General features: G+C 43.3%; 1 protein-coding gene across 2 annotated transcripts; it reads right to left on the bottom strand.

Moving 5' to 3' along the window:
* Positions 1–12,399: 12,399 nt before the first annotated feature.
* On the bottom strand, positions 12,400–44,370 carry LOC147894111 (uncharacterized). Of its 2 annotated transcripts, XM_087385387.1 has the most exons (6): positions 43,690–44,370; positions 16,022–16,097; positions 15,716–15,840; positions 15,498–15,568; positions 14,207–14,288; positions 12,400–13,011 (listed from the first exon to the last, which is right to left on the bottom strand). In XM_087385387.1, exons 1-6 carry the CDS (start codon positions 44,326–44,328, stop codon positions 12,991–12,993), a joined length of 1,014 nt encoding a protein of 337 aa, XP_087241513.1. In that variant the 5' UTR covers positions 44,329–44,370; the 3' UTR covers positions 12,400–12,990. The 2 variants fall into 2 exon arrangements, with proteins under 2 accessions (XP_087241513.1, XP_087241514.1); XM_087385388.1 differs by lacking the exon at positions 15,498–15,568.
* Positions 44,371–71,837: the final 27,467 nt, after the last annotated feature.

The following is a 71,837-nucleotide window of genomic DNA, read 5'->3' as shown; positions in this document are numbered from 1 at the left end:
GTAGCTTTGCCACCTTCATCATGTGATTCAAAATCATCATTATAATTCTAGGTTCCATTTTAGCAACAAAAATCATTGCTTTGTCTTCAACTGGTAGGGAATAAAAAATAGGGTTTAGGGTTTAGGGTACAAAACCCAACCAAATTTTATGATTTTAAACCCAGGACATCCTGCCACCGCCACTTGCCCCTGCCACTCTATTTGTGGAAACGATTAGGGTTGTGGTTTTGTAATATAGAAAAAAAATATGTTTAGAAAATCATATTTGGGAGGCCACTGAGACATCAGCAACCATGTGCATCATTTGTATGCAAAAAAAAACCCTGCAAACCCTAAATTTGACATCGTGTGACCAAAGCCCAGCTTCTGCACATCAATGAGACAATGAGACGACATTTGTGGCTAATACTCTAAGGGTAGGAGAGCACGGGATTGAGATGGCCTAGCGAGTGGGGAGAGACCCCAACAGAGATCATACCCTTATCATATGATTCCGTGATGCTCAAGCGTGACTTACAGCTTTACAACATAGATCAGTCCTACGAGACCAACCATCGATCTCCATGGATGAGGATCTCATCCCCCTGTAGGTAGAGGAGAGACACACTTTGATACAGCAACGAAGTGGGCAGTGACACAAGATGGGTGACTCCTTACATGCCCCCATCGGGAACATGGCCTCCCCTCCTACACAGGGGGTGTGGTCTATGGGACTCAAGTATCTGAGACCCTGTCCGATACCATTTGGAATTGTAATGGTACCTTATGGTCAGAAGTAGGGAGCTCCTTCAAATCTTATACACATTGTGACATATTCTATTATATAGAGACACATCAAGGTCTAGAGCGTCCTCTTCTAGTAGTTAGCAGATATACTTGGGAGGTTGCTTACAAAGATGAGACGAGGGACACAGGAGGAGTACGAGGGTCAAGAGTAGTAGCAGTACTTTACAGGTCCTCTCTTTTTGGGGCCATCTCAGTAGTGAAGAGAAACATGTACTCAAATTTTTCTGGACTCAAATCTAACGCACACACAATCAGAACTTATTCATTATACGCTACTCCCCCCCCAAGACCTCCTAGTGTACTCGCGATATTCGAGAGGAGTCTGAGACATCACAATATGCAACTCTCTATCAAGACATTGTCGATTTCTCGAGCCGTGAGAAAGTCCCGGTTGGGGACTTCAATGCGAAGATGGGGGAGCAACAAGCACCATTGCTCAACTTCAAAGGTGACTCTATTGTGCTACCAAACATTGACCTGGAGGATGTAGGTATGCTGCAAGTATCAGCTGATAGGTAAGCCCCAGTCACATCTTATGGGCAGGCATTGCTAGATCTATGCAGGATGCATGATCTCATTATTTATAACGGTCTTGACAAATGGCCTTCCTCAGGGCTTTACTTGCTTCCCACACAGAGGGGGCTCTAGCATTGTTGATTACATCATGGAATCGCTACCTTTGCCTCTCGTACCACTGGCGTTATTGTCGCACCACCTCCTCCTCGGGCCGACCACACATACCTTTTTTTTCGTATCTCCACACCTCATCTCATAGTACCTCTCTCCACAGCACTCACATCACTTATCATGACATACATTTCGATCGTAGTCTCTCGTCTAGGTACTCAATCTGGCTTTATACACTTCTCACATATATTGATTTCATGCCCTTACTAGAGGATCACGTTGCACTGATCACCCGCTCACTTCATGAGGCTTCCCTTCACGCTTTCACTCACACTACTCGCTCCACTCACCCACCGCCACTTGGTACTATCCCATGTAATAGTTGGTATGATGATGAGTGTAAGACTTTACGTTGCCAGCTCAGATTCGAAGCCAAACAAACTTCTGAATGAACCTGAAATGATACGCAATTATTGTTGATTGGTACGTAGGAAGAAACATGACTTCATCCGCCAAAACAAGGAGGAACTACTGAACACCTTGTTTAGTAACAACTCGAAAGACTTTTGGTAGGAGATTCCTAGATTGGCGGTCCACTTCACCCCTGGGCCCTCACCAATACTTAGGTCTGGTGTGCTGATGGATGCACACTATACGACATCCCAAACCAGCCAGCTCTTGACCTCTCACATACACCTTGTCCCACAACCTGCACACTCTTCAATAGGGGGGGTGTTAAGGAGCTGTGATGAAGCTTCATAATGGCCGAGCGAATGCTCATGAGGGTCAATGCACTAAATTCATTGCATATGGGATTAATATCCTAGCCCTGATCCTAGCAAAGCTCTTTAGTGAAGCTGTTTGCATTGGCTTCCCATGCACCTAGACTATTAATACTACGTCACCCATCCGCAAGGCAAGGGATCCCATGAGCTCGGGGAACTATAGGACCATTATGATCGGGCATGTCATGCCCAAGATTTATGCACCAATGCTTGATTTTGAGGTCAGCCGATTTGCAGAGATGCAAGGGCTTAGAGCAAATGGGCAGGCCAGATTCCAACATGATCATGGGACCATGGATCACATTCTCACACTCAGATATATCATTAAGGAGGCAAGGGCATGAAAACAAAGGGTTTATTATTGCTTTGTGGATTTTCGCTAAGCCTTTGATACAATTGCGAGAGCCCACATCATGAGACATTTGCAGAATTTGGGTTATCATCAGGAGATCATTTGGGTTATCATGGCACTTTACGAGAGAGTCTCAGGTAGAGTTCGGACAGGGTCAGGATTAACAAACGAGATCATGAGTACTGTTGGGGTCAAACAAGGGTGTCCTCTATCACCAACCCTATTTGGCCTCTACATCGACGAGCTTGAGACCATTATGCAGACACTAGGAAGGACTGGTTACTCTCTTGCTGGCACACTAATTCAAATCTTGCAATATGCAGATGCCATGGTACTCATATCCTCCTCTGCTCAAGGTCTCCAGAGAGACACTTAGAGGCACAGCAGGCTTTCCGTGAGTCAATTGATTTGAAGGTCAACCTTGGCAAAACCAAGGTTAAGATCTTCAATACATCTTGGGCAGTTCACTTTTGATGGGTCACCATTCGAGATTGTCTCACCATACACATACTTGGAGGTTCTCTTTTTCGGACCTATTTTCAGACCTATTTTCACAGGAGTAAAGGATATGCCTTGTTGGCCAGACTAGAGAGGCAATGCTTTTGCTCACACTTTCAAGACCCTCAGACCAAGGGCTTACTTTTTGACTCCCTGATCCACCCAATGGGATTGTATGGCATTGGGGGCCAAATCTGTCAGATACAAAGTGGCCTTGTTTGAAGCACCTACAGGTCCTCATGTTATAATGATGATTTGCAGCAAGCCGTCGGTTCCTCACCAGATCATCCAAGCTAAGTTTGGGTCAGCTCCATTGCAACTCGATGCAACATTCCAGGTCATCACCTACCTATACCGAGTCTAGGGATACAAGGATTGCACCTTTGGATGCAACATATTACCATGGCTAGCATTGTCCTCTTCTACGACACTATCAACTGTTGCAGGTGATAAGAGATGTTGGTTTGCACACACAAAGAGGTGGTTTGAGTGATTAAGGCTCCACATAGATAGACCTCCTCCCTCCCAGTACAGCATTAACGCACCATCCTCCCCACTACGGTATCATGAGGTCAACCAAGTCATATGCAAGGATCTTCAGCAACTACATACATTTCAGACTGAATCAGCTCCTAGTGAAGCTCAGCTTCTACAAAGATCATTGCCTCCATAGCTCAAAGGAAGGGTTTATTGACCCATCAGGATACACGAATTGATCTACCCCATTCACTGAGGATCTATGTTGGGAGGTTTTGGGTCTCTTCACATAAACTCTGTATTGAGAGTGGCAAGGCAGAGGGTTTACCTACGAAGAGACGCAGATGCACCTTGTGTGACCTACAAGAGATTGAGTCTAAGCAGCATTTCATTTTTAGATGCCCAGAGTACTATGAGATTATAGGGCGCTTCTATTGCGTATTCAAAGATAGCTACGGGTTGTTTTCTTGCTTCCTCTCTTTTCAAGACCAGAGATGCTTGGGCTCCTTCATTCACAAGGCAATCAAACACCGAAAATGTATACTTCAATCATGGAGACAGGAGTAGTGTACCCTACTGGACTCTTCTCAGAGCAGGATCACTGAGTTCTTCCAGTCGGCTCTAACTCCATTGCCTTCACCACGACCACGATCCAAAGCCAGTGACACAACAGCTCAAACACAGGGTTGATGCACAAATTACACTTGGGGATATTCCCTCCTTGTTCAAAGTTGGAGCACAACCAATCGGGGTCACTGTGGCCCTTATAAGACGTAGAGCCATGACTAGGAGACAGTGTAGGACTACGTCCACAGGCAGCCAACAACACTCTAGCTCTGATTTCATGCTCCCACTCCCTCACCCTTGACGAGGGGAGATAGAGGGGACTTAGCCATGATACTATATCATATTTCACTTTGTACTCCAACAGCAAATGATCTGATGATGAGGATGATAGTTATGTTGTAGAGGATTATTCTCATATGACTATGTAGCATTTACCTTTTTGCTTTATGCATGGGTGTTGATACTCAGGTAGTAGCTCCACTCTTTCAACTTGCTTGTATCTGGCTTCTTACAACCTCATAGACCCATCGATCTTCCAAAGACTTTAATAAACTCTCTCTCTCTCTCTCTCTCTCTCTCTCTCTCGGCAAGCAAATGGGTTGTTTATCACGATAGGCAAGCACTGATTAGGGATTCAAAATCTAAACCCAAAGACTCTCAACCTTAAACTGATGTTATAAAGGCCACCTTATGACAGTACTAGAATGTAGACATGCCCTATAATAACTCGGTTCTCTAGTTATCGAGATGTAATCAAGCACTTTTTTAATGTTGTACTTTGTCATCTAAATATGTTAATAGTTCTCTCTCTCTCTCTCTCTCTCTCTCTCTCTCTCTCTCTCTCTCTCTCTCTCTCTCTCTCTCTCTCTCTCTCACACACACACACACACACACACAACAAACACAGACACACACACGCGCGTGCAAAGAAAATGTGCACCATAAGCAACCTCCAAACATCCAACACCTCCAAAGGCCTCTTAAGCCTTGTATGGCATGTATAATCTCATCATATCCACCCAAGCTTACCTCAATAGTGATTTTCTCCAATCATACTTTGGGAGTTTAAAAGGACAAAATCAAGAAGTTGTAAAATGAAGGGTATGAGGTGATAATATGACAAAACATGCAAAGTAGCAAAGTACAGCACCTCAGACATTTACCAATTACAAGGTAAGCTTGTTGACCAAGGAACAACATTTCAAGAGAGTGTATAATGCAATAGATAATTTTACTAGTCAAATTGACTTCACTTTGCTATGATTAAGACAAGGTAGGAACATATTGCAAAGCATCAACATGAGGCAACTAAAAACTCAACAGGACACTGTAGTGACCACAAAAGCTCATGAGCAATTTGACATAGACGCAACTAGGAGAGCAGTGCAATTGTCCCAAAAACTAGAGGGAGATGGGGGCAAAGAAGGTATAAGGATAGACAACGGGGTAGTTCATAGATTTATGGCAAATGCAAGTTAGTTAGGTGCATGCATGTGCGTGTGTTAATCATGAGATGTTTACTAGCGCCTTGCTAGTGAAGAAACGGCAACTAATGTTTGATCATGGAAGGCAATGCTTCTTTCTCTACTTTTAATAAGTTATGAACTGGGTGAGCTCCCCCCCTGCCCGCGGCGGCTTGTTTGCTCCACCCATTGCCCACCCTACCTCCTTGCCTTGCCCTCGCTCCGTCTCGCCCCTCCCCCCTCTCCGCTCCGCCCTACCTTCCCTGCTCCACCTCTGCCCCCCACCTTGCCTTCTCCCCTGCCTCCCCTTGCTGCCTTCTTCCCCCACTCCACCTCTGCCCCCCGCCCTGCCTTCTCCCCCGCTTCACCTCTGCCCCCTGCCCGCTACCTTCCCCGCTCCGCCTCCCACCATCTTCTTCTCCTCTTCTCCCGCCTCTCCCGCCTCCTTCCTTTTCTTCATTCCTTCCTCCTCCTCCTCCCCTTGCTCCCTCCTTCCTCCCCTGCCCTCTCCTTCTCTCTCCTCCGCCTCTCCGCGTTGTCCTTTTTCATTTGCCTCCCTGCGGCGGGAGCATTCATGTTTGTTATGGTGAAAGAAAATCTTGGTGGTGACCTTTGGTCTAGCCAGAGGGGCTCTATGGCAGCACCCTCAACTCCCACAGCCGTTAAGGTTCTTCTTTCCCTAGCTGACAAGCAACAGGTACAACAAGCAGTACAGTCCCTCCAGGATAAGGCGCTTGTGGGGGCAAAATTGTGGGCCTCACGCCTACATGCAGACAGGTGCGAGAGTGGATCCAGGCGAGCTTGACATTAGAGGGCAACCACATCTAGGAGGTCCCCATCTATGGACGAGGCATTTTCCTCATCCAGTTGAGCTCCCCTGACACCACCTTGACACTTGTGGAGCAGAGCCTCATACTCCTTGGCCCGCACCTTGTCTACCTCTTTCCTTGGTATCATGGGTTCAGATGGAGGACATGGATATGACACACCATGTTCCACGGTTTCCGGTTACACTCCGCTTCCCACGGTTCCCTAAGGAGTATCGATCCATCCTCCCTTCCATTGGTCGGCCGAGCATTTGGCACAGTGCTCAAGTCCCTGCCAGAGACAGCCGCCTCTGTTCTAGTAGATGATGGAGTCCCCAGGATCAGACTGGTGGTGGAGAGCCCCCTTCCAGAGCTGATCCTTCTCGAGACCCTGGAAGGGGGCACACTTCGCCAGAGGGTGGAGATCTCTGGATTACCAGGCCAGTGTCTTCGATGTAGACAGATGGGTCACCTCGCCAGAGATTGCCTCCGTAGCCTCCCTCGTGTGCCTCCCCCCCTCCTCCACAGAGTAGGCAGAGTCAGCACGCCCGAGTTTAGCGCCCTCTCAAGCAAGAGCGGTAGGAGTCTCAAACCCCATGGGTTACCCCCTCGGAAGGGAACTGGACATAGGTTAAAAAGAAAAAGAAATCAAGCAAGTAGACCCGCAAACGTCGCAAATAGAGGGCCAACTGCAAGGAGAGGGACAAGGTTGACCGAGAGGCCTCAAAAGAGGAACAGTAAGAGCCACCTCCCCCAGCAACAGAGGCCAATGTCCATCCAGTCGATCCTCCAGCTTCGGAAGTTTAGCCTCCACACCCACCCTTGCAGCAGCAGAGAGTCCCAGGAGCTCCAGATGTGGCAATGGTGAAAGCCGTAGACACTAACCCGACGAGGGCCGTGGAGGAGTTGATCCAGAGCCCCGACGAGCCTGATCAGCAGGGGGGCCTATGCTCGCCCTTTTCCCTCCTCCCCTCCCCCCCCCCCCAAATCCCTCCCCCTCCTCCTCTTCACTTCCCCCTGTTCCCTCCGCCCCCTCCCCCCCCCTCAGTGCCCCCTTCTATGGTCACTCTCACCACCCGCCCCCCGCCCTCTGTCCCCCGTGTCCCTACCTCTCACTCTCCCGCCACCCCCCTCTCCGCTTCAGTACCAACTTCTTCCACTTCGACACCCCTGCCATCAAGCAAGGGAACGATGATACCCCCTTTTGCTTCCTCATCGCAACAGCATGTCCGCTCAAAGAGGGATCCTGAGGGACGAGGCTCGTCTTCCCGGCCAACAACTCCCAACTTCTAGCCTAGGTATCCCTTATTGCGGGACTTTTAAAGGTTAGGACCCTAGAACTATTTGGAGATCCCGGACTCATACCCTTTACCATTGGAGGTCACGCTCATGGTCCTTCAACCCCGAAAGGGGGGTTTGATCAATGCAGTGGGATCTCAGACACACCCTGTTTGGAGGTTTTCATTTGCCTCCACAGGGTTGGAGAAGTGGTCCCCGGAGGTGTTTGATACCATTTTTGGTAATCAGATTATGCTCATGATGGACAAGTGGATGGGACCACAGGGACTAGATCTTTGGTACGCCAATGGCACAAAGGTGAACTTTCAGCTGAGCTTCACATGCAAGGAGTTGATGTGTGGTTTGGCGACAGGAGTTATTAAATGAGAGGCTCAGGGAGCAAGACTCAATTTCGCAGTGGCTTAGTGACAGATTGGGGAGCACTCGTCTCGAGCTTTAGGACACAGAGCTGCGGCAGGCTAAGTTCTCCTACCATTCCTCTCGAACCTGATGGGTACAACAGGGGGACAGGATGATGAAGCAATTCTTTCAGACCTCTGGGCCCCGATCGACTGGCACAACTACATCGTCTTTGGGACTCGCAGGGCATCATGCACACTGACCCGTAGGAGATTCTTGGCATGACCACCGGATTTTATAGCCAGCTCTTTCAGACAGAGAGGATGACCCTATTGGTCTTGTGGCCCGAGAGCTAGTTTGGATCATGTTCTGACAGTAGTCTCGCAGGACTTATGCAGCAGACTTGAGGAGCCTGTCATAGATGAGGAGCTCTGGGAAGCCCTCAAGGCTCTCCCAACCCAGAAGTGCCTGAGGGAGGATGGCTCGACTCCGGTCTTCTTCCGAAACTTATGGGAGATTATCTCCACTTCTTTCCGTTTAGCTTGCCAAGAGATTTTCGACACAGGCCTTCTCCCTCAGTCCTTGAGCAGGGGGTGGCCCTGTTTGATCCCAAAAGGGGAAGATAGGTCAGATATGTGATAGTGGAGGCCAATCATTCTGCTTGATACTGCATACAAGATCCTCGCCAAGGTCTTGAGTTTACGGTTATGGCCTCATCTTACCGACATCATTCATGACACAGACTGGGTTTGTCCACGAGCGCAGCATCCTGGACAACATCTTCATGTTCTGGGAGGCAGTGGATTGGTCCAGGGAGGAGTCACAGCCACTGGCCATCCTTCTCTTGGACTTTGAGAAGGCCTATGATAGGGTTGAGTGGTCTTTCCTGAAGTGCACTATGAGGAGATTGGGCTTCTCAGACAGATGGGTAAGAGGAATTTCAATGCTATACGCAAGAAGCTCTAGTGCAGAATAGATGAATGTGAGGGGATAACTAGGCACCTAGAATAAGGTTAGTGAATAGTCACATGGGGGGATGTGAATGGGTGTGAATGGACCCTTGAGGTTCCAACTGCCCATAACTTCCCTTAGTCTTCTATTTTGAGGAATCAATCATGAATTGCACGTATGCAGAATAACAATGACTCTACTTGTATTTCTGAGTTTCAAAAATTATGTTCCAGTTCCGAAGTTCCGAATGAGGAAAGACTGTTTATCACATTTGAGTTCCTGTAATCTAATAAGTAGAATTCTGGAATAAGTCTCTACTTGTTACACTGGCGATCCTGCAGTTGGTTCAATTATTCCAGCCTCTCTTCGAAAATTGGGAAATGTAGAATCAATCAATTCTAAGGGATGAATGCATTAGAATTATCGGAGGACACACAGGCGAGGCTTTTCCTCTCTCACGCTCGGTTCGCTAAGGCTGCCCACTTGCTCCCTTCCTCTTCTTGTTTGTAGCCGAGGCTTTGGGCTACTATTTGAGATCACAGGTGGCGGGCCAATTAGGTAGGAGGAGGACCTCCTTGACTCGGAGTTTGCAAATGACACGGCCTTGTATGTTGAGGGCACCACGGCAAGTCTAGAGAGAGTCAGAGGCGCCTTGGCTATCTATTGTGAGGCCTCGGGGGCACAGATCAACTGGACGAAATCCATAGGCTTCTTCACGAGCTTTGAGACACATGAGATCCATGAGTGGGGGAGTGACTTTGGTTTCAGATGGATACCGCGGGGCCAGACAATGAGATACCTTGGATGCCAGGTGGGTATTGACATTACAGCAGAGCAGCAGATTGCCCCGATCCTTGACAGTGTTCAACGCAAGCTTCTCTATTGGAGCTCAACGAAACTCTCCCTCGCAGGTCATAACTTAGTCGCAAACTAGGTCTTGCTTGCCACTGCCTGGTATATTGCCTCCTGTTGGTGCTTTCACAGAGGATGCATTGGGCAGCTCCAACGGTTGGTACGAAACTTCCTCTGCGCAGGTTCAGATGGCACGAGGAACACTAAGGCCCGAGTAGCTTGGCATACAGTGATCATGCCACAGGCACTGGGAGGCTTGGGTATCATTGATCCGAAGATGTAGAGCAGGGCCCTTCTGGACAAATTGGTGGTTCGTGGCCTCACCCCAGGTGCCGAGCCTTGGAAGCTCCTCTTACAAAGAGGGCTTTTGAGGAACACCCCACGCACTGGGGGACACTGGTAGCCTTCACATAGATGGATCTTCTCAGAGGCCCCCCTTACGGGAAAGGGCTCCCCCCTGATGAGGAGTCTTCACAAGGTTTGGCAGAGACTCGTAGGGAGTTTCATCCGTGCTCCGCCCACATGCAGGGAGGAGTTCGAGCTTCAATCCCTTATGTGGCACCCAGAGGTCAGAGATCAAGAGGGACGTATGCTTGGGTAGCAGACTCACATTGGTTGGGCACAATGGGACAATGGTCCAGCAGGGTCCTTTTGGTCGCAGGAGCTATGGAGGCAGAGGTAGGGCAGCGGATGGGCGAGATCGACTAAGCCATTCCTGAGTCCTGGTGGAAAGGACTTCACATTTGGAGAGACAACATATGGTTGGGGCAGTTTTCCCGTACTGGTGTTCCCTTCAAGATTTTGATGCAACGAGGCAACACGCACCCTCGACTTCTTCCGTGTAGGACGTGGAGGCCTACTTCAGCCCCTCACTGGGAGTGACCCTAAGATGGATGGGAGTCTTAATGGAATACACTGGCAAATGATCAGAGTGGTAGGACGCTTGGGGAAGGAGTGGCACATTGATCCCTCTAATATCTCAGAGCAGGACGCCTCTAGATGGCACCTCTGGCTATGGGAGAGTCGACCCCTGAGGGAGGTCCAGTGGGACCTAGGGGAGTGGTTCTGGCCCTCCAGGGGCGGCCTAGCTGAGATGATAGATGAGGTGCCTTTCTTTTCCTACACCACACGGATTAGCAAGAGACTTTAGATGGACTCGTCGAGATGGACTCCCTCAAGAGAGAGACATTGGGTAACCCAAAGAGTGCCTCGGGATGTTCGCTCCAAGTTTTGGATGCGGTTGTGGTCCAACTTGCGACCGAGGAAGATTTCATACTTCTTTTGGCTAGCATTGCCCATCGGCCCATGGTTGGAGCAGATGCGAGTGAAGGGGCAATGCCATTGCTACTCATATGGTGTCATGGAGACTATCCCACACTACCTATGGAGTTGTCGTAGCACAGCGAGGATCTTGATGAGAGCCCTCAAGATCATGGCACGTATGCAGAGTCTTCACAGAGACCACCTGGGGGATGGTGGCTTGGTTGACAGAGGGAGGACACGCGTTTCAGATTGATGAGATCTCCCCAACCTACTGGATACAAGGTCAACACATTCAAAGGATTGCACTCCACGAGGCAACCCCCTTGACGCCCTAGCTCCTCCTCCTCCTAGGGAAGATAGTGTTTGGGAGGTGGTAGCCAACATCATGGCTTGAAACATTTGGGTGGCTCGCTGCAATCTTATGATGGGAGAGCACCCAATTCCACCCTCGGCTACCTTGGTTGCCATCTAGTAGGATATCATTTACACTCTACGGTCGACCTGGGAGCATGGGACTCCATGCTCCAAGGTGACTATTAAGAGGTGTGCTCATTTCTACAAGGCTTGGCCTGCAAGAGTTTTCTACATCTTCACTCCACGAGGGATTCGCTAGCTACATAGTCCCCCCCACTTAGCTGTTAGCCCCAGTTCCAAAGATCCCCTAGGCAGTGAGCTGGACTTCTCTGAAACAGGCCGGTTTCTCTTTCAACCTTTTTCGATTTTTTCATACTCAACACCTTCAAGGCTGTTGTCTTGTATGAAATCTTTCAAGCATTAATATAAGGTTCCTTTCTTCAAAAAAAAAAAAAGTCATGAACTACTTTATTACGGTGCTGCTTCCTTCAATTGCAATTGAAGAGTGATTCTACTCTTTCATGGTATTGATGGCTCCCTTGGGATGTCCTCAATAGGCTTCAATATGCCTAAGTTTAGCGATCTCTTTTACTAGTGTTTACGCAAAAGAGCACCTCAACCATTCTAACAGGTATAACCTTCTTTTAGATTCCATTGTTACTTTCACCAACCTAAGAACTTATTCCAGTGCATATCATTACATAAGATGAATCTTTCATCATCCATGATATTTGAACCATATTGATACTTTTGAAGGAATAAAGTATGCATCCAGGCTTGGAAATATCTAAAGCCTTCCTTTTGCGTAAGCTTTGACTTTCTTTAAAGGACATAAAAATTTACAACGTACACATGTAAATCCTAGAAAACCTCCATGCACGTGTGCATGTGCATGCTTGAATGCATGCGTATCAGAGGGAGTGCAAGTTTGGACTTCAACTTGTCACCGACTTACAATCCATTAGTTATTCATCTCATAACATAAGATTCCTTGCTAACCAATTTTAGCTTAAGTATCAACGGAATAAATTATAATTTATAAAAAGAACCAATTACTTTGAGCTGTCTAATTGTTGACTTGATCCATGTCCATGATTTTTCAACCAAGCATGACACCTCATGCCAACATCGGCACTCGCAAAATCACAGAGAAATAAGATGAGAGGCTAAAGAAGAGGAGTTTCGTGTAGACATCTCATTTGTCCTCCTACAATTTCATTATCAAATCATCGTGTCCCTTGTAATCTCAACTCCAAGTGCACCAAACAAACATATTATTGTAAGGATAGCTTAAGGCCCAGAAAATTGACACAAATACCCTAACTTGTAATGTCAAGGCCAAGGTTGCAATACGCAACATATGCTGGACTTGAACACGTCATCATTTGTACATTATCCTTGAGTTTTGCAATAGAAACTCAAAGCCTTTACAAGCCACTACAGAACTCTCTCAAAGAAGACATATCATGATCCCACAGAGACAAATACTCATATAGAGAAAGCTTATTGGCCTGAAAGAATGCTGAAGCCTGACATCACAACTTCGTAGTACTGCTACATATTTTCATCACTCATTTGAAAGGTTTGTGGCCCTGTTAAACAAAGCCCAGTCAATCACATAGGTTTTTACATTACACTTCCCTCGTGGATAGAAATAAGAGACTGAAAGAATTCTTGAGAGGAAGAGAAAACAAAACATGAGTTCATGATTAACAGTCACTGAACCACTGCACTACTGACCAGGTTCGTTACAGAACACAACATGATGATTCAGACTTTCTAGAGAGGCAGACAAAAATGGTGAAATAATTCACAAAAAACGTGGAAGAATCTTTAGGCAGAAGAAATGTGTACAATTTTCACAAAAGCAGAAATGGGAGACATTATGTCAAACTGAATCAAGATAACTATAAAAAGCAAAGCAAAGTGTTTGGTTAGTGATATCCAAACCCTAGTAGTAGTCAGTTCCAAGAGATCCAGAATCACATGGAGGACCCAGTACTTAAGAAGTGACAACCAAAATACATCAGCAGAAAAATGCCAGCCCAAACAAAAGCCCAATAAAGATGAAAATGAAAGAAGAGCACAAAGCGACCATACACGTGTTCAAGTAGATGGGAAAACATATAAAACAAGTCAGATGCCCGGAAACATCAATCAGATAAGCTGGCATGAAAACGACGAGTTTCTTCACCATATTTCTGAATGAGACAAAACACTCTTCACTTCTATAACGACCAGGTTCGTTACAGAACACAACATGATGATTCAGACTTTCTAGAGAGGCAGACAAAAATGGTGAAATAATTCACAAAAAACGTGGAAGAATCTTTAGGCAGAAGAAATGTGTACAATTTTCACAAAAGCAGAAATGGGAGACATTATGTCAAACTGAATCAAGATAACTATAAAAAGCAAAGCAAAGTGTTTGGTTAGTGATATCCAAACCCTAGTAGTAGTCAGTTCCAAGAGATCCAGAATCACATGGAGGACCCAGTACTTAAGAAGTGACAACCAAAATACATCAGCAGAAAAATGCCAGCCCAAACAAAAGCCCAATAAAGATGAAAATGAAAGAAGAGCACAAAGCGACCATACACGTGTTCAAGTAGATGGGAAAACATATAAAACAAGTCAGATGCCCGGAAACATCAATCAGATAAGCTGGCATGAAAACGACGAGTTTCTTCACCATATTTCTGAATGAGACAAAACACTCTTCACTTCTATAACGAGAGTAAGGGCATGTACAAACTGATTCATGATGAGAATAACAATGCTCTTTACCTTTGATGCCAGGAGTTCATTTGTCGCTTGCAATATAACCTTGTCTGAGGTAAGCACCTTTGAGAGTGCCCCTGGGCTGACTCTGCCAGATACCAGACAAGGAGAAATAGCACCCAGATATCAGAAACTGTTTCAAAACTCGAAAGACCAGATGATAGGTACATTTTTCTAACTAATAAATATCTGTACAAGGCAACCAAATGGAAGCTATAAACACCTCAGGATAGATGTTCCTTCCACACATAAATGGTGGGTCGTATTGAAGCAGGTAGTAAAGCTTACGTGTTTTTGAGAATAGATATTTGGGTTCATGGTCAACCCAGTCTCTCTCCAATTTGCTTGTAATCCCAATCTTATTCATGAGATTGAGGCTTGTGAAGGCAGACAATCATACGAAGACATGTAAACAAGTCAACAGCTACCCTTTTCTTTCCTTGGACACAAGGTGGTTCCCCCAGAACAACTAGACTCCTAGTGACTCCATAAACACTGTTTGTTGAAGAGATAGCAAGGGGGATCAGTTCCATGCTTCCTCCCCCCTCCCCCCAAAAAAAAAAAACGGTTGGAAGATGGACCATAAGAGGTGACTAATCAGATTGGACCTTAGTCTCTACAAAACTCTACACCCCAGAAAAGGAAGCCTGTGGACAGTTCAGAAACTTGGGTATAAAATCTGATGTCTCACACAGAGACACAACTCCTTTTCCAGGCATTCCATTGAGCTGAGTGATGCACATGGTGATGAACGTCTGGATTTGGATCAAACTCTCACATTAAATGACAGACCTGCGGGCGTGTTTTCCCTGACTGCAAGGACGGTTCACCTTTAGGTAAATCCCTTTGTTTGACAAGCAAGGACACTTCCTGCTTGCTGCTTTTGACAGTATCCAAGGCACTAAAAACAAAAGCTAGGCTTTTGCTTCTCTAGCTGTAGAAAGCTGGACCTTTTGCCCCCCTCTCTGCCACCCTCACTCAAGAAGACACAACCAGGATAGACGAGAAAAGCTGCATACTCACCCAGAGCTGCATAATAGTCCACGAAGGAGAAGCATGCAGACAATGGAAAGCACACAGCCCCAAGGATGCCTAAGCAATCCCCAGCCCACAAGCATACGTGCTCGAGGAGATCCTGTTCCTTGCTAACTAAGAGTTCTTTCAGTACATAAGCTCCAAAAAAAATCAGATTTTGAAGTTTCAAAATGTTTTGAAATGTATTTTGTTGCAACTATGAAGCAAACACAGCAAAACATATAATCCAGAGACTAAAATAAAGAAAGCCACACAAGCTCACCTCAGTATTCCTGCTGCCAAAAACACGAAGCCATCAGCAGCATATAGCAAATCCAACAAAGATTGCACACCCTACACACCAATTTTAAAAGAAAAAATTCTTGAGTTGAAAGTATCTTAAAAGCTTGTTAAACTGAAAAGGTTTTTAAACTAGAAGCATCCAAATGAATTCCTTCATTTTTCCCAAACATAATTTTTCATATCAAATGTGTGACAAACCTTTGCATAATCTGGATGGTTGGATCCTATTTTGTCTCCTTTAGTCTTTTTCCCTTTTTCCAAGGGCAAAAGTTGTACAAGCTCCAATGGTGGCTGATATCCACGAAGCTTCACAGGTCGCCTAACTAATCACAATTGCCATCAATTCAGCATATCAGCTTTGGATAAGTGCAAATTAAGCAGATGGCATAAAGAAAGAGAGAAACATTCCAACTAAGGGGGTGAAAAGGGACAACATTGAACTCGATGTCGATGTGCTTCAATGAAAAACAAATAACAAAATAACAAAAGAGTTTGACAGGGCACCTTTTGCAGCAATAAGAAGGCGCAAACGACTCATTGCAACAGCACGATTCTTATGCTGTGAGCGGTCATCCACAGCCTGTAGGAAGAACAGAGAATCAAAACCGAAAAAAAATATTTTCTCATGATGGAAATCAAAATTAAACAAACATCCTTTCTATTACAGAAGTTTTATTCTAAATATGCATTGCCAAGGAGAGGGATGTTCCATTGAGCTCTACTTGATGTAAAGAGACTTGCGGCAGTGCAAGATCAAACGGATCTTAACGAAAGAAAGCATAGTGTACAGATTATAATCTAAGAACATGCCTGAAAAAAAACAGAAATGAAATCTCTGCACAAACAAAGGAAAGCTATATGGGTGATTACAAAGTTTCTCTCCTCCCAGCCAACGTCTATAGAGCTACCATCCAGTTCAACGTTCGATTCAATTCGTGTGGTTACTTCTACAAACCCCCAATGCCCTAGATGAGTCTAGATTGCCACATGTCCAATTTCTAAAGCCTTCCTTAGATGCTCACTTTATCCTTGAGATTTCTTTAGATAACTTGCCCCTAGGCACAATTCACAAGTTGGAGCACCTAGGCTTTTGGCCTTTAGAGTCACCTAGTCATGTAATCGCCCTCAACTGCAACCTTGACATTAAACTTCTTGACCATACACATAAAGCGCAATCCAAATACAATACGAATGTCAGCCACTTACAAGTTAATGCCAATTGGTCCTTCCAAGGTCATGCTATCTCGACTTGAGCATAACATTCCTTTCCCTCTTAGTGTCCTTGATGATGAAATCTAGGAATTCTCTCCACAACTGATAATTGGATTCCCAAATAGAGGTAAACCCGCCATGCAACAAACACTGTGGGTATCTTCCAATTGCGTACTTGCATGCTCCTCGGTCCAGGATTCTCGTTGATTTGCGCCTAGCACTACCCTAAGAAAGACTCTCTTTTGTCAAACTCTATGAAAGATCTATTTTCATCTGCATACATCTTAGCTCTATCCATAGCTTGGCGGATATTCGCTATCACAATTGCTAGCATCTCTCGCATCTAAACAATATCATTCCTACGAACTTTCTAAGGTATTCCAACCATAGTTGGATTTGTTGGTCAATAACCATACTTTAACTCAAACGAGCTCATTCCCATAAAGGAATGTTTTTTATACTTATAGGAAAACTCCAACAATGACGACCGCTTGTTTCATGTACATATATCTAGATGAATCCAAGAACATGCCCAAACTCATCCTCTAAAAATACAACACATAGTGCAATTTCAATCTCATGGTAGCTAACATGGCATCCCCATTAACGTCATCAACACCTAGCAGTGGGTGTAATAGTATAAATGTATGCTCTCACCACATACAAATCCACACACGCACACATACTTGAGCCTCCATTTATACAAAGGTCTTCATACTGAGTTTATATTGGCACTCCGGGGTTGAAAGGCAGATTCAGTTGTGACAAAGGCTAACATTCATCTATGCAAAGATCTTCCTACATGTTTTGTGTAAGTTTGCCTAAATGATACGTATGCTCTCAGCGCAACCCATGCAAGACGAAATATATAACTGAAGCAAATCCGCCCTCGGGTTAAAGGCTACATGTTGTGTGTAAGTTTGCCTTAATGATACATATGCTCTTAGCGCAACCCATGCAAGACGAAATATATAACTAAAGCAAATCCGCCACTTGCGCAACACTAATACACTTCCTAGTCAAAGCCATCTTGGTAAGACAGTCAACCACAACAAGGATAGAATCATATCCACCTTGTGTCGTAGGCAAATCAACAATAAAGTCCATGGAAATGCTCTCTCATCTACCTAATGGTATCTCCAAGGGTTACTTCACCCGCTCTACCTTCCCTTCTTAACATGAGAAACACCGTAACATATTCATGAACATCTTTTTTAATCTACAGTGTAGAAAAGGGGTAGGGGCAGATTAGAGAAAAGGGCTAGAAGAGTGGAAGAGAGAAGAATGAGAGGGGAGAAGGAAGGAGAAGGGGTAGGAGAGAGAGAGAGAGAGAGAGAGAGAGAGAGGTGGAAAAGGAGGGGGGGGGGGGGGGGAAGAGAGAGAGAGGACTGCAAGTAGAAGGAAGGAGGAGGGAGAGTAAATAGGATTAGATGTCACATCAAAAAATACAATGAGTGGTGGATGGGGACTTAAATAGTCCCTCCACATTTCCACTATCTCCAGCTAAAGGGCCACTAAAATAGCCTTTTTCCCCCCTTCCTTACAGCCATCCCTTCCCACAGAATTTTGCTTTCAAAATTACATGTATCGGCTGCTATGCAAGGGTGCTGAGACAGCAAAGTAAAGTGACTGTTCATCTTCTAGAAGTCCTTTCCATCTTATGAGCTACTCAATGTATACCCTGTTGCGGAGTACTCGATCGCTGAAACAAACAATGCGCTCGAGAACATAGAGGATATGACCCTCCTCATCCATAAGATGCAGCTTTGGCACATGCTGATCTACATGTCGTTTCAGCCAAGAGGTGGATTATCATGTAAGGGCCATAATACCGATGAGCAAGCTCTGTGTTCGTAATACCCCTCAATGAAGCAGAACTATTTTTGTGGAGACATAAATGCACATAATCTCCCTCTTTGAAGACCAAATATATCTTGTGTTCATCCATATATTTCTTCTGCTTAACTTGGGCATCCTGCATATTCTTTTTAGCCAATTGCTGAAGGGCCTCCATTCTTTCGAACACATCTGGTGCTTGCTGATTTTTCACAGCATTGTCAGCAGTGAAGGAAGGCATTCCTGATACATTGCCTCAAATGGGCTCATGCCAATAGAGAGATGCTTGGTGTATTGTTGTAGCAAAATTCAGAAATTGTGAGCCACTTATCTTATGACCTCTGGATGTCATGCTAAAAATGCCTCGAGTATTCCTCCACCCATTTGTTCACCCTTTCTGACTATCCATCAGTCTTAGGATAGTATGCAATGCTATGTCTGAGTAAAGTACCCACTGCTGTAAATAATTCTTGCCAAAAGTGACCCATAAATTTTGCATCCATGCCACTGACAATTTCCTAGGGAAAGCCATGGTGCTTAAACACATAATCAATGAACTACTAAGCAACCTGTGATGCTGAATATTGGGTCTTAGTGGGTGTGAATTGTCAATCTATCCACCACAACATAAATGATGTCCCATCCCTTCTCTGTAGAAGGCAAGCCTATGATCAAATCCATTGCTATATGTGTCCATTTGCCCTTTGGAATGGGTAATGGTTGCAATAGACCACCTAGTCATTCGCTGTCCACTTTATTCTATTTGCAAGGCAAGCATTCAGCAACATATTTGACCGCATCTCGCCATATGCCTTCCCAAAAGCAGCTCTGTCTAACCCTCTGAGTCTTGGTGACACTTGTATGTCCAACCATAGGAGAGGAATGCATTTCTTGCAAGACCAGCTGCTTATATTCTGAGTCTGGCACTAGGTAAATTATGTCCTTGCACCACAGCAATCCATTATGCAATTTAAAGTCAAGTGACTTCGGCATGAGGGCTCTTGCAAATCTGAAAATATGGATGCTGCCTTTGAATTCTGCATATACTCTTCCAAAATGCCATGAAAACAATCCTAATAAATGATAGAGACAGCAGACAACGTGCAAGCCCACATCCTAGACAAGGCATCTGCACCCACATTTTCTTTCCCCTTCCTATACTCAATCTCAAAATCATAGGACTGCACTGAAGCCAACCATCTCTTTGTTAGAATTATAGATATAATTCAGCAGTGACCAATGTAATTTAATAAGCTAGTTAGGGGCACTTTTCCCTCTTTAAGAGGTTTTTCCCCCTAACCGCAGTTAGTTTACTAACTATGGTTAGTGACTACTAAGGTTTTGTCACTAAAACAAAACCTTATCTCTCACTCTTTGAGTTGTACTCTCTTTACACTCTTCTATTGCAACTCAGCTCTCAAGCTTTCAGCTCTCCAGCTCTCACTCTCTTGCTCTCTCTCTCTCCGCAATCTCTCACATTTGGTATTAGAGCAATTGATCCTGCTCCCTGCTTCTTCCCCGTTCAGCTCCAGCCTACAGCCCACACTCCTTCTGCTACTTTTCGTACCTTCAGTACCCTGCCGTACCGTACCTATCGTACCGTACCCTGCCGTACTGCACCTGCTGCGTCCGTACCTTCAGTACATGCGTGGTCGTCATACAGCTCGTCGTCCGTACAAGTGTCGTACAGTCCGTCGCGAGACTATACGGTTCACCGTACAATTCCGTACCTGCGCGTACAATTCGCTGCCACCAGCCGTACGGTTCGATGTCACCGTCCGTACCTGCGCGTACAAGCCGTATAGCAGGTCGTCGTCTTTGCTTCCGTACAGGTCCTCATACGTTTCTGCACCGTACAACTGTACCCGCTGATCCATACTCTGTTCGTCCGTGCAACTATACCCGCTGATCCGTACTCTATTGTACATCCGTACATTCTAATCAGTACTCTGTCGTACAGTCACCATACCAGTAGATCTGGTGGTATTTGTGCAGACATTTGTAGATCTTTGCAGTCATTTGGGTATTTTCAGGTTCATTGTTGCTTGTGAAGCAGACATTGCAGGCAGATTCAGAGGTTTAGCCAAAAATTTGGGGCTTTTTGCTGAAATTGCAAAATTTGGGGCTTTCTATACTTCTACCCTTTCTTGCTGCAATTTCAAGCTCGAAATTTGGGGCTTTCAGTTTTGCAGTACAATTTCTTGAAGAAATTTGGGGATTTTGTAATTACACTACAATTTCGCAGTGAAATTTGGGGCTTTTGCAGACAAAGCGCAATTCTTGCAACATTTGGGGCTTTTGATCAATTTGCCCCTTTCCGGTTGCAATTTCAGGCCTATTTTGGGGCTTTTGTGTTGGGAGAGCAATTTCTGGAGTTTTCAGTTCATACTGCCTTTCTTGAAGTGTTTTGCAACACTTTTGGCAAATTCTGGAGAGTTTTTGATGCTTGGACAGATTTCTGACAGTGCAAGTATAGAAATCTGAGTTGCATTTACAGCCAGTACTTGGCTGTGTTTTTTGGGAGTTGTGCATTTCATTCCCAGTAAGGGAATTCAGTTTTGTATCTGCTTAAATCTCTTTCTCAAATATGGCCCAGCAATGTAATGCGAGAGGCGATTCGTGATATATTTCAATTCAGCCCCTTGAAGTTTTCTACTCTCATAAGCAATGGGATGCCCTCCTTGCATCAACACTGCCCCAATCGAGGTACCACTCGCATCCGTACATACAACAAAGAACTCTCTCTCCATGTCCAGAAGTGTTAACACTGATGCAGTGACCAATGTTCTCTTAAGCTCCTCAAAAGCTACTTGGTGACCCTCTCCTCACTCATACAAGGAATGCTTCTTCAACAAATCTGTTAGTGGAGAAGCAAGATGTGCAAAATTCTTAATGAATCTGCGATAATAACTACACATCCCTAGGAAGGATCTCAGCTCATGTATATTTTTGGGTATTGGCCATTCAATTATGGCCTTGACCTTTTTAGGGTCAACCCGAATTTCCTCAGTAGACACAATGTGTCCCAAATACTCTATTTCTGTCTTGAAGAACTCACTCTTCTTGGTATTTAGGAACAATCGATCCTTCCTTAGGAGCTCCATCACCTTAGCAAGGTGATCCTTATGCTCTTCCTCATTCTGGCTGAAAACTAAAATGTTGTCAAAGAAGACTATGACAAATTTTCCCGAGTAGGGTCGCAAAACCCTTCTCATCAGCCTACTAAAAGTGGCTGGAGCATTAGTTAGGCCAAAAGGCATGACCAAAGACTCACAATGTCCAGTGAGAGTGCGAAAAGCAGTCTTATGTTCATCCCCAGCTTTCATACGAAGTTAATGATAACCAGATTTCAAATCCAATTTGCTAAAAACTTTAGCACCTTTAAGCATATCCAATAAATCATCCACTCTTGGAATCGGATACCGGTTCTTAATCGTCAGTTTATTCAAAGCACGGTAATCTATACACATACGATATGATCCATCCTTCTTCTTGACCAATAATACAGGTGCTCCAAGTGGAGAACTGCTTGGTCGAATCAGGCCTTTTTGCAATAGATCTTCAATTTGTTTTTCTACCTCCTCCATTTCTATCATGTTCATCCAGTATGGGACTCTATATGGAGGAGAAGCTCCTAGCTCTAAGTCTATGGCATGATCATCTTCTCTCTCCATAGGCAATTCGAATGAGTCATCTCTTGAAAATCGATCCTCATAAGCTTTAAGGAACTCATTTCTCTTCCGATCTTCGTTTGAGATATAAAGATCTTGTGAATCCCATATATACACAAGATTACAATCTACTCCTCTTTTTACCAATCTTTTTGCTTGGGTAGGAGTAATCAATGGAATTGTATACACGTCTCGATCCCCTACAATCCTTATGTTTTCATCCTTATGTACAAAGCAACAATGATGAGTATGAGGATGAATAGCAGGGTTAAAATCATACCGCCACAGTTTACCTAGAATCATGTCAACGTCTTGTAAAGGAGCTACTAGAAAATCCCTTCGATCTCTATATTTTTGTATACGAAAATGAATATTTTTTACTATGGATGTGTCTTCTTCATTGTGTCTCCTAAAAGCTCCTAAGAGCGACATGTTTTTTATAGGTTCTGGTTTAAGATGGAGTAATTTTACCAATCTATCACTCACTACGTCATAATTACATCCATCGTCTAGGAGAACCACTATTCTCTGTCCATTCACGAATCCATATACCTTAAAAAGATCATGAGGCCCAAAGGTATTGGCTGAATGGACAGCACTCACTATTGGCTCAATAGTCATGGTAGATTTCGAGGGTGACAAGGTAGAAGCCTCACCCTCCTGCTTGGATGCCTTGGCTTTCCCTTTTATTGAATTCGTCTTGGCAATCTTAGCCAAGAGAACCGGACACTTATGCCATACATGCCCTGGCTTATGTTTCTTACACCCAAAACATTTTCCTTCCTTAATCAACTTCCTCTTCTCTTCATCCGTCATAGAAGGAAATGGCACCCATCCAGGACGCGATTGGCTGTTCACATTCCTTACAAGAGCTTTACCCTTCCCTTTATTATTCTTAAACCGGTTTGGTTTCCTAAAAGTGGGTATATTGTTGGTCTTAGATGATGACCCACCCTCCTTATTGAAGGGTTTACCATTATAGGGGGTACTTGATGGGTGGATCACCCCCTTAAAATCTTGTTCCGATCTGACTTTCCATTGGGGTGAACGGGGGGGTCCCTTTTCCTCACGATTTAAGGATTTTAAGGATACATTCACACGGGCCGGGAGGGGGGGTCACCCCGTTAGGACATCCCGTTCACCGTTCAAGACAAAAAATTTTCAGAGAAATCCCTTGTTTCAAAACCTCAGGAATTCGGGGTTGGTCGGGAAGGAGATGTTTGCCTCAAGAATTTAGGGTTTGCAGCCCGGAAAGTTTGTTGCACTGCCTGCTGGACATGCGTGCCATCGAGGTTCCGTCGTTAGATTTCGTTGTCACGCGTTGCCTGCCTACGCCTTCTCATGCGACTTCCGTGCCTTCTCTTGCCATCCCTCTCTTTCGTCGTCCACGACTATCACAAGCCGTGCCTTCCCTAGACTAGTGCTTCCGCAACGATTCTGCACGTTGCTCTCGCCCTCTTCTCGTCCCGCTCATGGACCATCGTCGCTTTGATACCAAATGTGAAAAACCAGACTTTTCAAGAATGCAAATGTGTACAATGCATGCAGAATTTGAATGCCAATTGGCCCTCCAATGGGGAAGAGCCCCCTCGTGAGAGTACTTGTTTCTATTTCGACCTACATGCAAGGTGGGAGAGAGATGGCGGATGAATGCAATGTGGTAGAGAGAATGCTACGTGAGATTCACAATGATACCCTTTCATTAATGTCCCTTGAGATCACTCAAGTTCCATCTTCCCATTTACACCTATCCTTATCCTATGACCCATGCACCTATCCTTCAATGCACTTTAATGCACCCTTTCCCTTTCCTATTGCCCCTAGGACCTAGACACGTGTATACACATCTTTATTACTAATCATTGGCCAATGTTACATAGTTTTGGCGGTACTATTTACACCGCTTGATCGATCATAAATACAAACATATAACCGCACCATCAAATTGGTGCCTAACAATAATAAGGTTCTAATGACTATTAATTAACTAAATAATCATTTCTCTTGTCATGGCAGACTACGTACCAACAGGTTGAGAGGAGGATCGACCTCTTCCATTGCTGTGGATTGCCATTTAAACCCAAACCAATCCCAAGCATGCTAGCTAGTGTGGTGAAAGGAGCATTTACCGAATGCATACTAGCAAGTTGGCCCAAAATATCCGTGTGGAGCTGAGAATGCACCGGGCTGTTGGAGTGATCCCCATGCTGAGGCATAAGCTTCTTGCCCTTGTTTGATAAAGCATGTGCGACAACTTGGCCGAGCTGCTGGCATTGCTACTAAGATATCTGCTTACTAATTTGGTGCCCCAACCATAGAATGTATCGTGGAGCTTGGAGGTTAATCCCTCAAGAAACTGTGCCTGCGCATCCCGAGATGCAGGAGAAAGGGGCTGAGTAGTAGAAACTTCTATGCCACTAGTGGGTACTCCTAATGTGGTAGGCACATGCTCATGCTAAAGCAACCTAATCACTATCATGTAGTGACTCGCAAGGGTTACACTTGGGTGCCATCATGATTGTCACGGGAGATAGAAATCCTAAGTGTCACTCGCATCCTGCAAGAAAAATCCCAAGCTCACAGACAGGCTGCCCCCCACAAGCGAGTACGAATGTAGGCAAAGAAAACAAAGCCGACACTGAGAAATAGGCAGCAAAACCTTGCTGTAATGAGCATCTAATACAGTGTAGAACCACTAAAAATGTCAATAGAGAAGCTCGCGAGAAAGGTCAATGAAGAGGCTTTGAAACAGAGCTTGAATGAACCAAGACGGGCCTATGGAAGGCCTTGAAAAGAGGCTGGAAAAAGGCTCTCTTTTTCCTCTTTTGTTTTTTTTGCTTGGGGGGAGGGGGGTTTCCTAGGTCACCTAGGACAGCACTAACCTAAGACCTTAGTTAGTCTAACCTAACCCAATCATTTAACCATAGTTAGCTTCACCATACTTAACCCCAAACTAACTATATCTAGCTGACTGAACCAAACCAAACGTAATCTTACTTCACTGAATCTAAACTAACTAAACCTAACCTAGACCTACTAACCTTACCAACTAACTCCGGTTAATGTAACCTAGGAAACAATCCTAAGGTTTGTATAGGCGCAGGTGGCAAAGATCCGCACATTTTACTACGTTGAATTTCTTTGTCTTTTGTGGCTCTTTTGTGTGGTGTTGCTAGCTTGCTTTAGTTGGGTAGTCTTGCGTAGAAGCAGTTGCTGTGTAGAAGTCTTAGCTTTGTGTCCTTCAATCTCGACAATCGGACAACGGCTGAACGAATAGACAATAAAAAGTCCAATGATTGTTAGAAACATGGTGTGAGGGAGAGAGGGAGATAGGCTAGGGAATGAAGAAGTGATACTCAAATGAAGACATAATGAAGGCTTTCATTCATTCATCAAGTATATCAAGACAAGTGAAGTACAAGCCTTATATAGGCTACTCACTCACACACTAGCACGTAGTGCATATGGGATAAGTCTCACGATGACACGTGGCACTCACACAAGACTCACTCACAGACTAGTACTAGATCACCTAGTACTACACAATAACACATCACATCACCACACTCTTTGGCTATGATATCTCCAACAACGATGGCATGGCGCAATTGAGTCAAAGTAAGGGAATGTGAAGACAAAGGTGTCAAGTTCAAAGCTCTGATACAATGTAGAAAAGGAGTAGGAGGCAAATTAGAGAAAGTGGCTAGAAGAGCGAAAGGGAGAGAGAATGAGGGGGGAGAAGGAAGGAGAATAGGTAGGAGAGAAAGAGAGAGAGAGAGAGAGAGAAATAAAGATGTATCAACGTCCACGGGAGGCCTCGCGGGCCTATGGGACAAAGTACACAGAAAAGCGAACTCATACAAGCCTCAATGGGCTGCAGCAAAGGGTGCGCTAGGGCCCTTGTTGAATACTAATCTATGCTAACAAAAATCATAATCTATGCTCTGAGACAGAGTGTGTGTGTATATGTAGGCTATAAGTAGGAGGAAGGAGGAGGGAGAGTAGATAGGATTAGATATCACATCAAAAAAGTGTACAATGAGTGGTGGATGGGGACTTACATAGTCCCTCCAGATTTCCCACTAACTCTAGCTAAAGGGCCACTAACACTAACTCAAGTGCCACTAAAGTAGCCCTTTTCCCCTTCATTACATTTGGCCAAAAGAAATCTCGTTTCACAAGATCATACATTTTCTCAACACCTGAATGTATTGCACATGGGTTATCATGGCACTGTCGAATGACCCTCTGTCTGAGATCATTTTGACTAGGTACAACTACCTTGTCATTATGTTTTAGCATACTACTATGGTATATCTTGCACAAGTTTGGCCTTTTCTAGGTTGCAGGCCATCTATTTCCCCAGGGTCAATCACGTTAGTCTTAGGCCAAAGAATCAAGATAAACTCATCAACTTTCTAAGTTCATCTAATCTCGGTCATTAGTACACTCTCTCATACCGTGAAACTCATATTATGGATAATGCATGACAACTCTGTTGGAAAGGTTACCTCCCCATCTGTAAGCCCCCAAATGAGGAGAGCGTGGGGGAGGGAAGTCTAGGGCAGAATGTGCCCAAAGAGAGATTACCTGGCTATGTGGATCTGGGACAGATCTGGAGCATTCATGGTTGGTGGGGTGTCCCAGGTAAAAGGCGTGATGACGTCAGCAATTATACGAAACTGTACTGCACTGGAGAACAGCTTGGCAGAGGGCAGAACCAACAGGATTGCAAGGGACTGACCCGGGGGGGGGGGGGGGGGGGCATTTGGCCAGGCAGGCTTATATAGGGCTGGGCCCTTGCCTAGATTGGAGGGCCAAAGGCCCTAGAAGTGTGGGGCCAAAAGCTCCAGGTTGTGAGCCCTTATAGGGCTGGACCAGCCACAAATTGGTCGGCCAGTCTAGTCGCGGGTTGAAACAGACCCTAAGAGCATGGTGCCTGGAAGACTCCAAGTTGTTCACTCATTATGAGGGGGACAACTGGAAGATCGTGACGGCTGGATTGCTCGAGTTCAAAGGTGGGAACGTGACTGAAGGAGGTGGTGCCAGGAGGTGCTACCAAAGATGGACTTGTGTACCAGGATGGTGTGCGGAAGCGGAACCAGACCTAGTGGAGTAGGAGCCACTGGATGAAAAGCCACGAAAAGATTTTGACATCGAAAGATTCCAGAGGACTACGACTAGGGAGTTACTCGAGCATCTTCATCGACGTGTTGGCATTGGGCCTGGATGTGTCGGTGAGAGGGGGTGTTGGAAAGGTCACCACCCCATCTGTGAGCCCCCAAATGAGGAGAGCATGGGGGAGGGAGACCTAGGGCAGGATGTGCCCAAAGAGAGATTACCTGGATGTGTGGATCTGGGACAGATTTGGAGCATTCATGGTTGGCGGGGTGTCCCAAGTAAAAGGTAAAATGACGTCAACAATTGTACGGAACTGTACGGCGCTGGAGAAGAGCCTGGCGGAGGGCAGAACCAGCAGGACTGCAAGGGACTGACCCTGGGGGGGGGCATATTTATAGCCCACACAGGTTGGCCAGGAGGGCTTATATAGGGCTGGGCCCTTGCCTAGATTGGAGGGCCAAAGGCCCTAGAAGCGTGGGGCCAAACGCCCCGGATTGTGAGCCCTTATAGGGCTGGACCAGCCACAGACTGGTCGGCCAGCTTGCTGCAGGCTGGTCGGTATTTTTGCCAGCCCTTGGGGCCCTATAAAAGGAGGTCCTTGTGGCCTCATTTATCATCACTTGGAGCAGCAGTTCACGGAGCAAAAGGAGCAGCAGATCAGCCACTTGTAGGCCTCTTTGAAGGAGACAAGAGAGCTGTAGAGCTGCAGACCTAGCTCAGAGTGCTGCCCACCTAGGCTGGTGCAAAGACAGCAAGGTGGAAGGGATCTGGACGGAAAGTCTACAGAAGCTCGAGGTGGAGCACGCGGGCTCGAGTCTAGAGATAGCCAGCAGATAGGAGAAGGACCTCGTGGTTAGATTAGAGGACCACACCATTGATGGGACTCTGGATCTATCTATTTTGTATTGTGTCCATAGTTTTGGACGGAAATATATTATTTTGGCGGTTTCTCTATCTGGCTGGTTCATTGTCTATTGATGAGTCTGCACATCTATTTTATGCACATAAGTTAAGAAGTTTGTGATTCCACACCCCACACGCACACTGTGTGAGCTCCTTGGCATTACCATAAGTCTTCCGCTGTGCGTACCCTCTGTTGGGTAATTTCTAACAAACTCTTCAGCAACCTTTTCTCCTTCCCTCTTCAGTACTGAATCTTCATGTTAAACTCATGTATGAGCTCTGCTCACCTAGCTTTGCGGCCACGCAAGTCAGGGTGTTTACAAAAGTACTTCACAATATCGTGATCCACATCCACGTAAAACTCTAAACCATACAAGTAATGCCTCCATCCCTTTAAAGCATGAGTAACAGCATACAACTCTTGTTCATGAGTTGGCCATTTACTCTCAGAGGAAGAAAGATTCTTGCTTTCAAAGGCTGCTGGCCTTTCCTCTTGGAGAAGAACTGCCCCTACCACGATGCAACTTGCATCGAAAAACAGTTTCTGGAGATTACAATTTTTAACGTCGAGCTAAGGCTATTACCTTCTTTATGGCATTTAAACTCTCTTGTTGATTCTGTCCCCACATAATTGTACTTTATCTAAGGTCATCCTCAGTCGAAGGCGATACTATCACAGAATATCCTTTGATATGCCTTCAATAAAACTAGACAAATCCTAAGACTGATTGCAATGCAGTCACATTTTGAGTTGGCCACAATAATATCACAGCCACCTTCTTCAGGTCCATTTCCAGCCCATCAATAGTAACAATGAACCCTGGATACTCAAGTTTAACCATGCACAGCACCATTTTCTTGTTAGAAATAACCACAATAGAGGGTATACGCAGCAGAAGATAGATATGTGTAGCCCACAAACTCACACAGAGGTGTCATAGGAGGAATCCAAAACTTCTTTCCTTAGCGTGCTCAACATAAGCCAGTAAATAGATAGTGCACATAAGAAAGTTATAGAAACAACAGTAGATATATTTCCGTCCGATGGACACAATACAAAACAAGTCCAGAGTCCCACCAAAGCATGGTCCTCTATCCTAAGCAAAATATGCTGTCCTACTCCGTGCCACTCCTAGATCGCTCAGCCTTCATGCTCCCACAGAGCTTCAGTTGGCCTTTGTCACCATGCCTACAAACACACCTCCAAGCCATCCCTCCCGGACAGCCATGTGTGAAGCATTGCTTGCTTGGTCCTTGCACCTTGCTGCCCTAGAAGACAGCCAAGGATGAAATCCTTCTCTAAGCTATGTCTGCAAGCAATCAGCTCTCTTTAGGTCCTCCTGGATGTAGGCCCAAACCCTGCTGATCTGCTGCTCCAAAAGGCTGCTGCAATGGACGAGATGAGCCCCAAGAGATCCTTTCTTATAGGGGCTTTTCCCCCTAACCACAATTAGTTCACTAACTACGGTTAGTGAAGGATAAGGTTTTGTCACTTAGACAAAACCTATCACTCTATTCAGTTGTAATACACTCATCTATTTGCAACTATCGTTTTCAGCTCTCTCTCTCTCCTGTTCCTGCTCTCACACTTTGCTCTCTCCCTATTCTCACATTTGGTATCAGAGCAGTGTTCCTTCCCGGACGTGCTCCCAGCTCCTTGCCCAAGCTCCTCCTGCATCGTTGCCGTACAACCCCAGCTCGTGCAGCTTCCATACCATTTTCGCATCAGTCTGTACAGCCATTCTAGGCTGTTCCGTACGTCCGTACCAGGCTGCCCGTACAGATCGTCGTCAGCCGTACAGCCCGTCGCCAAACTGTACGGTTCGCCGTACAGTTTCGTACGCCCGTACTAGCTTGTCGACAGTGCCGTCCGTACATTTGTCCGTACGACTGCAGCGCCTATTCCGTACATTCCACACACAGGCGCACACTCTGCCGGTACATTCCGTACAATTCGTCATCACCAGACCGTACAACCCCCGTACCGTTCGTACAATCCGTGCAGTTCATCGTCGCCAAACCGTACAGCCCCCATACCGTCCGTACAAACTGCCAGTCAACTCGCCGTACATATCCATACAGGTGTACGGATTTCGACCGTACAGGCTGCGCTGTACGTTTCCGTACAGCTGCATTGAACCGAACTGACAGTTCCATACTGTTAGTCCGTACAGTTTAAAGGTCACTTTGTAGGTGGGTTTGAAATGTTGCATTTTTGCAGGATGTTCTCTGCAAGAGGATATTGGAAAGGTTTTTGTCAGGCTCTTGTACATACAACCATTGTTTGGCTGTATTTTTCGAAGCACATTTGGAGCTTTGGCAGACAAATTGCAAATTTGGGGCTTTCAATTAATTTGCCCTCTTTTGGATGCAAATTCCTTGAAGAAATTTAAGGCTTTTGCAGATAGAGAGCAATTTGTGCAACATTTGGGGCTTTCATACCATTTGCCCCTTTCAAGTTGCAATTTCAAGCCACAAATTGGGGCTTTTGTGTTGGGAGAGCAATTTTACAAGTTTCAATTCACACTGCCTTTCTGTGAGTGTTTTGAAGCACTTTTGGCAAGTTTTGGGAGAGATTGGATGCTCTGACAGATTTCTGACAGAGACATTACAAAGATTTGAGTTGCATTTTTAGCCAGTGTTTGGCTGTGTTTTTTGGGATTTGTGCACTCCATTCCCAACAAGGGAATTCAGATTTGCATTTGCTGTATTTTCTTTCTCAGACATGGCCCAGCAAAATCAGAATGATTTCGGTTTCAGTGGTCTCTCACAAGAGGATAAGCTGGATGGTACCAACTACTCCCTCTGGAGTTTTATGGTACGCAATATTCTGATTTCCCGTAATTTATGGGACTATGTAAATGGGGATGAGTTCCGGCCAGCAAATGTGGCACCTAATACCCCTCCCCAACAATGAGGAGGCAGAGGTCGTGCACAAGGTACAGCTGCAGCACAAGTTATTGGTGCAGTTATACCTACCACTTCAGAGCAGAAGAGATGGGATTCACGTGATGCTTTAGCTTTGTCGTGTATTTCTCTTTCAATGAAAAGATTCATCATTCCGCATATCCGAACGTGTAAGACCTCAAAGGCAGCATGGGATATTTTGGAGAGCATGTATGCAGCTCGGAATGATGCCAGGGTGTCTTTTTTGAAAAGAGAATTGTCTCATACACATATGGAAGAGGGTGACTCCATGTCAGTGCACCTCACAAAGCTGCAAGATTTACGAGAGCAGTTGCTGAATATTGATGAGATCATTCCTAATTCAGAGATGATTACCACTACTCTGAATTCTCTTCCTGAGTCTTATCTCAGCTTTCATATCTCGCTGAATTTGTCGTTGAGGAGGGGTGCAAATCCTCTCAATTTTCACGAGTTGATAGGACTTCTGCTGCAGGAAGAGCAGGCCAGAAAAAACATGGCTTCACGAGCAGGTGAACATGCCATGCTTTCAAGATTCAAGCCTAAAGTAAAGGGACAGTCAAAGACTTCAGCAAATCAGCCTTCCAGTGGTTCAGGACAGCCTTCTCAAAAGGCTAAGGGTGATGCAGGTAAGCCCAAGAAGAAGGGAATATGTCATTACTGCAAAAAGCCAAGCCACTACATTGGAGAATGCAAGAAAAGGCTTGCAAAAGAAAAGAAAAACAGCTCCGGTATGGCTGTTTCAGATTCAACTCCTCATGCATCTGACAATGAGCAAGCTACAGCCAACTTTGTGGAGCACGACTATGCCTTCTTGTCTTGCATTTCAGAGTCTCAGTTGGCTGCTCCGGATAGTACAGCCACTTGTAATCATGACTCTTATGCTTTTCTGACATGCAGTTATGATTCTTCCAAGGATGCATCAGCTTTCAGTGTCAATGAGACACAAAATACATGGTATTTTGACAGCGGTGCCTCAAAGCATATCACTTCTAGGAAGTGTCTTTTCACATCTCTGCATCCACCACCCGTTGGTAAAAAGGTCACATGTGCCAACAACTCCTCCTATTCAATTTGTGGTACAGGAGAAGTTGAACTTACAGCCATTGATGGCTCAATATTCAAAATTTCTGATGTCTTGTATGTGCTTGGTATCACAAAAAATCTACTTTCAGTGTCCACTCTTAACAGAGCTGGATTTCAGGTCATTTTTTAAGATGACAAGTGTGCAGTCCATGACAGAGAGCATGACTATGCCTTGAGATTGTCTGCACTTTGTTACGTGGTCTTTTTCAGCTCGACATGTATGAGAAAAGACCAGCACATGCTCTTGCAGTGTCCACTCCTACTGCTGCTATGCAGAATGCGGAGTTATGGCATGCCAGATATGGACACATGCATTATGGTAGCTTGGTGACGCTTCAAAAACATGCCATGGTTGATGCATTGCCTCCTCTTGAAACACCTCCTCCACATGCCTGTGAAGGGTGCATTCTTGGTAAAATGCACAGATCTCCTTTTAAGAAGGATGAATCAGTAAAAGCTGTTCGAAAATTACAGCTTATCCATAGTGATGTCTGTGGTCCCATGAGGACTCCATCATTGGGTGGTCATCTTTACTTTGTCACTTTTATAGATGACTACTCCAACTACACTTGGGTTTATGGGCTGAAACGCAAATCAGAAGTGTTTATGGTTTTCAAACACTTTGCAGCCATGGTTGAGAATGAATCCAAACTCAAGATACAGACATTACCCACAGATAGAGGAGGGGAGTATTTGTCTGCAGATTTTGATGCTTTTTTGAAAAGCAAGGGCATTGTACATCAGCTTACAGTGAGGCTAACTCCTCAGCAAAATGGCAAAGCTAAGAGGAAAAATCGTACTCTTATGAAGATGGATAGATGTATGCTACAAAGCAAAAAATTGCCTCACAAATTTTGGCTTGAAGGTCTCATGTGTGCCAATTATGTTTTGAATCGGACACCCACAAAAGCTTTGAAGACCAAGACTCCCTATGAAGTTTGGCAAGGGAGAAAGCCTTCTGTGGATCATTTCCGTGTCTTTGGATGCCTTGCATATGCTCATGTGCCCTTGAGTTTCGGCATAAGTTGTCTGATAAGGCAATCAAATGCATTTTTGTTGGGTACAGTGCAGAAAACAAGGGCTACCGTCTCTACAATCCTGTCACACGCAAGATTATTGTCAGTAGAGATGTTATATTCAGCTCACACTCAAGCTGAATTTGATTTGCCTTCTTCTTGCGATGATGTCTTTGAGGGGTTACTACCCATTGCCTTGGGTTCCCCTGCTGATATATCTGATGCAAATCAGAATTTTCAGATACCTCCACATGCTCCGATTCAGCCACAGGATGTCTTACCACCTCCACAAGCCGTGGAAGAGGTTAATCAGCAAGAAATTGCAGATATACATGCAGCAAAAACAGTCCCAAATTGGCTGTTACAAACTCTCAGGGAGAGTAAAATTGATGCTCCATTACTTGGCAGAATTCGGAGTGCAGTAAGGCATGGGGGAGGTGCTCTTTCAATTGAATCAGCTTATGCAAGTACTCTTCTTGATGAGGAGGAACCTGAGACATTTGAAGAGGCACAGGATAATGTGCATTGGATGAATGCCATGCACGATGAGTTGCAGTCCATTCAGAAAAATCAGACATGGGAAGTTGTCGATTTGCCACCAGGTAAACATGCCATGGGTACACGGTGGGTTTTCAAAGTTAAAAGAAAGCCAGATGGCACCATTGATAGGTACAAGGCAAGGCTGGTCGCAAAAGGGTATGCTCAGAAAAAGGAAATAGACTATGAGGAGACTTTTGCTCCTACATCCAAAATGACAACCATCTGGTCAGTTATCGCCATGGCTGCAAATTTTCAATGGAATGTTCATCAGTTGGACATAAAAACAGCCTTCCTTGATGGAGACTTGTTGGAAGAGGTTTATGTCAAACAACCTCCACGCCTTGAAATTTCAAGAAATGCACTTCAGGTATGCAAGCTGAATAAAGCTTTGTATGGGCTAAAACAAGCCCCACGTGCATGGTATGCAAAAATTCATGCCTTTCTGACCAGCAAGGGGCTGCACAATAGTCCAATTGAGAGCACCCTCTACATCAAGAAGGATGGGGGGGATATTTTAGTCATCATTCTTTATGTAGATGACTTACTGCTCACAAGGTCAAATGAAGATAATATTGCAGATTTTAAAGCTGACTTGCAGACCACTTTTGACATGTCAGATTTGGGGCTGCTACACTTTTATTTGGGGATCCAGTTCACTCAAGAGAAAAGTGGCATCGGTATGTCTCAATCCAAGTATGTGCAAAAACTCTTGGACAGATTCAACATGCAGGATTGTAAGCCCATAGCTACTCCCATGGAGCCGGGGCTGAAGCTTACAATGCATGAAGCTTGTGAATCATTTAATGTCACACTCTACAATCAGGCTGTTGGATGCCTCATTTATCTCTACAATACACGACCTGATATTCAGTTTGCAGTTTCTCAGGTGAGCAGATATATGCACAGCCCAAAGACTATGCATTGGCAGGCTGTAAAACGCATCTTCCGTTATTTGCAAGGTACCAAGTCTTTTGGCTTGATGTTTCCCAAGGGGGGTGACTTGCAGATGCATGCCTACAATGACTCAGATTGGGCTGGAGACTATGACACTAGGCAGTCCACAAGTGGCAATTGTTTCTTTTTGGGCAAAGCTTGTATTTCTTGGTTGAGCAAAAAACAATCTACAATGGCTACCTCTTCATGTGAAGCTGAGTACAAGGCAGCTTTCACAGCGACAATTGAATGTGTTTGGCTGCGTCGTTTATTTGCTAATCTTCATCTTTTATTGGAGGGTCCTTCTCCAATTCTCACTGATAGTCAGAGTGCTATTGCAGTGGCAAAGAATCCTGTGTTTCATGCTCGCACGAAGCACATTGAGGTTCACTATCACTACGTCAGAGAGAAGTTGCATGCAGGAGAGATCAATATGATCTATGTGTCAACACATGACAATGTTGCAGACATTTTCACCAAAGCACTTCCATGTGAAAAGTTTGAGGCATTTCGCAGTGCCCTGAACTTATCTCCTTTTGGTGATTGATAATTTCCTTGTACATGACATTGACACTGCAGGGGGGTGTTAGAAGTATTGTTATAATTTAGCAGTGACCAATAATTTAGCAGTGACCAATGTAATGTAATAAGTAGGTTAGGGGCACTTTTCCCTCACTTAGAGGTTTTTCCCCCTAACCACAGTTAGTTCACTAACTACGGTTAGTGAAGGATAAGGTTTTGTCACTTAGACAAAACCTATCACTCTATTCAGTTGTAATACACTCATCTATTTGCAACTATCGTTTTCAGCTCTCTCTCTCTCCTGTTCCTGCTCTCACACTTTGCTCTCTCCCTATTCTCACAGGGGGCTCTAAATGAACCGACCCAGCCAACCACATCCCCAATCTGTAAAACCGACTGAGTCGTCTGTGTATTCAGCCCCCTTTGCAGCCCTACCTGGCCACGTGGCAGGCAGCCACTGACCCAGGCACATCTGCCTTGTTCCAGGGCTTCTTCCAAGCATTTACCTGGCCAAATGCCTCTGTAAATTCTTTTATGGAGAACTGTCCTGGAGGAACAGGACAGCTCTTCTTAGCGTACAGGTCATCCTTCTCAGTAGCACTGGAACTCCGAAACAATAAACCTGAACAGTAATTGTTCCACTCGTGATGGTCTCACTCGTGATAGCAGGGATTTCGAAGGTCACATCATTGCCCCTCTACCACTAGATCAGGTTTAACCTTCACATCAGTTACAGTCACCTTATGATTAAATTGCAGAGCTTCCAAGAACTATAGGAGCTTCGCCACCGAAACAAAAGGGCCCAATGCAAAAAGCAGCATCGCAAGCCATCGCACAAATTTCTAATCCTTCTGGTATATATTTCGTCAACTGTGGCTCAAATTGCTGCATTTCTGATCTTCTCATCTTGAATGATTCTTTTGCTTCAATCAAAGATCCTTCTTCATACACAGCTTGGGGAAACGATTGTCTGATTTCTCAGCTTGTAGCATGGGCTGATTGTGAGGTCCAGTTCTAATTGTGCATCTTGCACAACTGTCCATCACTTGCCTTCTGATGACCAGGCAACGCAAATGCTACCCAACCGTACTTGATCTGCCTCAACGTACTACCATCCCAGTGTAACCAAAAAACGCGTTTCGGGGCACCGAAACACCCCGAAACGTTTCGGCGAAACTCCCAAAACGCACTATCTAGGAAAAACGCCCTGCTATAAAACAGCCGTACGCGCGAATTCTGACGGGCTTTTTCTGCTTGCATCGTTTGAGCCGCCAATTTGCTGCTCCTGCTCCTGCTCCATGTCTTGCTTGCATATCACTCCCTACACTCTCTACTCTACCCTCCCTTGCTAAACCCTCTATTTGCCCTTCCTGTTCCCTCTACCATAGCTGGTATACTCTCTTTAGCCTCTCCATCACTCTACCCGCTCCAGCCTCTCTATTTCTCTCTATCCTCTCCAACACTGTATTTGAGAGCTCTTTTGAGAGAGAGAGAGAGAATCTGGAGGTATATTTATACTATATATATAATTTATGAAAAAAATGCATTTTCTACCACGTTTCTAGGCGAAACGCCTGTCAGAATCCAGAAACGTTTCTTATGACACTATACCATCCACAAGCATTAATTTCCTAAGCTCTACTTCCACTATCAGCTTTCAACCGATGTCGCTCTAGTTAGACTGACCCACACCTAACGCTCAAATACGAACTGAAAAAATCAAAAATGAAATCTCTACACAAACAAAGCAAAGATTCACGGGCGATTACAAATTCTCTCCTCCCAGCCAACGTTTGTAGAGCTACCATCCAGTTCGACTTTCTATTCAATTCATGTAGTTACTTCTATAAACCCCCAGTTCCCTAGATGAGTCTAGATTGCCACATGTCCAATTTCTAAAGCCTTCCTTAGGTGCCCACTTTACCCCTCCTTGGGATATCTTTAAATCACTTGTCCCCTAGGCACAATTCACAAGTTGGCAAACCTAGGCTTTTGGCCTATACACTCACCTAGTCATGTAATCGCCCTTAACCACAACCTTGACATTAAACTTCTTGACCATAAACATAAAGCATAATCCAGTGTGCATAGAACGTCGGTGGTGCTCCTAAGAAGCAATTGTGAAGAGAATGCGAACTTATCTTGTATTGGTGGTCTCCTCAAATACTAGCTTCCATCGTCTTCTTCTCAAGTCTAGCCTTCATCATGGCAGAGTTTGCCTTGGAGCTTTATAGAAGTTGGTACAAATGCCCAGATATAGATGGATGCTTATGTGTTTGTGGGTGTGGATGTGCGAAGGAGTGAGAGCATCCGTTTATATAATGCTCTATAACATCATGTGAGGCTTTCATTGTGATTGAGGGTACTTGAAAGCTTTCACACTTACTCAGTATAAAGACCTCCATTAAATGTATGCTCATGTTTGTGTGGGTGTGTGGATTTTGCATGAGTGTATGTTATGCATGATCCGCATTGCCTTTCAGTACTAGTGTTGATGAGGATGCTATTGGGTCAATTGTTTCAAACTAGTGGGTTACTATTGTGAGGAAATCGCATTGCTTATTTTACTTTTGCATTGACGAGTTTGGTTATGTATGTTCTTGTATTCAATTACACATACGTTAATGGTTTTGACTATATGAGGTTAGTATACTTTTTTTCTCATAGCAGTTTACAAATATGGTCAGGCATTGTTTGAGATAGCATGACCTCGAAAGGATCAGTCGGCATTAACTTCTAAGTGGCCGACATTTGTATTGTATTTGGATTGCGCTTTATGTTTATGGTCAAGAAGTTTAATGTCAAGGTTGTCGTTGAGGGCAATTACACGACTAGGTGAGTGTACATGCCAAAAGCCCAAGTGCGCCAACTTATGAATTGTTCCTAGGGGCAAGTGATTTAAAGATATCCCAAGGAGGGGTAAAGTGGGCACCTAAGGAAGGCTTTAGAAATTGGACATGTGGCAATCTAGACTCATCTAGGGAACTGGGGGTTTATAGAAGTTAGTACATGAATTGAATGGAAAGTCGACCTGGATGGTAGCTCTACAGACGTTGGCTGGAAAGAGAGAGAATTTGTATTCGCCCATGAATCTTTGCTTTGTTTGTGTAGAGATTTCGTTTTTTGTTTTTTTTAGTTGGTATCAGGTCTGGGTCAGTCTGACTAGAGTGACATTGGTTGAAAGCTCACCATGGAAGTAAAACTTAGGAAATTATGGCTTGTGGATGGTACAGTGTCACAAGAAACGTTTCTAGGTTCTGACAGGCATTTCGCCTAGAAGCGTGGTGGAAAATGCATTTTTTTCATAAATAAAATATATAGTATAAATATTTACCTTAAGATTCTCTCTCTCTCTCTCTGTCTCTCTCTCTCTCTCAAGAGCTCTCAAATACACTATTGGAGAGGATAGAGAGAAATAGAGATGCTAGAGAGGGTAGAGCGATGGAGAGGCTGAAGAGAGTATACCAGCTATGGTAGACGGAATAGGAAGGGCAACTAGAGGGTTTAGCAAGGGAGGGTAGAGTAGAGAGTGTAGGGCGTGATATGCAAGCAAGACATGGAGCAGGAGCAGCAAATCGGCGGCCCAAACGATGAAAGCAGAAAAGCCCGTCGAAATTCGCAAGTATGGCTGTTTTACAACAGGGTGTTTCTCCCAAGACAGCACGTTTCGAGAGTTTCGCCAAAATGTTTCGAGGCATTTCGGTACCCAAAAACACGTTTTTTGGTTACACTAGGATGGTTACGTTGATGCAGATCAGTTACAATTGGGTAGCATTTCGTCACAAGGCAAGTGATGGACAGTTGTGCAAGATGCACAATTAGAACTGGACCTCACAATCAGTGCGTGCTACAAGCTGAGAATTCAGACAATTGTTTCCCCAAGCTGTGTATGAAGAATGATCTCTGATTGAAGCAAAAGAATCGTTCAAGATGGGAAGGAAGATCGGAAATGCAGCAATTTGAGCCACAGTTGACGAAATATATACAAGGATTAGAAATTTGTGCGATGGCTTGCGATGCTGCTTTTTGCATTGGGCCCTTTTGTTCCAGTGGCGAAGCTCCTATTGTTGGAAAGGTCACCTCCCCATCTGTAAGCCCCCAAATGAGGAGAGCATGGGGGAGGGAGACCTAGGGCAAGGTATGCCCAAAGAGAGGGCGACAGAAGGTACAAACAGGCCCTACACATGGCGACACATTGCGGATGACTTCAGCAAGGGTACAGCCACTATACATATCAGTACGGGCTGCTGCAGGGCAGTGTACGGAAGGTGTGCAGGGTGCGCCAGGGTCCGGACAAGGGCTGAACAGAGTTGAATCAGTAGCAGCATGGAGTTGCACTGTTGCAGCAGGCATTGGGCAGGTCTATGGCCTGCAAACAGGGCTCGCAGGTAGCAGGGTAAGCAGTCCAAAGGGGAAAAAAGGGCTAGCCAGACCAGCCAGTCGGCCCAATTAGGGCTGGCTGGTCGGTTGGTTCTGGAGGGCCTTGTGCCCTATATAAGGAGGGCCTTTGTGCCCTCATATCTCATTCTCTGGAGCAGCAGATTTACAGCAGACAGGGCATCCTTGGGCCTGTTCCCAGGAGGTGAAGGAGACCTAAAGAAGGCTGCAGACTGAGCTAGTAAGTGCTGCCTACCTAGGCTGATCTACAGGCAGTAAGGTAGAGAGAACCATTCTGGACAGAAAGTCTACAGACGCTCGAGGTGGAGCACGCGGGCTCGAGTCTAGACATAGCCAACAGATAGGAGAAGTGTCTTGTGGTACGATCAGAGGACCACACCATTGGTGGGACTTTGGATCTATCTCTTTTGTATTGTGTCCATAGCTTTGGACGGAAATATATTATTTTGGTGGTTTCTCTATCTGGCTGGTTCATTGTCTATTGATGAGTCAGCACATCTATTTTATGCACATAAGTTAAAAAGTTTGTGATTCCACTCCCCACACCACACTGTGTCAGCTCCTGGGCTATCTTCCGTTGTGCGTACCCTCTGTTGGGTCATTTCTAACATGGTATCTCAGCCCAAGTAGGAGGCTCACACGTGTGGGAGCCTGAAGGCAGGGACCTTGCTGAAGGACGACCCTGATTTAGACACTCTTCGGAATCGAATTCCACGACTAGAGGATTGTGCCCTTGCGAGAAGGAGGGTGACTCAGGTTCAGTCAAGTGCGTTCAAAGTTCTGGTCTACTGAAAATTGAGATTGGTTGACTTTGTTGTGCGATATAAACAGCAGAGATGTCGACCTCTACAGCCTCTTTAGCCCCTGCTCTCTCTTCCTCCTCCCCCAGTTTTCTCTCATTCACTATCCCTAACTTTGGAGAGTCTAGGAAACTGGACGGGACCAAGTACCCAATCTGGAGTCATTTAGTGGCTCCGAAGTTGTGGAAGCTGACGACAGGAGTGGAGGCGAAGCCGGAGGACATAGTGGATAGGCAAGGGGAGATATTCATGGCAGTAGACTGAGAGGAGCTCGAAGCTTGGGAAGATAGAGATGCCCATGCCCTAGCGTTAATAATAGGGACTACGGCGGACTCTGTTCTTCCACATATCTAGATGGCCGAGACGTCAGTAGAGGCATGGGTCACTCTGAAGGATCTATATGAGACCGACAACACCTCCCGGATTTTGCTTCCTCAACATCAACTCTACAATCTTGATATGGAAGAAGGAGATACGGTACATAGCCACTTGGCGAAGGTCAAGGTGGTGAGGGATCAGCTCGCAGCAGTTGGTCAGAACATAGACTCATGCCATTTGGCCTTGATGGTACTGAGGCGACTACCTCAAAGTTTCAAGAGCTTTGTTACGACCGTGACAGCAGGACAGAGGACCAAACCTCTGATGTTTGAGTTGGGTCCATTACTGCTATAGGAGGAAGCTCGGGAGAAGCTCTACAACGAGGACAAAGACGACAAGGCGATGCTGGATAAAGACCTCCATTAAATATATGCTCATGTTTTTGTGGGTGTGTGAATTTTGCATGAGCGTATGTTATGCATGATCTGCATTGCCTTTGAGCACTAATGTTGATGAGGATGCTATTGGGTTGATTGTTTCAAACTAGTGGGTGACTATTGTGAGGAAATCGCATTTGCTTATTTTGATTTTGCATTGACAAGTTTGGTTATGTATGTTCTTGTATTCAACTACATATAACGTTAATGGTTTTGACTATATGAAGTTAGTATACTTTTTTTCTCGTAGCAGTTTGCAAATACGGTCGGGCATTGTTTGAGATAGCATGACCTCGGAAGGATCAGTCGGCATTAACTTCTAAGTGGCCAACATTTGTATTGTATTTTAGACTTTAAAGAGGGTCGGATCACCAAGAGCTATAGAATTTGTAAGGAGAGGATTGCCAAAGCACAAGAGGCTTCCCAGATCCAAGTCAACAAGCACCACAAAAATGTGGAGTACAAGGAAGATCAGTGGAACTATCTCAAGACCATCAAGAAGAGACTCAAACAGATTGGGAAGAAGCATCCAAAGCTCTCACATCAGATTTAGGTTAAGTCCCTATCATATACGTCATCAATGGTTAAAAACTAGTGTTCCATGTGTCATGGCTCAAGCCACAAGTGGGACCTGCTTTGACAGCCATTCCAGAGGTGAGCGCAGTCCCAATGAGGCAGCAATGGTTGTGCAAGTCCACAGGTTCAAGATGATACTAGCTAGTAACTCCCAGTGCTTGTATGCAGTCAAGTTCAAGAATTGGGGCTCCGACAAGGCACCTTGGGTAGAGGAGGATTTTTTCTCTGATTATCCACTCCTCCATTCAGCTCACAAGGAGGCATTCTTTCTTCACTAGTGTATTTCAGCTTCGGCAGAAGGTGATGTCATGGGCATGTTCCTGCCCTGACTGAATGATTTCCAGACCAACGGTAGCCAGTACAGGTCCCAGCAGCAGATCAGGCCACGTACAGCAGCAACACGCACCGTACTACCACATGATAGTCAGCCAGGTCATTTACAGCAGTGGCCCACATGGCAATTGGCCACATCAGCAACAGGTCAGCAGATCAGTTGGTCTATGTCGACCAGTTCTCGTCGAGGGATCTACTGGCCTATAAAAGGCAGCCATTCCTCCGTTCTACCATCATCAGCTTTCGGCTTAAGTAGCTCTTCAGGCAAAATCAGCAAGCAGCCCTTTGCAGCACACCATAGGAGTGGGAGAGAAGGAGCAGTCAGCCTCTCTCCACTCCGTCCTCACGAGAGGACTTCAGCATTCATCTACAGTTGTATTCAGTTCAACTTTTTAGTATCTATACAGAAATACGCAATGCCAGGAAGCCAGTTGCAACCTGTATTGCATTCTTGCACCCACATACACATGTATGCAAGCACTTGTGTGTTCATATTCTCCTTTTTGTTTTGTGTGAGAAGAATTTAGTCTACTTGTCTGTTACGCAGATAGAGAAGCCAAGCTGAGCAAGAAGAGGGAAGACCAGCGATGAAAAAAGGTTATCGATGCAATAAAAGGCTTTGACCCATTGGCACATTATTTCAGTTATACTGCATGTCACTTTACGTTATGGTCTTCTCCTAATCCCACAAAATCCCTTTCGCTAAAGATGAAAATTTATGGTCTTCTACCCCCAAGTTTTAGGCTAGACTTGCGTACCTTCAGCCCACACATTGTGGAAATAATAGAGGTCCTATTTTCTGCTAATCTAGCACAGATCTAAGTCTTTCTATTGCATGTACTTGTGTAACTTTGGAGAGGGTTTAAAGTTCCCATCAACGTTCTGCTGCGAGCTAGCACACGTTTGTCTGGCTTTTCTCTGACCATGGAGTCTACCATAAGAGGTTGCTTGATGGACGATGAGCTCCTCCCAAAATCCATCTTGAAATTGTAAAGAAGAAAATCCTAGCTTCATTTTCATCAAAGTCTAATATAAAGTAGAAAGCACTGGAGAAGTCCATTTGGAAGAATGGAAAGAAGTTCGTCTTTGACGACATAAACATGACTATTCCCTTGCATCCCTTACTCGCAGGGATTACTCCGCATTAAACAAAGTTGAATTGCTGAATAGTGTGCTACCACCCTGGCTTGTCAAAGCTCGATTACGTTAACAAAGGCAACCTGGCCATTCATGATAGGGCACCCTAAGCCCGACCTTTGGTGGGATAGGACGTGGACTCTAACGTATCTCTAGACTCAAGGTGATGAAAAGTCTAGGTATAAATTTGATCGACGTAAGCATCCTCGAAAAGCATCCATTTCCCTTCACGTTCGTAAACAGTAAGGATTTAAGCAAAATGCAAGGCAGAAGAACCATCGACTGGGTTTTTAACTATTTTTAGAAATGGTTATAATTCGCCATAGACCCATGCTCGTGAATTGAATGTAGTGTCCAAGGAGAGTACGTATGAGGTTAAAGAGAGCATTAAAAGCATGACGCGCGCACCTGGGTAACGACGCCTGTGGGAAGGTGCGTTAGGCGGACTCCACTATCGGTCTTGTTTCGATGCTGGCCACCAGGGCCGGACGCTCGGAATGTATCCATGCGGCACTGCGCAAACAGAGAACTTTCGGATAGTGACAGGTAGTCGGGTTGCTGAGCCTCCTGAGAACGAGCTTGTCTAGCTGCTTCTTCGGCAAGCCGTGCCTCGTAAATCTGTTCCTCCTTGCGAAACCAGTCTTCGTCCTGGGCCTGTCTGCTGTACCACTCTTGGTCTACAACCTGCGCATCCTGGGCGAGATAGAGATCCTCCTCAGAGCGGTACCACTGGTGGTCAGAGACGTCAGGAGGGGGAGGAAAAATATCTTTCTCGTTGATGTACCATTCTGGGTCATCTTGGATAGAAGAAAAAGAGGAGGAGGGAGAGGAAGAGGAAGAGGAAGAGGAAGAGGAGGAGGAAGAAGAGGAAGCTCTGATGCAGAGAGGCACGAGAGGTCTAAAGGAAGGAAGGAATGGAGAGGCAATGGCTACAGAAATTGTGCGAGGAGGGATGCAGGAAGAAGAAGAAGAAGCAGCAGCTAAGGGTGGATGCAGGGCAGCCATGGAAGCTGTTGCTAAGCTAGCTTGCTTCCATTGCCTCCTCATGGCCTCCTCCCCTCCTCTATCATCTATGCAATCATTCAATTCACTCCTATGCAATCATTCAATTCACTCTTCAACAAATTCTCTCTCCAATCCATCATTCCCTCTGAGTAACTGGACCCGTTTACGACCATCTAGAGACCTGCTCCTTTGGGTCTCAAAGTTGCAGTTATAAAATGTGTGTGTGTGCGTTTACACTCTCAAAGAATTGGAAATAGAAATATGTATATAAGCTCCATGGTATTCATATATGAAACTATAGGTACCTAAGAATTTCAATTTTCTATAGTGCTCCGAAAGAATTTTTAAAAACTCTTTTTGCATCCTAAATCCTTTATACTCTTCTTTTCTTGGGACATGGAACTCTAGGTTCAAAATAAGAAATTATGTAACATAGAAGAAAACTAAGAACATGCCCTAAAACTATTGAATGGTTTTCAATCTATGCAACAAAGTAATGATGATTTAATTAGTGTGAGAATATCCCCTTGCATATCCATGTGGTATGGAGGCTACCGGATTTCTTGCAAGTTGTGAATATCATCGCCTCACGATCGATGCTTTGCTAGAGGTGTGTGGATTTGAGTCTCAGTACTTGTGGCAACTTTGAGTTCACCTTCAATTCGATTTAGTGAGCATCCGCCTCTCCTCCAAATTTCTTCTCACATCCCTCGCTATTGATGTTCTCCTAGAGGCATGTCAAGTGGTGTTGTTGATTGTGGAAGCTTTTGGTTCACCTTCAATTTGATTTAGCAGGCATCCTAAAAGACAAAAGTGACTGACAGCTGCCACAATCATCATTTCCCATGAGGACCTGTTTACCTTCCTTAGAGAAGGAGGGGTGCCTTGAAGTCCAACCTCACAATATTTCCTCATTACCATAATTGCCTCCCACCATCCATGGTTCTTGTCCGCCTATCGACATCTCTTTAGGAAATTCCCATCAAAAACCTGCCTACATTGCCTTTGTGGGGATTTTGGGCTAGCGCTAATATATATATATTCGCTTATCTAATCTTTGTGAAAGACCTCCCTGAATGGCAGGCTTAGATGAAATTGCTCCCTCCACTTTCAAACCTTTATAGTACATATGTACCCATACTATTACTAATCTGTGCTCGCTTGAAAATGCATTGTCTAGTTGGCCAAAACTCTTCACTCTTGTATGCATCACATTCCAGAGAAACAACGTATCAGACTCTCGAGTAAACCCTCTAGATATTAAATGTTCAAAGCTATTTGAGGTCTCTGTTCTAACGTGGGCCGACATTTGGGAAGAGGAAAGGTTACAGAGGAAAAGATCCCCAAGGCCCCTTCGTCCACTTCACTCGTCAATGGAAACGTTTCTTCCTTGTCCTGCTTTCAGTGATCAGAGTCTCACACACACACACACACACACACACACACACATCACATTAATATATTATATTATACAAAATATAAAATATATTGTATATATATTTTTTATATTATAATCTAAATAATAATATAATATAGTATATTATAATATATATATCTTATATTTTATATACTCTATTATATTCTCTCTCTCTCTCTCTCTCTCTCTCTCTCTCTCTCTCTCTCTCTCTCTCTCTCTCTCTGTGTGGGTGGGCCTCCCCGCTCTCTTTCTCTCTCGCTCTCTCTCTATATTATCTCTCTCTCCTCTCTTTCCTCTCTCTCTCTCTCTCTCTCTCTCTCTCTCTGCTCTCTGGAACCTCCCCACCCCTCTCGCTCTCTCTTTTTCCTCTCTCTCTCTCTCTCTCTCCTCCCCCCTCTCTCTGCTCTCTGGACCTTTCCCCCTCTCTCTCTCACTCTCTCTTTGTCCTCCCTCTCTCCCTCTCTCTCTCTCCTGCTCTCTCTGCTCTCCGGACCTCCCCACCCCAATGCCGATAAGATGCCATAGCAATAACACACTGATAGTAGTAATGCATGAGGTGGGAGCAAAGGTCTCCTCAAAGTCAATGGCATGCTGCTGTGCACATCCCTTTGCAACCAAGCGGGTTTTGAGGTGGTCAACACTGCCATCAGCTTTCCTTTTCACCTTGTAGACCCAATTTGTGCCTATGGCATGCTTGCCTACTAACAAGTAACACAACTCCCAAGTGTTGCTTGTATGAATGGATTCAAACTCAGCCTTCATGGCATCCATCCACATTCCTTGCTATCAAAGGCATCCTTGTGACATAAAAGTTCCTCATTAAAAGCAGTAGCAACCAAAGCTACAGCCAAATAGTTGCCATACATTAGTTTATGCACACCTCTAGTGCAGGATGGCAAAGGCTCAGCTTGTTTGTTGTCCCTAAGTGTGTCCAAAACCCATCTTGGAACTAATTTTTGCTATTTAATGACAACACTCTCCTGTGCAACTACATGCTCAATAGCATGATCATCAACTAAAGGCATATCAGGCTGAGTAGAAGCTATTAGAGGAGGATGTGCAGGGGTAGAAGTGTATGGCACAACACTTTGCACTGGTTGCTCTGGATCTATGGGGTGACTGAAACACAAGCAACAATGTATCAAAGACATCTGAGGAATCAACAATAGGCTATTTTTTGCATTCCATCCAAGGTAAAGGCACATTTTCAGTGAATACAACATCCTACTAACAATGACCTTGCCCGCGCTGGGCTAATACAACCTGTATCCCTTGCTCTCTGCACTATAACCAATGAATATGCATTTTATAGCTTTGTCTTTGAGCTTGTGCCTCAGCTGAGATGGCACAAGCCAATGACCCAAACACTCGCATATGAGAAATTTCAAGTTTGTGACCGTGCCATGCCTCATAAGGTGTGATAGTCTTCAATGTCTTTGTGGGTGCCCAATTGAGCACATAGTTGGAGCACATGACAACATCCAACCAAAACTTATTTGGCAAAGACTTCCCTTTGAGCATGCACCTGCCCATTTCCATCTTTGATCGATTTTTCCTCTCTGCTAGCCCATTCTATTGTGGAGTATAAGGCATTGTACATTGATGAATAATACCCCAAGCTGCCAAAAAATCAAAGAATTCATGGGGCATGTATTCTCCCCCCCTATCAGTGCATAGAATAAGGAGCTTGTGCCCTGATTCATTTTCAGCCGAGCTTGTGCCTTGATTCATTTTCAGCCATGGCAAGCCAACGTCTTAAGCATGGGAACACACCAAATTTGGCCTTCATGCCATATATCCAAGCAAATCTGGTGTAGTCATCCACAAAGGTAGAAAAGTAAAGGTAGCCCCCAAGAGATGCTATCCGCATCAGGCCTCACACATCACTATCCACAAGGTGAAGCTTCTTAGATGCACCAACTATCCCATCCTTTGGAAATGAGAAACGCTGCATTTTGCCCAACAAGCATCCCTCACAAACATGTTTAACTGGTGCATGCATGGGTGGGAGAGCAACCACCATGTTTTGTGAAAGCATTTTAACCAAGCTTCTGTAATTGAGGTGACCCAACCTCGCATGCCATAAGTGGGAATCTGAAATTACAGATTCAGCCACCAAATTTGCCTCTATAGTAGGCTGTTTGTCATAAATATCAAGATGATATAGCCCAAAAGAAAGTGACCAAGTAAGTATGGTGTTATGGCTACAATGGAGACAAGGTTCTTCTTAATATTGGGACAAACAAAAAATCTATGAGCACAATCGTATCACCTAAAACTGAAGTGACCTCCACCTGGCCAATCCCTTTCATGGGATATGATGCATTGTTGGCACATAACTATGCCACCATGTGGAGCAGCCCCCAATGTCTGATGAAGTGATCTACAAGAAGTGATGTGCTTGGAAGCACCACTATTGAAGCACCAATTTGACTTAGAATCTAAGACAAACAAGGTTATAGCATGCTTCTCTAGATGGTACTAGCATGTCACCATGAAAGCCTACTCATGGTGAGCGATGTTTGTTGCCTCATGACCATGATCTAGAGTAGCAGCAGTAGTAGTGATAGCAAGTCCCTTTTGCTACTTTTTCTTTTCAAAAGTAATGCACTTGTGACATTTGGAAATGTCATGTCCTGGCTTCTAGCAATAATTACAACGTTTTTTGTTTTTCTTCATTGCATCAGACGGGTTAGAATTAGATGAGTGTACAGTAGTAGATGAGAAGGCTTGGGTTTGCTGTAATTTTGCCCGTTCATTCCCTTATTTTTGCCTATTCTTCCCTGACTTTTGTGATTAGCAACAATCCTGATTTGCAATTGAGAGGCAGCATGATTTGTGCAACTCTACTCCTCCTGTAGGAGAAGGAAAACAAGCTAGTTGAAAGTATAAGTGTTGGGATTGCCCATGAAAACCAACCTCAATGTAGTAGCAAACCCCTGGTAGGACTCAGGAAGTCCATTGAGTGTCATGGACACTACGTGAGCATCTGGAATAATTTCATCCACATTAATGAGCTGCTCTTGAAAATCCTTGATTTTGTGATGTATGCATCCATGCTGTCCCCCTCTTCCATTTTGACATTCTCCAATTGCCTGCGTAATAAAGCAATGCGTGCCACATTGTGAGCCTGGTAAAGGTTAGCCAAGATGACCAAATGTGAGGAATGATGTGTCTCTTGACTGAAAAAGCAATGATAGAATGTGCTTGGGCATCTATACCATCCCATCTAGCCTAGTCGAGTGTGGGAGGAGGGGTTGTAGTAGTAGTAGAAGAGTGAGTAGATCTAGAGGTGGCTATAATAGCTACACTAGTTGTAGTAGTCACCAGAGTGGGAGCCACAAAGGGAGGTTAGAGGTTCGATCCTGAGACAATACCCCAAAAAATTTTGGCAACCAATAAATGTTTCACCATGTATGATCTCATGGGATAATTGGGTCCATCGAGCTTGTCCTTAGTGGGGAGAACATACCCATCCAATTGTTGCTTCCCATTACAAAAATAAATCCTTGAAGGAAGAATGCATGCTCGAGAGTAGCCTCAAGGCTTTCACTGCAAAATTAGCTGGGTGTCCACAAATGACAGCAAATGTTAGCCAAAAATTGACTACTCAAACAATGAGCTAAATGCATGTGATGTCCCCAAAAATATGACGTGCAAAACAATATCTATCTAGTCAAAGGAACCCCTACCAAAGATAGCTGTCTTGCAAAAATATCAACCCAAAATGTTTGCAAATTTTTGCAAATGTATCCAATAATCAGTTCAATGATGTAAATATCCCAGATGGAGGTTGTGTGCCTCAAATCTGATAGGACAACAAGACCAAATCAAGGGGCAAATGCAAAATATACCCAAATTTAGCTAAATAAAGCAAATGCCACTGCAATGGATAGCAAACCTGGCAAAAGCATCAAATTCTGAGAGGGAAAATATGCCAAAAAGAGGGCAAATTGGGAAAAGCCCCATACTGTGCTGCAAGTTGCAAATGTGACTCAATGTGTTTTGCAATTTCAAGCCCATGTCAATGTTCTTGCATGCAATGTCTACCAAATGGCCAAAAAATGCTAGACCAAGCCAATGTCAGTGCAAATTTTACCAAAATTGACAAAACCCCCAATTTTTAGAAGGGCAAAACTATCAAATTCGGGGCAAATGACCAAAAGCTCCAAATTTTGTTGAAATAAAGCAAATCTGACAAAATAATATGCAAATCTAAGAATATCCCACAATTTGATCCAAAATCCCTAATGTTGGAGTGGAAATGAAGTCAAAATAGGGCAAATACTGCAAAAGCCAGCCCTAAAATGTGACCAAAAGGAGCAAATGTCACTGGAAAATTTGCAAATGTGACACAAAAGCCCCAATTTCTAGAGCAAAATCACCTCAATGTCACTGCAATGTGTGCAAACGTGACATAAAAGAGGGTGGAAAGCTTTAAATCCAACTGTACTAGGAAAATCTGAGTCAAGAGGACAAGAATCCCAGCCAAATGGTGCTAGAGCAGGTTGGAGCACCTGGAGGGAGGCCCAAATGATTGGAAAGAGTCCACATCTGAGAAAAAAACCTCTAAAAATAGCCCAAAAATGCTCAAAATCAACTTTTGACAAGTCATACAGATTCTTGCAGCATCACGCACCTGTTCATATAGGTTTGTATGGTTGTACAGACTTCCGTACAACCATATAGACAATTTTTTTTTGTTGAAATGGTGCAAGATAGGGTCATCTGTATGCAGGCAGCTCAAAAATTTCAAAAAATGTTGAAATCGAACCTCAAAAAATAGTCGTCGGACTATTTTTATTCTCAAAAAATAGGTTTTGGGCAATGAAATGAGGCAGTGAACTGAGTTGGAGCAAAATGGCAGGTAGGAGTTATGGGAGAGCATGAGGGAAGGCAGGTAAGAAGTAATAGAACTTGCTTTGATACCACTGTTATGTGCAAGAAGCAATGGAATGGGAGTGGAGTGCAGGAAGCAAACAACAAGCTGGAGCAAAACGTAGTACTGCTCAAGTGGACAAGAGGAAAATACAAAGGGTGGCCTATATAGCCCCCAAGTCAACCATATGGTTGACTAAAGAAGTGAATTCATAGAGTTGATCTGACCTACAAGACTCATACCACTAATAATTGGGTCCTCCCCACCCACTTTCTTTCCAAGGCCCTCGATGCCGGTGTCACAAGCTGCCCAATTGGAGCCTTACAGCGAATTTTTGATGGGATTGGCAGGCCATTAGTCAGCACAGCAAGCAAATTAATCACATCTCGAGGAGATATGGAATGAGAATGAGGCTTTGTGGACCCAAAACACTACTCTTTAGTGTTAGGTGGAGTAGATGCAGTAGTTCAAACTTTGACTTCAGACTCTTGAAGAGCATGTATGAGATGCGGAGCAACCTGCAGAGAATGCCCGCACTCTTCATGAGGAAGATGCCCATGCACAAGTGCAATTCTAGAAACTTCTAAATAATTAGTTGGAGAAGAATGGGTTTGAACCACCTAAATTTTGAGGATTCATGGTAGATGGAGTAGGAGAATTTGGCTTGCTATCCACACAGCTTACAATGGTGGGCTTGAAAATGCAGTGGAGGATAGAGACAGGACTTGTGGTTTTCGCTGGGAGATGAGCATGATTGAGCATACAAAATGGTGCATTAAGCCACACTTTCAAGTGGAGAATAAAGTTCTGTGTAGGATATGGAGGGAGGCAATGACAACTGCTTGTGTAGATGAGTCAAGAGAATATTGATCTTGTATTGGTTTCCATTTTCACGTGAAAGAGGGTGAGCTTCCAACACTCCAAACGTGGCTGTCTTGGTGGGATGCTGCACTCAACTAGTGGGGGGGAATGTTTTTGCATCAAGAGGAAAATTATAGATTTGTTCCTACAATAAATCTTTGGGAGACAAAACACTCAAGCATGAGAGCAACACAAGGGTATGAAAGACACATAACATTGTATGATGATTGTGTTACAGACCTTGCAATAAGTGTCCTTTAGAGTGCTCACTATAATGCCTATATATGTGGAAAGCACTTTGATACAGGTCCAAATTTGGATGCTCTATGAAAGAGAATTTTTTATGGTAGTAGATCTAGTAAAGGAGACAAAAATAGACTCATTGGTTTGTCACACGCTGTCATTAAAGAGTCTAGGATACACTCTCTAGAGATGAATAGATCGATGACTAAATTGGTAAGTTTGAGAAGAAAGGGGAGTTCTACATGTTCAATAGCGGTCCGTGCACTTGACAATCATCACCCAAAATACATCATATTCATGACAAAGGGAGTGATTGGAAAAAGACGACACCTTGATTTTTCAAATCTTTTAAACCAATTAGTTTGTAGGGAGACAGTCAATCATGATGCCAATTGGGCAATCAGGAGAACTAAAGCACATAGGGTTGTCACATGCTTTGGTTCCTTAACCAAAAGTCAAAGACGATATGGAGCAATGATCAAGGCACTTGGTAGAAATGCAAGATATGGTGTGCTATCCCCTTGCTTTAAGCGAAGAAGGCAACATTCCATTGGAGTGATAGAGCAATTTGTTTGGTTTTGCAATAGTACTGTGACCCATTCTTGGAAGGTGGATGATTCCATTTAGGGTGTTCCCAAGAATTCTCCAAATGTTTGGAAAGTTGCATGTGGGATATCAATCATTGTGGATAAGAGGGAGATCTTGATAAGGGAAGGGTTTGTATTTGAGAAGATGCTATTGTGTCATGGCCCCCCTTGTTATATGTAATAAAACCATACATCAAGCCATGTGCGACCATCTTGTCACGATGGAAATCTGGTGTCATGGAGAACTAAGTTGAATAAAGAATTCAAAGAAAGAATAAGCAAGGCAATTACAATGAATGGAGGGGTTGTAGGAGCGAACATTATTATTCTACATGAAGTGCATGTTTTCCACGTTTGTACACCAGGTTCAATTTCTAAGGGGCTGACATATTCTGTCTCAATTTTAGAATCCCATGTTGTACATGTCTTCATTTCACGTAAAGGGAAGCAAGTAAAAGTCCTTACATGCCTTGCAACCAAGCACATATAATTTGTGTTTATTGTTGTGCTGGGATTGAGTATTGAGTGATACAGTGCATCGATTCATGCATCAACCTCTAACAAAGGTTGAGATGTTTCAAGCTCTAGCTGGCAAAGAAACCCTTCTTTCATAGACTAGATGATAAGGAAGAACTTCTGTTGTGCTTTACTGAACATGTGGGTTATAGATGTAGGGATCCTTACATGTTTTAATATTGGATGTAAGGATGTACTTCTGCAAGCATTAGAGGCAAGATATTAATGTGAGCAATGCAAGAGGTAGAAGATGCAGTAGATCTATTACATAGATCTATTACATAGTTGGTTTTTCTTCCACATCTTTGGATCAGATGTTTGGAAGATGTACTTCTGCAAGCATGAGAGGCGTGATATGTAAATATAGAATATGAGCATATTTTAGCTAATTTGAATCATTTATTCTATCTATTCCTATGTCAGTGTCTCTCCATATGGATGTCAATGTGAACGTAAGGACAGAAAGGATTTTGATATGATGTGTAGTCTGCTCCTTTCTTTAGGAGGGATGTATGGAAGATGCCAAGTATGGGGAGAAAGGAGATGTGTAGTCTAATTATTGTCTTCATGATGCAATCATATAAGCATGGCAATCATGATACATAAATGCAGAACTTGTGTGCAATGTTTATTACATTTTAAGTACCATTATGTGTTTGCTTGTGCCAATTGACTTTAATGTAAACATATGAGAAGGAAGGAGACGTGCAATCCAAACAATGTGCCCTTTGAGTAGTCTTTGTTTATTGAACCATATATTTTATGTACTGTTGAATCATTACCTCTCCATTATGAGGTAGATGTGATAGCATGAGGATGAAGGAGAGATGCAATATCATTTTGGGGCATGAATTCTCTCTCCAATGAAATTATGACTAATCATATAGTGAGAAGGAGAGATGCAATATCATTTCTATTATAAGCTATTTCACAAGTCCATTCAGAGACTCCCAACTCCTCTTCCTAACATTTTCATGAGTAAGTGATTCCTTTTCCTTCTCAATTCCTCTCCAACAATCTTTAATTCAATAGCTCGGTGATCAACTAGGGTCTTCAACTTTGCCTCTACATATGGGTTGCTGGTTGGCAGGCATAAAACCATTCATTTCCTTATTTCCTTTGCCATGCCTTCTAGATTGTATGGTAGACATGGGGATTTCTTCAAGTAGGCCCTTCTCACCTATGGCAAGAGTGTCATCAAGCGGCAAAGATTCATCGTCTATGGTCTCCCCCTTTGGTTTATGCAACATAGTCATTTCTTCATTGTTAATCCTCCACCTCATAATGTGGCTGTCAAAATAAACATTCTTCTCCAACTCTTCAATATGCTGCTCTGAAAAAGCTACCCATGCAATCACCATGGATTTTCCCTGCTCGATTTCCATTGGGCTAAATTGCTTTACATATGCCATGCCCTAGTGAAGGCCACTATTACGTCCATGTTGGTAGGTCGTTGTTTCTGGTGAACCTTATCGTGGAAAAGCATGAAATTCCTATTGAGGATGGTGTAAATTGCACCATACCTTAAGGGCATAGGGGCAAACCCTAGCCCCAACCCTAAGGTGTTCTCATGTGTATATTCATGCTTATTTTCAATACAACACAGTGTTTAGTCTATCTTGTGTGCACTCTCTCTCTCTCTCTCTCTCTCTCTCTCTCTCTCTCTCTCTCTCTGTGTCTCTCTCTCTTGCATTATCATGGTATCAGAGGCCCTTGCATTGTCATTGACACTTGGTTGCTATTTATATACATGTTTTGATTCTTGGTGCATATGACTTACCATGGCAAAATTACATGATGATGTCATATTTCTTGATCAAAGTAGCAAGCTTGATGATAAAAACTATGGCAATTGGAAGTTCAAAATGTTGAACATTTTTCAGCTGAAGGACTTGTGGGACATTGTCACGGAACATGAAAAAAGACCCGAGCCCTACGTCGACCACTCCTCTTACTGCAGGTCACAGCTAGAGCTCATAAAGTAGCAAAAAGAGTGGGATACCAAGGCCCCGCTTGCCTTGAATATGATCAGCTTCAATGTGAAGGATATGATGATCCCTCTTCTTCATGGTCAAACCTCAGCTGTACTTGCTTGGAAGACTTTAGTAATAAGGCACAATGCCAACAACATGTCACATATTCTCTTGTTGAAGAATCAGCTAAACAATAATCCAATGCTTCCAAATGAATCATGTCCTAACTTTGTACTCGAATTAAAGGACCTTGGCAATCAACCCACATCACTTAGACAAGAGGTCAAAGAAGAGAGACTAGTCTAGCTTGCAATCAATGGACTTCGACAAGATTATGGGCAATTTATGACTACATTAGTCACTCGAGACACACCTCCATCATTTCAACTCATGTCAAACGTGCTCATGTAGGAACAATTGAAACACAATCTCAGAACATATTCAAAGAATCATGACACCACCTTCATAGCAAGAGGAGGCAGAAGAGGTTTGTACGGAGTAAGAGGCAAGAATTTTGGATGCCTTAGAAACCAAGGAAAAGTTTAGTATTAGGGAAGATTGTCTCCATCTTCATTAACTCAGAATCATGGTCCTCTTGCCTAGAGGGGGACATGGAATTCCAGAGGTAGAGGCAACTCCAGAAGAGGAGGAATCATGGAAGTACTCCTAGACAAGAGGGAAACTACAACTATTGTGGCATCAGTAATGCAAGCATTGCAAAGAGTATTGGAGATGCATTCTATGTCCCTACAATGGCACAAAGCCTCCTCTCTATTGGATAGATGATGAAGAGTGATATGGAAGTCATCTTCAATTAGTATGGATGCACTATGAGAGAGTTCAAGATTCCAGGATCCATCATTGCTTAGGGTGTCAAGATTGGAAGAATGTTCAAGCTTTCTTCTGCCATTCTAATCTAGAGAAACCTAGCAACTCATCATCAAAGATAGGATACTTATTTGAGTACATTGTGGCATAAGAGGTATGGTCACTTCAACTTCAAAAGCCTTGTATCCCTAAAAGACACAATTGTACTTTCAAAAAGATGTACGTAAGGCTTGTTGCATGGGTAAGTAGCACAAAACAGTCCTTTCCAACATCTTCTACTCAAAGTAGTGACACCCTCTAGATCATGCATTCTGATCTATGGGGTCTGACTTCTATACAATCTCTTGGCAAGGCTTTGTACTTCATCACCTTATCTAGCCACATCAGCAGTCACACCTGATTGCCATGTCATCACACGTGCCACATCAGTAAGTCTTATCCTACTTGCCACTTGGACTACCACGTATGCCTTATTTGCCACATCAGCTCTAAGTGACACATCACCCTACCAAATCAATGGACACATATTGGCTACTGCCACATCATCCGTCCAATCATCTACCCAATCAGCATGACATATTAGCATGTCCACGTCATCAATACCACCTAAGCACTGAGTGCCACATAGGCACACTTTTTGTAATCAGCATGTGACCCACAATGCCACATCACCAATTTGGACCCTTCGTTAGACATAGTGTGGTGCAAATTTTCAAATGCCCATAACTTTTGATCCAAATGGAATTTTGTAGGGATTAAAGGTCACTGTGCCTTTACCCCGGTTATGTACAATACTAAACACATATATAAATGAATGAAAAAGAAGATTAGGGTGGTTCTGCACCCACCAAAACTTCTAGCTCTCTGTCTCTCTCTCTGTCCTTCTTCCATTCTTGCTTCCGTTGAGAGCACTCTCAACTGGCATCAGAGCTTGGGTGATCTAGCTGAGCGTGCATGAATGCTTGAAGCTCAGCAGCTCTGTGGGAGGAAGGAGAAGCTCTGTGGGAAGCTTTGTGGGTGACTTTACTTGCATTCGAGTGTGTAGAGACCTTGGAGGAATCTTTGGAAAAGTCACTTTGGTTTTGCAAAGTGGTTTTGAGAGCCTGTTAAGTGTTTTCAAAGAAAAAGTCATTTTTTGAGCTTTTCCTTGTTCCGTTCGATGACAGAGACTCCGTATTGACTTGTAGATGCAACTATTGCTTGCTTTTGGTATCCACTTCACTTCAGGAGCTTGGAAACACCTTCCGGTGGAGTTTACAAATAGCTCTGTTTCCAAAAACGTTTTTCAGTCCGTGTGTTGGACCTAGTGATTGAGACCACGGTTTCCAAAACCGTCTATCCCATTGCGTTTCGGACGCCCAAAAACCCCTACCTATCAATTCTTGCACGATTTGGTGGAGGATTTTCAGAGTTATAGATCTCTGTGTATTCAATTTCATCTCTCTGTTATGCATTTTTCATTCTAAGGTTTTGAAACCTTAGATTTATGCCACATGGCAGTGGAAAACTGTTGACTCCCATTTCTCACTCATCAGTTGGGATTTTGGAGTTCCGGCAGAAGAGAGATATTTGCAGATTTTCTTGTTGAGTCCGATTATGCAATGGTGCCCATGTTTTCTATTTTCAGTAGCGGTCATTACCGTGGGACCATGATTTCTTGAGCATACCTTATGCAGATCACTCTGGTTGCAGTTTGAGCAGTGTGCGCTCATTCGTGGTATGCATTGGGTTGTAGTGGATGATTCATAGGCCATTTGGATGCATTGCGGTCCTTATTGGATGCGTTGATAGGCCCAAATTGCCTTGTGGGATGCTATTTTTTATGGACGCTTTGCACATCGATGCTATTTTATGCTGAGGGACAGCTTTAACACATTGCAGGTGATGCACTGATAGTGCTATGCTCTCTTTGATGAGATATTATTGATGCATATGCTAGTGGACGGTGTTTATGCTTGAGTCATTTGGCACTTATTGGCATTTTCTTTTGGGCCAGATTTACTCATATGGATGCATAGTATATGCACATGAGTCAGATGCATCTTTTGATGCTTTGAGCTTTGAGTTTTGGTGATATTTCACTCTATTGTGGCATACACATTTGGGTGCACCTGGTATTTGGTGTGATTCTCTCTTGCAGGTACTAGCATTTGGGATTTTGTTTCATTTGCATCATGGCATCCTCTTCCATGTCTGAAAAGGAGTTTTTCAGCATTAAAAAGTTTGATGGGACAAACTTTTCTTTGTGGAAAGAACAAATAAGGGATGTGCTTATTCAAAAGAAGCAGATTAAGCCCTTGACAGGGATTGAAGCTAAGCCTGCAAATATGTCTGAGGATGAGTGGAATGAGTTAGATGCATTAGCAAAGTCTACTATTAGACTTCATCTTGCAGAGTCAGTTTATTTTACAGTAGTAAATGAGCAGACCGGAAGATTTGTGGAAGAAACTGTGTGCCACTTATGAGAAGGAAACTGCCTCTAATAAAGTTTACCTCATGAAGAGGTTGTTTGAGTTGCAGATGAAGGAAGGGGTCTCCATTTCTTCTCACTTGAATGAATTCAATATTATTTTCAGCTAGCTTCAGGCTCAAAAAATGAATTTTGATGCGGAGACTAAGGCAATATTTCTCTTATGTTCATTGCCATCCTCATGGGATACCTTCCATATAGCTGTCAGTAACTCTGCACCTGGTGGAGTACTGAAATTTGATGATGTTGTGGGTAGCTTGTTGGCCGAGGAGATTAGACGGAAGTCTATGGATGGCAACAAGCAGGATGCAGCCTTAAATGTGCAAAGGGGCAGATCACAGTTCAAGGGGAAGTCCCAAGAAAGAGGGAAGTCTCGTAGCAAATCCAGGGCATGGAACATTGAGTGTTACCATTGTGGCAAGAAGGGCCATATGAAAAAGGATTGCTACAAGCTGAAAAGAGAGCAAAAGGATAAGAAAAAGAATGCAAATTGGGGTGCAAATCAAAAGGAAGAGAGTCCAAAGGAGGACAAAGGAAAAGTGAAGATCGAGGAGATCAATGCAGTCACACATGATAGTGAAAATCCATGAGTGCTATTCAGCTAGCACGAAATCCAGTCTTTCATGCAAAGACCAAACACATTGAGGTCAGATACCATTTCATCAGGGAGGTACTTGAGGACAAGCGCATAGAGCTTGTCAAGGTTCATATAGATGATAACCCTACAGATATGCTGACGAAGAGTCTACCTAGTCACAGCGGTTTGAGTATTGTCATGTATTGATGGGCATTGGATAGTATGCTCACTGGTTGTTCTCGCTTAAAGGCACATTGTCCTTTAAGTGGGAGGTTGTGGGGGTTAAAGGTCACTGTGCCTTTACCCCGTTTATGTACAATACTCAAACACATATATAAATGAATGAAAAAGAAGATTAGGTGGTTCTGCACCCACCAAAACTTGTGGCTCTCTGTCTCTCTCTCTCTCCTTCTTCCGTTCTTGCTTCCGTTGAGAGCACTGTCAAGTTTTGTGATGATCCTGAAAGCAAAAATGATCGGCAGATCATGTTCCACATGTTGAGCACCTCACATCTACACTTTGAATTATCCACAAGTCAGCAACATTGAATCATCATCATCATCAAAACCACCTCTTGATCCATTGCCTCCACCCATCACATAAAAGTGAACAAACTAAAATTCATTTTGTTGCATTTTCCAGCTCGACGCCTAGTCTAGCTATATACTAGTACATCTCTAGAGGAGATTGAACTCCACCAAGCCAAGTAAGCCACTGCCATATTACCCAATTGGTTCCCATCGGTGTTCGTCCCTTCAGATCTATCATCAATGTACACATTCACACATCTGATACTAGTTCAGTATATTTGGCAATTTGGCACTTCTTCACATCAAGGATTTGTGACACTTGGTAGAGTGATCTTCCTTGCATTTAGGATTATTGCATTCTTCTTGCACACACACATGCCACCCATGTGTAGTCATACATATTGACTAATTTTGACATTGGTTTCTGCACACATACATCAACCTTGTACATCCTCTTGGCTACTTGTGACACATTGTTTTCATCATTGTATTACAGGCTTGATCTTTGTCACACATGCAGTTCTTCTCACATGACTTGGTTCATAGATTCACATCTTTAGCATAAGCCGGGCTATGGCAGCCCAGTGGTAGCTCTCATACAATGGTCTCATGGGTAGACACTTCCACTGGTACATGGGTAAGCCTCTTGTGAGGACACAAAGAAAGCTAAGAGGGTGAAAGGGAGCTTGAGAGACACAAGTTTTGGTGGGTGCAAAACACCCTAATCTTCTATTTCATCCATATATATATGCGTTTGAGTATTGCACATAATCGGGGTTAAGGTACAGTGGCCTTTAACCCCCACAACCTCCCACTTAAAGGCCAATCTACCTTTAAGGGAGAACAACCAATGAGCATACTATCCAGTGCCCATCAATACATGACAACACTCAAACTACCAACTAGGTAGACTCTTTGTCAGCATATCTGCAGGGTTATCATCTGTATGATTCTTGACAAGCTCTACCTCCCTGATAAAATGGTACCTGGCCTCAATGTGTTTGGTCTTTACATGAAAGATCAGATTTCGTGCTAGCTGAATAACACTCATGGAATCACTATGCAATGTTGGTACACTTGTATGAATCCCTAAATCTCTCACTAGCCGATCAAGCCATATAGCCTCCTTGCAACCCTCTGTGGCTGCAACATACTCGACCTCTGTGGTAGACAAAGCAATGCACTTTTGTGCACGAGACATCCACGACACTGCACCACCTACAAAGGTGAACACATAACTAGAAGTGAATCTCCTGCTATCCACATGCCTTGCATAGTCAAAATCTATTATGTACACAAATACACGCATCTCTCCTCTGCCAAAGTAGATACACACCTCCCCTTGGTACCCTTCATGTACCTCATGATGCACTTAACTGCCTCCCAATGCCTCTTTCCTGGATTAGCCATATACCAGCTAATAACTCCCATTGCAAATGCAATGTCCGATCTAGTAGCTATCGTAGCATACATAAGACTCCCAACTGCTGATGCATAAGGAACCTTGGCCATCATGGCCCTCTCCTCATCTGATTTGGGACTATTTGCCTGACTCAGTTTCACATATGGAGGCAATGGAGTACTTACTACCTTCCCCCCCTCCATATTGAAACGCTGCAACACTTTTGTAACATACTCCTTTTGTGAAAGCCAAAGGAGTTTCCTACTCCGGTCATGCATGATGTGCATACCAAGAATATGACCTACAGGTCCCGAATCCTTCATGTCAAAGGCCTCATGCAACTTGGCCTTCGATGCATCAAGCTCATAAGTGTTCTTGCTAGCCAATAACATGTCATCCACATAAAGTGCCATGAGTATCAGGCTATTATCCTTAGCCCTTTTAGTGTAGAGGCGGTGATCAATCTCACTTCTTCTGAAGCCCTAGGACCAAATGAAAGCATCAAACTTGTGATACCATTCTCTAGGCGCTTGTTAAGCCCATAGAGTCTCTTTTTCAGCCCCTTTTCAGCTTGTAAACCAAATGCTCTTTGCCCTTTTCTTCAAAGCCTTCTGGCTATATCATGTAAATTTCCTCATGCAAATCCCCATGCAAGAAAGCTATCTTAACATCCATCTGCATAAGCTCCATATCCTCTATTGCCACAAGTCCAAGTACACATCTAAATGTGGTCATCTTCACAACTGGAGAGAATATCTCATCAATCCACACCCTTCTCTTGCTTGAACAATTTGGCAACCAAACAAGCCTTGTACTTAGGCACATCATCACCCGTGACCATCTTGTAGACCTATGTACATGGCAATGCTTTCTTTCCATGTGGCAAAGAAACCAAGTCCAAAGTCTTATTCTTTATGAGTGAACTCATCTCTGATTGCATAGCATACTCCCACTTGCATTGATCCTCGTGCATCATAGCCTCTCTGTAAAAGGCTCCCCGCAATCAGTAAGCATCACATACTCTACGCCTGGAACAAATCTCTCAGGCGGTCTAGGCACTCTAGATGTTCTTCTCAAGGGCATTTCAACATGTTGTCCCGCCTGCATATCAGCCATATTTGGCTCATCATTGCCAGCAATAGATGATCCATCATCTGCCCTTGATTGTGTACCTGTGGGAGCACCTGGTGGCACCATTTCTTGCACATTCAATCCATGGACAACTTGCTATCTATCAACATATGCAGGTGGATTCACATCCTGGAAAGTGATTCTCCTCATTTCCACATCCCTCATGGGTGTCTTATGCATCCTCTTCTCATTGAAGACCACATCATGGCTTCATATGATTTTCTTTGCTTCTGGATCCCGGAGACGATAGCCCATCTCTCCACTTTCACCATAACCTAGAAAGATGCATTTCCTTGACTTAGGATCTAGCTTCTTCTGAAGCTCTTTTGGCACATGTGCATATGCTTCACACCTAAATATATGCAAATGAGAGTAAAAGGGCTTCTTGCCACTCCATGCCTCTTTAGGAATACCACCATCCAAACTCCTACTAGGTGATCTATTGATCACATGCACTGCAGTCTTCATTGCCTCAGCCCAAAAACCACCATAAAGACTTACATTGGAAAGCATACATTGCAACCTTTCCTGAATGGTGTGATTCATCTGTTCTCTGCAACTAGATTCTGCTCTGGAATACGAGGCCCTCTTAATCCCACGTGTATCACAGAAATGTTGAAAGTCATGAGAGATATACTCTCCATCATTATCAATCCATAGGCATTTAAGCATTCTACCTGACTGATTTTTAGCCAAAGCCAACCATTTTTGAAATACCTGGAATACATCGCTCTTCCAAGCTTTGGCATAAGCCCAAACTTTCCTAGTTGCATCATCAATGAATGTCACATAGTATTTAGCCCCACCTAATGATCATGTAGGCATGGGACCACATATGTCTGAATGCACCAAATCAAGCCTTTTAAGCTCTTTCTTTCCCCTTCTTTTATGGGTTTATTTAGTCTACTTCCCATAGAGACAGCGCTCACAAAATTCACAATCAGAAAAACTCAAATGCGGTACATAACCCAAATGGCATAAGAGTTTCATTCCATTCTGGCTCATGTGCCAAAACCTATAATGCCACAAAGAAGTACTTGGCTGCTTGGTTATTGTAACAACATGATAAGACACCCCTGATACATGTAAGGGATACAAAGTCCCACACTTGGCACACCTAGCCAAAACCATAGAGCCCTTCTGAATTTTCCAATTCTGAAAGCCAAAAGTGTTTTGAAAACCAACATCATCTAGTTGACCTGCTGAAATAAGACTCTTGGTCAACTTAGTCACATGTCTCACATTTTTCAAAACAAATGCAAACCCATTTGCAAAAGAAAACTTTATGTCACCTGCTCCCACTATGTCACATGCATAGTTATTTCCAAGATGCACACAACCTGTCTTTCCACTGTCATAAGTGGAGAACCATTCCCTATGGGGAAAGCACCAAAATCCAGAATCCAATCCTGGGAATATGTATCATCTGAAGTAGTAAGCAAGTCTGCAGGCAGACTAGAAATGAAGAGAATGCCATTGTCACTATCATCAGTGACTGCATTAATCTCCATGATCTTCATTTTTCCTTTGTCCTCCCTTGGACTCTCTTCCTTCTTATTTGCACCCCAATTTACATTCTTGTTCTTACCATTTTGCTCTCTTTTCAGCTTGTAGCAATTCTTTTTCATATGGCCCTTCTTGCCACAATGGTAACGCTCAATGTTCCATGCCGTTTATTTGCTACGAGACTTCCCTCTTTCTTGGGACTTCCCCCTAAACTGTGATCTACCCCTTTGCACATTTAAGGCTGCATCCTGTTTGTTGCCATCTATAAACTTCCGTCTAATCTCCTCAACCAACAACCTACCCACAACATCATCAAACTTCAGTACTCCACTAGGTGCAGAGTTACTGACAACTGTACGGAAGGTATCCCATGAGGATGGCAATGAACATAAGAGAAATATTGCCTTAGTCTCCGCATCAAAATTCATCTTCTGAGCCTGAAGTTGGCTGAAAATAATATTGAATTCATTCAAGTGAGAAGCAATGGAGACCCCTTCCTTCATCTACAGCTCAAACAACCTCTTCATGAGATAAACTTTATTAGAGGCACTTTCCTTCTCATAAGTGGCACACAATTTCTTCCACAAATCTTCTGTAGTTTGCTCATTTACTACTGTGAAATAAACTGACTGTGTAAGATAAAATCTAATAGTAGACTTTGCTAATGCATCCAACTCATTCCAATCATCCTCAAACATATCTGTAGGCTTAGCTTCAATCCCTGCCAAGGGTTAATCTGCTTCTTTTGAATAAGCACATCCCTTATTTGTTCTTTCCACAAAGAAAAGTTTGTCCCATCAAACTTTTTAATGCTGAAAAACTCCTTTTCAGACATGGAAAAGGATGCCATGATGCAAATGAAACAAAGTCCCAAATGCTAATACCTGCAAAAGAGAAATCACACCAAATACCAGGTGCACTCGATATATATGCTTTTATGAAGGATAGTGTCACCAAAACTCAAGGCTCAAAGCGTCAAAATGCATCTAACTCATGTGCATATACTATGCATCCATATGAGCAAATCTGGCCCAAAAGAAAATGTCAACCCACAATGACAAAGCAATGGCAAATATAATGCCAATAAGAGCCAAATGCCTTAAGGATAAACACTGTCCATGGGCATAAGCATCAATAATGTCTCAAACAAAAGATCATAGAGCACAACCTATGCGTCCACTGCAATATGTCAAAGTTGTCCCTCAGCATAAAATAGCATCTATGTGCTAAAGGTCCATCAATAAAGCATCCCACAAGGCAATTTGGGCCTATCAGCGCATCCAACAAGGATTGCAATGCATCCAAATGGCCTGTAAAGCATCCACTGCAACCCAATACAAACCACAAATGAGTGCACATAGCTTAGACTAGAACCATAGTGATTTGCATAAGGCATATCCAAGAAATCATGGCCTTACGATAATGACCGCTAGTGAAAGTAGAACCTGGGATGTCTCAAAACATGGGAGTCACTGCATAATCGAACTCAGCAAGACAATCTGCAAATATCTCTCTTCTGCCACAACTCCAAAATCTCATCCAAGGATGGAGTAAAAGCCAGTCAACCCTTGCATTTACTTGTAAAAAATGAACCTTAGGAAACTTAACCTTAGCCAAAATGCCACATGGCAGAAGGTCTTGGAAACTTTGAGAAATTTCCTTCAAAGAGATGATGGAAAAACACGGAGAATCACAACTCCCTCGATTCTTCACAGAATGGCAAGCAGCTTTGTAGACATATGTTTCAGGCCCAACGGGATAGATGGCTCTGCAAATGGAGGCCCAGATGTTGAGATCCCACTCACACAGGAAATGGTGAAATAAAGACGTCGAAGTAGACAGAGATTCACCACACCTTCCAAAGTTCACAGAACCAGAAGTAGCTTCTCAAGTAGAAGTTTTGGACCACTCTAGATCCATTGGGAGTGTCAGAACTGTAAATGGTGGCCTGGATATGGAGATCCAACACACAAAATCCTCGCAGGAAATGAATTTTATCACTTTTTGCAAGAGCTATAACTTTTCACTGAAAACTCAGATGATAAAGATGTTGAAAGTTAAAATGTAGCTCTCAATCTGATCTACAACTTCCTTGAAGACTTTAAGTCAAGATTCTATCCCTAATTGCAGATATTTACACTACTACATATGTGTGTCTGAGAAGATTTGCTTATATCCTGCACCTTCAACTTTGTAACCCAGCAAAACAAATGCCCAACAGGATTTTGCCCCTTTCTCTCCAACTGCTATAGCAACTCCAAAATCTGTAGCTTCTCCTGCTGAAGAAGGATCTTTGGGATGCACCACTCTGAATCTGGGCTAGAGGCTGCACCGGGCTTCTCATGCTACCGCGAAGCTCTACTGCCAAGCTCTAATACCATTTGTGAGGACACAATGAAGGCTGAGAGGGTGAGAGGGAGCTTGACAGACACAAGTTTTGGTGGGTACACAACACCCTAATCTTCTATTTCATCCCCATATATATGTGTTTGAGTATTGTACATAATCGGGTTTAAGGTACAGTGGCCTTTAACCCCCACACCTCTTACATAAAGCACCAGACCACCTCTAGCATGGAGTTATTTAGATCACACAAAAGATGATATAGCCGCCATGACTCTGGATGAGATCCGTTAGTTAAAAGAGAACCTACTTTGACCATTCATTGCCATAGGGTATGTACCAATTTATGATGCAGACTCGAGCATCACTGGTCTCGAGAAATTAGATGCAAACATACCACATGTTAGAATGGATCAGCCCACACCTTTTGATCGTGCACATTTGGTAGTAAGCCCTCCGCATGAGGCACATTTGATGGTAAGCTCTCATCATGAGGCACAATTGATGGTAAACTAGTGCCATTGTCCACAACACCATATGATTATATTGAGAATGGCATTCATCACATGGATTGAGGAGAATGTCACCATTCTCCATGTGATGAATGGCATTGGTGCCATTCTCCAAATATTCATATAATGTTATGGAGAATGGCACTGGTGCCCTTCTCTAAAACTTCAACTGATCTGGTGAAGAATATCCCAATAAAAAATTTGAGGAAGGCCTCATGTGAGTAGGTAAAGAAGACACACTCATGACAATTTCTAAGCTTTTTGCCATAGGGCCGAATCATTTGCATATGGTCAAAATCAATTGCACGTTGTAAAAAGATTGAGCCATAGGTCAAATCTTTGGCATATAGCCAAAAGATTGAGCCATAGAGTCAAATCTTGGGCAAATGGTCAAAAGATCATGACATATGGTAAAAATATTAGGACATTTGGTCAAAATATTAGGTCATAAGGTCAAAACATTAGGCTAGATAACCAAAGTTTATGCCATATAGTCAAAACTTTAGCCATGTGGTGATAACTTGTGAAGCATTTCCTGGCCAAATATTTTGCATATGGTAAAAATCAATTACGTATGGCCAAAAGATTGAACCATGGGGTCAAATCTTTCGTAGATGGTCAAAAGATCATGCCATATGGTCAAAATATTATGGCCATATCATTAAAATATTAGGTCATAAGGTCAAAATATCAAGCCAAATGGTCAAAATTTTAGCTATATGGTGATTAGTCTCGTGGATGTACAGAACGGTTTTGGTGCCATTCTCTAGATGTCAAGGTTATCACAGATTGATGGTTAGAGAATGGCACTAGTGCCATTGTCCACAATACCATATGATTATATTGAGAATGGCACCAGTGCCATTAATTGCATGGATTGAGGAGAATGGCACCCGTGCCATTCTCCATGTGATGAATGGCATTGGTGCCATTCTTTAAAACTTCAACTGATTTGGTGAAGAATATCCGAGCAGAAAATTTGAGGAAGGCCTCATGAGGAGGTAAAGAAGACTCTCTCAAATAAGGAGACATGCTCTTGACAATTTCTAAGGTTCTACAAAATTTTAGGCCTTGTGGCTAGAACTTTTGATGTAAAGATAGAAGAAGACACACTCATGAAGATTTAAGCTTGTAGGTAGGAAATTTGAAAAAAATACAAATTTAGTAGGGAAATTTGAATTTAGAATTCAAAATTTTCTCAAAATGTAAATTGTAAGTTTAAATAAATCTAGAATGTTAAAAACATATAGTTCAAATTGAGATTTGAATTTGCATTTGCATTACAGTTTGAATTTAAAGTTGAGAGAGAGAGAGAGAGAGAACCTGGAGAGTCTCGTTGGCCTTTACTGCTACTAACATTGAACAAAGCAGTAGGCTGAAGTAATGATCGATTGCTTGGACCCAGCCTCTGTTTTTACAAACGAACCCTATGCTTGGACGAGCCTCCATTTCAGCAAACATCACATCTCCAAGTGAGTCCATAGGTAATTGCCTGGTATTTTGTCACATCTCCAAAGCAATTGGTGATTTGGTGGAGCGAGTATGATGCAGACCTAAGATTCCAGAATGCCTCAAAAGTAATCTGTGGAGTGGGTATGATGCAGTGCTAAACCACCAAGGGGGGTATGATGAAGTGCCATAGAAGCACACATGCAACGAGGAGCAGGTTTGTTTAGGTAATCGAACCAGCACAAATTTGCAAAAAAACCAACACGAACAATGAGGGAGGGAGAGAGAAACACGTAAGGCTAGGGTTTTAGGGTGCTTTTGTTTTTTTTTTTAAAGCAATGCTTTTGGTTAATGCCCATTCCTTTTTTTTAAAATGTATACATTAAAACTCCCCTTTCATTAATTTTTTTCACTATTTCTCTTTTCCATGTCTACGATGTACTTTAAAATAAATAGTTATAAATAAATAAGTGTTAACTATATATATATATAAATACTAAGAGTGTGTGTGTATATACATATCTTTATTTATTCTTACTAATAAATAATACCTACTCACCTAAGTGTGTGTAAATACTTAAAAAGAATTGAGATACATTCCTTACAAAGTTTTTGGAGATTGGTACTCACCTGTATACATGAAAATTTGCAAGAAAAGACATTACACACATTGTATAACACCATACACACCCCAAAAGAATGTTGTTACTAAGCAAGAAAATAGATCTCTAATGGAGATGGCGAGTATGATCAAGGGTAGAATGAGGACGCATGATAAAGTGTAGAAAGACACCTCATAAAATTTGTATGGAAGCCATTATGTGTGTAGAAAGATGCCTCATAAAATTTGTATGGAAGCCATTATTTGTTCAACACATGATTTGAATAGATGGCCTAACCAAAGACTTGAAAACCATCACATCCTTTGAGGCTTTTCATGATAAGAAACTCAACTTCGACTCCCTTAGGGTGCTTAAGTACTACTTAACATATGCACATATGCCTTAGCAAATGAGAGATATATTGCATGCAAAGGTCATTGAATGCATTTTTTTTGGCTATGTAGTCAAAATGAGGGTTACCATCTCTATGGTCCTTAAGAGATTCTTATAGGTACATAAGAAGCATTGAGGGTTTCTTCCCAATACCAACCGATGGTAGTTTATAGGAGCTACTTCCAATGCCATTTACTAGAAGTGAAAATCAACAATTACAATTGACAGAGAAAATTAGATTCATGAAAAACCCATAACACATGAAAATGTGGAGGAAATTGTTAGAGAAGAGAGAGCAAATGTAAAAGAATTCGGACCAATATGTAGGTGGTTGAAGCAATAGCAAGCTATTAGCTCTCTAGAACATAGGTTCATTCAAGAGGGCCAAAGCCAATTATTTTTTCTCATTGAGCTTCGTCCAACATACTTTATGATGCAAAAGAACTTGAAACATTTGAAGCTGCCAAAGACAGTGAGTATTGGATGAGAGCCATGAAGGCGAATTTCATCCACAAAAACAATACATGGGAACATGGTGGGTCCACACATTGATAAGGTGATTGGGACCAAGTGGTCACAAAATAAATAAACTTGATGCTTCCATTAGTAGGTATAAGGTAAGGTTAGTTTCCAAAGGATATTGTCACCGAAAGTGGATAGATTTCTTAAATGTATACATTGAAATGCCCCTTTCATTTTTTTTTTCACTTTTTCCCTTTTGCATGTCTGTGATGTACTTTGAAATAAATAGTTTATATATATATATATATATATATATATATATATATATATATGTATATATATATATGACATGTTATAAATAAATGTTATATACACACACACACATTAAATATAAATACTAAGAGTGTGTATACATACATACTAAGTGTGTGTGTGTCTGTGTGTGTATATATATTTATTTATTTATTCTTACCAACAAATAATACCTACATACAAATAAAATAGATAAAAAGATATGAGATGCATTCCTCGTGAGGTTTTTGGAGACTGGCACCAATGCCATTCTCCATGTGGGCTTGTGGAGAATGGCATTGGTGTCAATCTCCATGTGATTTTGGCAAATTTTGAATTTCCCTATTCAAAATGGCTTTGGTGCCAATCTCCATATGGCATTATGGAGAATGGGACTAGAGCCAATCTCCACATTTGGAATTTAGAGGAAGTTTCATCAAATTACCAAAATTTTTAGGAAAATGATTCATGCTTTCACAAAAATTTTCCATAGACCCATTCATGGATTTTGGAGATTGGCACCAGTGCCATTCTCCAAAAGCCAACTAGGGGATTGGTACTAGTGCCATTTCTCTATGTGGATTTATGGAGAATGGCACTGGTGTCAATCTCCATGTGAGTTTGGCAAATTTCAAATCTTCCTATTCAAAATGGCTTTAGTGCCAATCTCCATATGGCATTATGGAGAATGGGAATGGAGCCAATCTCCACATTTGGAATTTAGAGATAGTTTTATCAAATTACCAAAATTTTTAGGGAAATGATTCATGCTTTCACAAAATTTTGGTATAGACCCATTCATGGATTTTAGAGATTGGCACTAGTGCCATTCTCCATAAACCCACTAGGAGATCGGCACCCATTCTCCATAGGAAAGCCAGACTCACATGGAGAATGGTACCGGTGTCATTCTCTACAATCCCACATGGATCATAAAAATGGTGGCATTCTTCCCCAATGTAAGGACATCTTTGTTGGTCTTATGAAATTCTGCACACTCCCACATGGAGAATGGCACTGGTCCCATTCTCCATAGGAAAGCCAAACTCACATGGAGAATGGCACCATCACCATTGTCCATAATTCCACATGGAGAATGGCATTGGTGCCATTCTCCTCCACTACAAGGACATCTTTGTTGGTCTTATGAAATTCTTTGGTTGTAGTTTGTTCATAATTGATTTCCCGTAATCGTAATGATAGGGGATGGCTATCAGATGCAGGGACAAGGTCATGATGATGGAGGGGAATGAAGTAGTTGGAATTGGTGCAGTGTGTGTAATAGATCTAGAGGCCTACTATAGTGGTGTGAAGATTGGGGCAAAAAATGTATCGGTAATAGTGGAGAAGTCTATCACTAGTGACATGCTCTTGCCATTTCCCACTATGGATGTAATGCTTATTGGTGAGGCACTTTGGAGCATTGTCAAGTGGCCTAAGGCCTCTCTAAAACATGTTGGTGATTCTTTAGATGATCTGGTAACTCAAGAAGCCGCACCAAATGAGCCTGAGCAACCATACATTGAGCCAATTTCTTCATTGGAAATTGATAATTTCATTCGTGAATCTTGGAAAGAGAAAAACGTTGTCTTGTGGGATGAGATCTAACAAAGACTATGGGGGAAGGTGTGATCTTGTATGTTTTCTCGAGTGACTCTAAAACTTTGACCTATTGGGTAACGATTGCATTGGTGTGGGTATTGAAAAGAAAGAGAAAATTATAGGAATTGGCTTAGGGTTTTTTATGCAAGATGCTGGCTCTCTCAGCCTAGTTAAGTGGCCCATTAAGTAGATTACCTTACTTGATGGAAGCCCATTGCAACAATCTGTGCCCATGGACCATGTTGCTAGCATAGATGAGGTGGTCAATGATTGAATGTTGAAAAGGGATGATCCACCTTCAAAGAAAAGAAGATACACTTTCATTAACAAGGTGCCTAAACAAAGAGAGCCTCCAATGCCAATGTACAAAATAAATGATTGATGTAGAATATTCGTAATTGGTAAGGGAAATGTGGAAAAGTTTTTGGAGGTCATCAATCAATTATCTTTATCTTTGCATCACTTATAGATTGTTTGAATCAGGGTATTCCTTAATTTCTTGCATATCCAAAGCTATAATCCTTTCATGGTCTCTCTCATTCAACAGTCATGATGGCTTGGCATCCAAGTGATGGTGCTAGAAATGGATCCACCCATCCGAGAGCAATCAAGTCCTTGTACCATGAAGAGGCCTGCCAAACAAAGCCAAACATAGCCATTAGTCATGAGATTTTTCTTACTTCACAATGGTTATACTAGTGTGTGTTCATCCAACATATCCACTATCCATCCCTTTCATATCAAAATTCAAACATAGATAACATCCTTATAAGTCCATATCAACTTAAATCAAAGGAGCCATTGTATCCATATGCTTCCAAAATTTTATTGTAATAAGTCATATCATCACACCCTTTTCATAGAGCATTTCATTGCCATTGGTCTCATAAACCTTCCCATCATACAACAAAATAAGCTAATATTTTTTAGAATTAACATAATGATATCTCTAGGACTATGTCCAAGTTTAATTTACT

Source organism: Dipteris shenzhenensis, chromosome 14, assembly GCF_047967505.1.
Source record: "Dipteris shenzhenensis isolate YYH24624 ecotype China chromosome 14, Dip_SZ_1.0, whole genome shotgun sequence".
NCBI classification, from domain to species: Eukaryota; Viridiplantae; Streptophyta; class Polypodiopsida; order Gleicheniales; family Dipteridaceae; genus Dipteris; species Dipteris shenzhenensis.
Note: the sequence above shows the minus strand (reverse complement) of the source record. Positions and strands in the feature narration are given on the sequence as shown.

What these genes read in the sequence shown, in the direction of transcription:
- LOC147894111 (XM_087385387.1), bottom strand. Translation starts at nt 44,328, where the DNA reads ATGAGGAGGCAATGGAAGCAAGCTAGCTTAGCAACAGCTTCCATGGCT. An exon ending in CCTTCTTATTGCTGCAAAAG is followed by an intron (nt 15,841 to 16,021) that starts GTGCCCTGTCAA and finishes AATTGTGATTAG; the next exon opens with TTAGGCGACCTGTGAAGCTT. An exon ending in ATGAACTCCTGGCATCAAAG is followed by an intron (nt 13,012 to 14,206) that starts GTAAAGAGCATT and finishes TTTGTTTAACAG; the next exon opens with GGCCACAAACCTTTCAAATG.